Below are 72089 nucleotides of genomic sequence, written 5' to 3'. Positions count from 1 at the left end.
GCATTGTTTAGTTCATTTTATATGGGTGCTACACATGATTGCAATCCTTTATTTTTATTTTGGTTTTGTTTTGTTCTCTCCAGCATGACACACACACACACACACACACACACACACACACACATATATATATATATAAGAGACCTGAAGACATTTTTTTTATCTATGCTATTTCAGGGAAAAGTTCGGGCTTCCAGATATCCTAAAATCCAAACATGAGGAAAATGAAGCCTACATATCTGAATTAGAGGTTAGGTTCTTGATCTGATAATTATTAATTATTACATCAAGGTTATTATTTGTACCACCATTGCTCACTGTTTATTTAAGTTCCCAAACTGCTTTTACTTGCTTTCATATAGCATGCATTTGAGACCTCCTTGATTTTGTAGGTGATTATTTATTTGTTTATATAGAAGTTAGCAATTTTATGGAAGTTTGATTAAATCGACTATTTGTTTAGTGTTGGCAACTTAATTCTCATTTGTTCCCCTCTTATGTGTCTATATACACAAATCTATGTATGAATATTAACATTTTTGAGTTCTATGTTGATGTGTAATAATAATGCAACCTTTGAAGTGCTGATGCTTATGATGGGTTCTCACTAGAGGACTTTGTTCCAATATGTTTACTGTATGTGTTTCATTTTCAAAGATCAAAGATAATGGGTACAAAGTTCTACCCATCAACTATAAATATAGAGTAGTTGCACTCCAATTCAACTCCAACATACTTATCAAGTTATCACTCAATATCAAAGCAGTTAAGTCTTTCCTATGGGCTAGGCCTAGGATGAGATTTGGGTGAAAACAATTAATAGACTTTCAATGAGCAGAATGTATACGATGGGAACCTTTTTTATGTACAGAAATTAATGTGATATGTCATGCCATAATTGAGATTAATTAAATTGAGGACATTAATTAAGACCTTTTACATACTTTTTTATGTATACGATGGGAACCTTTTAAATAAATATTTCCTTTACAAAATTTTCCATTGATAATTTGATAGTATTGCAAAATGTTATATTTCTTTCCTCAAATTATTTAGGCCATATGTATTATTTGAGCTTCCTATAAAATCCTAATATTTGCACCTTTCAAGCACAAATGTTCCCACACCCTCTGACTTCTCCGGGTGAACATACTTACTCCCTCTTCATGCTTTCAAAAGATGAGAAAAAATTGAGCGTGGAACCATTTTTTGGTCCTTTAAATCTTGCATCAGAAACTTCAATCTTTTAATTCATATCATCATGTTTCCATTCCAGAAAATTTCTGCTGAACTGTGCATGTACTGAATCTTCTAGTATGGCTTACCTTTTATTGTGCATTTGCATGCTTTGGCCTATATTTCAATTATTTCATTATGTATGAATATTTCAATTATTTCAATTCAAATATGTCTTTGATACATGTGTGAGTTCCTTTGAACCAGCTATTTATTCGTGAGTCTCTGGTATGCACTTGAATGGCAGAACAACAGGTTATGCATTTATGCAGTTTGCTTACCCGTATGGCAAGTATAAGCAACAAGCTTTCATGGTGACAAATAGAACAACATTTGTTACGAGAATAATATTTTAAATATGCGTTTGAATGAATTCATATATAATGACAAGTCCCACTCAATTTTGCCTTTTAACTGTTGACAGAATGGGTGTTCTCTTCTTTTTTTAATTTTATAATATGATGAGGAATGTTGGACTGAATTTCTGGGCAGCCCCGTTTCTCTCAATCTGAGCCCTAATTTCAATGTCATCTTGTGAATTAATTTGAGCAGGGTTTTTAGTAACAATGAACTCAGTGGCAAGATTCCTTCAACCAAAAGGACTACTGCAGACTTTGGAGATATTGTGAGTATCTCTATCACATAGCCAATTAAAATCATAATAAGATGCTAGCTGTGAATACCCATTAAATTTTTTGAATTGAGTATACAGTGTTGGCAATGGATTTTCCTAGATATGTACGAATGTATTTCTATTTACCCACTTGCTAGCTGCTTCATTTTTGCAATATTTTCAGCCATTGATTCAGCTGTTTCTTGAGATGCTCAAAGTTTGATAATTGGATTATCCACCTTTTCTGGCATTCTTTAAGTTTTTTTATCAGTTTGTGATTCTTAGTACCATTCTACTTGGTAGCTGCTAGAAATTGTTCTTATTTGTATTTTATTTGAGCATTTGTTTAATTTTTTTTAAAGTCTATGTTCTTTATTGATCGTTTCATGGCAAAAGCATTACAATGTATGTATGAGTCTATTTCCTGTTACCCTCTTGCTATCAGTTTCATTTTTGTAATATTTTTCAACCATAGATTTACTTATTTGTTTTTATTCCTTGAAATGCTCAAAATTTGATAAATGAGATATCTATCTTTTTCTGGCATTCTTAAAGATTAGTTTTAGTTGATGATTGTTGCATTGCTTTTCAATCAACATTCTACTTGGTTGAAATTGCCCCTTTTTTTCCTAGCATAAATGGACTTTTCATGTGTGGGGAATTTCGTACAGCATTCATCTGTGTAGTAGTTTCAATTTTGAAGGTAACCACTGCCAGATATTTGGGTTTATGTTTCTTTCTTCTTCTCAATAGTATTTTCTTTTCTTTCTTTTTTTTTCAAGTAAATGACATTTCAAAACATATGTTACAATAAAGTGATTTGCCTCTCAGTATTAAGATTATTATTATTGTTCTGAAGAAGAAGTCATGACTATTGCTGAAACAAGTGGATCTCCAACTAGGCTTCAGGTTTGTGGGTCGAACTTTGTTAATTTCAATGGTTTACACTTCCAAGAGTTATATTTATTATAATTCAGAACATTGATTTTTGTTCTTATTTATGATATTTCAGGGGAAGTATGGTGCAATGGTAGTATGTTGGATTCTAGGACTTGGGTCTCTTGTCTCTTGGAACAGCATGTTGACAATAGGAGATTACTACTATAACCAGTTCCCGGTAAGTAACCCCTTGTTAATATCCAAACTTCCACCCTTTTTCCATTATTAAACATCACTTTTATGATTGCTAATTACAAAGTTACTTAGTCTGATCTTTTTGTTTCTTCAAATCCTCTCTTGAGATCCTATGGATGTGACAGGTGGGCATTTGGGATGACGGGAGTGCTATGAGTTTCATTGATAAAATGGGACAAAGTTCTTCCAAGAAGATGGAGATTACCAACACAAGAAGCTGCCTGTGATTAATGTCCAAAACAAATGTATTGCTAGCATTCCTTTTAAAAATTTCTTGGTTTACATCTCCTTAGAGTAGTTGATATGTTAGGGATTCTTACATACAATGGGCATATATAAAGGACTTCCCCTAAGGATTTTCTTCTTTGATGTTTACACACAGGTTATATCACGAAAAGACCAGGAACAGTTTGGTTTTCCTGATATCTTTTACCAGAATGCTGATCATTTTGGGTGGGGAATGCATTATTCTCCCATCAGCTGCCTATTCCTTTTGATCGATCACAGGAGTTGAAATCAATCCAGCTGCTCTGTAAATTTCTACGGATGGTGTAAAGAGGGCAGAGCTTCTTAAGATCAGTTTTTCCTTGCAGATGGTACTAATGCTACAAAATTGATTAATCTATATTTCAAATTTAATTTTTCATCACATGCCAGCTTCTTTATCATTCTAAACTATAGCCACTTTACATGCTCAGAAGATTTAGATGCTGATCTCAAAATTGTTTATACTTTCATAAATAATTGAATTGTTAGAAGTGTTGTACATTGTGAATGACTTATCAATGTTTTTGGAAGAACATTGATCTAGGGTTCAAGTCTTTGCGAAATATGTATTATTCATTCTTTGAAACATGGCGAAACGATGCAACATGTAGTACTCAATTTCTTAGAATTCTACTTCCTGATTGATTGCTAGTTTCCATTAAAAAGACAGCATTGGAGTGATGAGCTGATAGTCTCTTGCAAGAACTGAACTGTCAATGGTTGCCCCACTCGTTGACAGTTCTAAGGAAGGATCAGCATGATGTGTGTGGCTGTTTTGGGCCAGTCACCACTACCCTTTCATTATTCTCTTCATCCTTCATGTTTGGTAAGCTTGTTGAACATTTACTTCCAAGTATATAACATAAGGTCTTGCTAGCAGTCCTTCAATTAACCCCGCATTTGTTTCTCTTCTCTACAGAGCTTGCTGAAGAGGCAAATAGGCTTGTGAACTAAGGTTGTCTCTTCTCTTTTTTTGTGCTATCTTCTTGTTGCACACTGTAGTATTAAAGCAGCTGGATAGACACAGTGTTGTCTTCATTTTGGTTGCATTCATTGTATAAACTAACAAATCACAGCAGCATTATATGATTACTCTTCAATGCCCTTGAAGTTTATATTTGATGTAACAGGCATGAGTTAAAGACAAACCTTCTATAATCATGTTGTGTAGTCATAACATATGAGTTAATTTAAAGGTTTGAACTGTTAGATGGTTAGGTTTCCTGATCAGGCACTTTGGTAATACCAATTTGAAAATGGCATTTTCAAAAAAGGTTCCAGATATGACTATTTATCTTGTTTAACCAATTTGTCCTTGTTTATTCATGCATGAACTTCATTTTAGGCACAATTTGTAAAAATACTAAGATGTCTAACCATACTTAATGATGCTGATACATAGACATTTCTCCATGTTATATCACTTATCTCTAACTACTTTAAAGGCTAACATGACTTTGATTTCTACAGTGGAAGCTCTTGGTGAAATAGTTGAACAACTGGGTAAAAAAGGCTGGAATTTCAATTTGAAACATTATGACAAAAACTTGAACTGGCAAACACCAATAGTGGACTCCTCCCTTATGTATGACTGTACTGTCAATTGCACCTGCCTTTCTGATGATGAATGTCACATCAGTGCCATGTATGTTCCTTTTTATGTTTTTAAATATACTTATTATTCAACTCAATTTTTTGCTTAAAATGTTATTTATGATTTATTTATTTTATTTATTTTTAAATTAGGAGGCAATGATGTTTGAATACTAGCCTATGCTCTGTATGTTAAACTTATTAATGTCAGTTGAAAGTCCAAATTCTGTTTTGTATAGATGAAAAAAAGAGTAATGTGCTGAGAAAACCCTAGTATTGTTCTGTCACTTCTTATTTACACGACGCAACCGGTTGCCATGAACATCTATTCATATATTGCTAATTACTAGGGTTGTTGGGAAAATTAAGGTTGTATTTTGATGTCCCATAGAAAGGGAACGACTGCCAACAGTACTCAGTAATTTCGAAGTGGAAATCTGATATTTTGAGTATGCAAAGTGACAAGAATAAATGGCAGCCAATCTACAAATGAAATTCAAAATAACGAATATTGTCATGTACTAAAAGAACATAAATATGATCACTTTCAAGATAAATGAGCGAATTTTCTGTTCTTCATTAGGTGACCTCATTTTAGTAACAGTTGATTGAACTTTCACTTCTCATACCATAAAATGTTTGGTAGGTGCGTTCGAATTCAGTTCAGAAATGTTAAATGTCCAACACACCAGAGGCACCAATACACATCTATAATTAGGCATGTAAATCTGCAGGATGTATGTACTCTAATTACTTGGAGTTTTTCATGTTTTGTGCTTTTAATTATTTGTTGTTATACATTGTTGGTTTTTGAAAAATTGAATTCTGTAATTATTTATTTTCATGGAGATGACTCTCTTAGGTAATATATTGTATACAAATCTCTAATTCAAGGATGAATAAATAATGAGTGTAGCTAGAAATTTCAGGATGCAGACAAGATTAGAAAGATTGAAGCAGATTCAAACAAAAACCACCATGCCCATGGTTTGCGATGATGATTTCAATTGGTATCCTTGTAATTGCATTGCTTCTTGGGCATATAATCAACGCAACAGTGAATCGAATAGCCAAAGTAATGATTTATTTTGGCTTCTACAAGGGTATCAATATCTTTTGTAGCTTTATACTATTTGTGTGGAGAATCAAAATAATTATGTCATTTTTGGTGGCTGTGGGGAAAGGATTGGGGCAGTTTAACAACTGGATAAATTACATTATTTTTGGTGTGATCTAAATGTAAGTTTATAAATTAATTAGTAAGTTTATTCATATGCTTCTGGCGGTTTTTAAATTAATTTGTTTTTTTATTTTTCAGGTCAGAAATTTCTTGGAGAGATGCAAAATATGGTCAAAGAATTCAAGAACTTACTTTTTTCAAGTTTTTTATTTTTTTATTTTTTGATGTATGTAATCACAATTAAATTTTTTTTTTTATTAATTTCTTTGTATATACTTTTAAACATTTAACTTTCATTTATGAAATATATGATATTATTTCATTCAATATATGGTTGTGATTCAAAATATAGTATATAGTGTGTATTACATTATTCAAATGCGCGTGCAAAAATAATATTGATTATTCTTTAAATATGTCAATTTTTTTTTTATCACAGGTTTTATTAGTTATTAATCACACTTAAAAGGTGTGATCTAAATGTTTTTAATCACACTTAAAAGGTGTGAACTAAAGTTTTTAATCACACTTAAAAGGTGTGATCTAAATGTTTTTAATCACACTTAAAAGGTGTGATCTAAAGTTTTTAATCACACTTAAAAGGTGTGAACTAAAGTTTTTAATCACACTTAAAAGGTGTAATCTAAATGTTTTTAACCACACTTAAAAGGTGTGATCTAAATATTTTTAATCACACTTAAAAGGTGTGATCTAAATGTTTTTAATCACACTTAAAAGGTGTGATCTAAATATTATTAATCACACTTAAAAGATGTGATGAAAGCATTTTTTAATGACACTTAAAAAGTGTGATTAAAAATTATCATTTTTAATCACACTCCTAAAGACCACACTTTAATAAAACTTAAAAGGTGTGATTAAAAAACATACATCACACTAAAAAAGTGTGATCTTTATCTATATTTGTAGTAGTGAACATTACTCGAGATTTTGATGTAGATTCTATCATAAATGCTTTTTATATTATGAAAGAACGTCGAGCACAACTTTAAATGCCTAAGTAGATATGTAGAGTAAATAGTTACTTTTTTGAAAATTAATATGGATTTACTTAAACATATTCAATTATATTTTGATAATATTTTATAATTATATATGATAAATGAAAACATCTAATTATATATTTTTGTAATATTTAAACAGAAATTAATATTATATATCACATATTCATTATAAATTTTTTAATTACATATACACTCACCTCGATATTAGAATCTTGTGTCCGTCCATGATGATGGCCTTACTTAATTGACCATTTTGCGTGTGTGGAGGCATCCTTGTTGCCACACACCCTATAAATTATGAAAGTCATGCTCTCTGATGATTGAAGATATAACAAGTTCCAATAACAACCAGTCAAGAAAGGAGGAGGAGCAAATAGATATAATATGATAATAGAAACAAAAATGCTTTAGAGCTTTAATATAGAAGTTCTAATAATTTTAATGGGAATGTGAGTCCCACCTTAATGTGATATTTGTACGTTGTTTTTTTTTTTTTTTTTTTCTTACTTTAACAAATCATTAAAACTTAAATTAGAGCTCTATATTTAAAGTTCTCTATCATTTCTCTAATAGAAATAGTCACCACAAGTAATAGTCACCACAAGTAATAGTCTCAGTGTTTCAAGATTGGACCAAAGCATAGTGTTTTATCTTTTCTTTTGGCATGTTTTCTTTCTTGAATGGGAAAACTTTATCACTATGCTTCTACAGGCAGACCTTTTTGATTGATTGGGAACAAAAAGCATTGACTTGGACAATGTGGAATAAAAATATTTGAGAATTCTAAGGGATAGGTGTTATTTAGTGATGTGATGTTATAATTTTTTTTTTTTCATTACGATATTAGTAGAACTAACTTTAGAACTCTTTGTTTAGAGCTCTGTATCACTACCAATTTGGAATAGATTCTCAACTAACTCATGTTTTAAATTTCAAACAGAATACAATATTTAAAATTTAAATACTTAGGGTGTGTTTGGTAACGTTTACGTTTTCAGTTTATATTTACAAAAATTTTATAAACTGACGGTGGTAGGTGGTAGGTGGTAGCAAGTGGGTGGTGGTAGTGGTGGTGGTGGGTGGTGGGTGGTGGTGGCAGGTGGGTGGCGGGTGGTGGTGGTGGTGGTGGTGGTGGTGGTGGGTGAGTGGGTGACGGTGGCGGGTGGTAAATGGTAGCGAGTGGGTGGTGGTGGTAGTGGTAGTAGTGGTGGTGAGTGGTGGTAGCAGGTGGGTGGTAGGTGATGGTGGTGGTGGTGGTAGTGGTGGGTAATGGTGGCGGGTGGGTGCCAGGTGGCTGGTGGTGGCAAGTGGGTGGTGAGTGGTAGTGGCAAGTAAGTGGCGTGTGGTGGTGGTGGGCAGTGAATAGTAGTAGTAGGTGGTGGGTGGTGGCGGGTGAATGACAGGTGGGTGGTGGTGGTGGTGGTGGTGGTGGTGGTGGCGGCGGCGAGGGATGGGTGGTGGTGGCGGCGAGTGGGTGGCAGGTGGGTGGTGGTTGGTGGGTGGTGGTGGCTGGTGGTTGCAGGTGGGTGGTGAGTGGTGGTGGAGGGTGGGTGGTGGGTGGTGGTGGTGGAAGACGATGGTGGAAAATAGTGGCGGGTGGTGGCTAATGTTGGGTGATAAAAAAAAAACTGAAAATTTAAAATAGAAATACATTTTTTGTGTTTTCATTTTTTGACCAAATTTATAAACTAAGACTACTGATTTATAACTCAAAAATTTTACTAAACAAATTTTTATTTGAATTTTTAAAATTTTTATAAATATAAATAAAAAACTGAAAATGTAAGTATTACCGAACGGTACCTAGATATTTTATCTCCCCATAGTATGATTCTATAACATTTCACTTCTCTCATACTTGATAGTAATATATATTTATCAGTCTGGGACAAAATTGCAACTTGACTCGGTGAATGTTAACTATAACAGTACGTTGATATCCTCTTTGTCTTCTTATCATTGTTTTTTAAATAAAAATCTATCCTAATTTCTAATTTAAACCAATTATAAATTTGAATTTGAATTTCCTAATTTCTAATTAATATATACACATACATATGAATAAATTGCACGTGAAAAATGTTACTATGCATACCCCTCTCATAAGAAAGTAATGAATTTTTGTGGTTAAAGTTACAAATATTTGTGATATGATAAAAGTTACCAATGGTGAATTTTTTGTGCGCGGAAAGTAAAAGTTACGAACTATTTTGATTACAAATTTTATGAATTATTTATGATATTTTTTACCCAAAAAAAAAAAAAAGAAGTTAAGAACCATTTTGGTGAAAATTTACACAAATACCAAACATAAATAAAAAATAAAATAGATTATTGAAAATTTATTTAATATTTTATTAAAAAAAATATTAATTTATTTATTTTTATATTCACGAGTCTTATCGAGCCGAGTTTAGGGCTATTTAAGCTCGGCTTGATTAATAAACGAGGCTAAAAATCAAGCTCAAGCTCGTTCATTTAATAAACGAATCGAGCTCAAATGAGTTTTAAACCAGCAAAGTTCAATTTATTCATGAGGAGGTCGATTCGTATGCAACTCTATCAATAAAATATCCAAAAAAATTGCAGCGTTGTGGGTTCTCATTTTTTTTTTCCTCTGCTCCAACCCAATAAAGCTAATGGTTAGTGATGTGGGCTTTGAATGTTCACAAATCTGATTGCCAAAAATGTTCATTTATACAACAAGTGGGGCCTACCCCTGGACTGGGCCGGGTCACAAAATACAGCTTAAACTTGAGGTGATTTTAATTATACCTAAATGGTAATAATATGCTCAATTAAATTTTTAAAATTTTTATTTTTATTATACCCTAATGTAAATTTATTAATAAAGATAATACACATTAAACGTTTCATATATATAACCACTAATTTGTAATAAATTTCATATCTTAAATCTCTCTCACACTCATTTTTATATTAATATTTCATTAGAAGTTAAAATATATATATATATATATATATATATTAACTATAGCAGAATGGAGCGGTTTGGTTGATGGGATTATAAATTTCAAAATTTAAACCGCGATTAACAATTAGAGCGGTGGGAATTAATAATAATAGGTATAATTTTAACAAATTTTGCGATACTTTACACAACCTTAATAGACAACATACAATACAATACTCCTATGACCTGGCCTGAGGACTATTAGGTCTTACTCAAACCATTTAACCCAATGTCACGAGAAATTTTATTTCCACACATTTATTTATCTCTGTACACACATTTAATAAAATATTATTTTAATAACAATTATACCCTAAAATAAAATGGCTATAATGAACATTAAAAGCACCTTTACTATTATATTTAAATTTTTTCCATACACATCTTTTTTTTAAAATTTAGTACACATCTTTTGAGTTTAAAAAAAAAAAAAAAAAAAAAAAAAAAAAAAAAAAACCTTAATTTATCAATTGTTTCTCACTTTTTCTATTGTTTCTCCCTTAATCTATTATTCATTACTTGTAAAACAATACTCTCATAGTTCTCTATCAGGTGTGTCAAAAAAAAATTCAATGGGTAACATTTTGAGCCAGTTTCAATGATCAAAACTTTTCGAAAGATAGACAAACAAACAAGAACTATTCAAGCTTTATAGATACAGAAATCAAATTCTAATTCATCCGTGAAAACAAACAAGACTTGATCTTTTGAGCCAATCCAACAATCAACTAGTTCAAGATTAAAACTTTACGAATGATAAAGAGAGACGCAACACAAAATCTAATGAAATTTAAAGAATTGTTCAAGAATTCAGCAACCCAGCATCTGACACAGAAGCAAAACAACCAATTGATGGATATCTTCTTCTCAGTGATAATGGATTTCATGCTATGTTCTTGTTGGCAGAACTTGCAAGAGGGAAGATCGGGGTTCATCCAAAAAGTGGGAGCTCGATTGTGCACGGTGGATTTGTGCTCGGCGATAAAGGTCTCAACAATGGAGTTGTCAATAGGTCATTTTGATACATCAGTTGTGTGGAAATGAGGGCTTTCAACCGAAATGGATAAAGGTGTATGAAAGGAGGGTATAGGTGGTATTTGTATAAGACATAAATTAGGGTATAATTAGAATATCAAGTGTGTGGAATGAGAAAAATAATCAATAACTAAATTAATAAATGTGTGCATTGAGAAATGATGTACACTGAGATAAATATTTGTGTAGAAATAGAATTTCTCCAGTGTCACATTAGGAAAGGGATACGGTCATTTCTAAGACACAGCAATTACTATTATGCTCTCTTTGGGAAGTCGTTCTGAGTATTTTTTGATAATCTGAATCGTTTATATTATAAGATTCGTCAATTAAATCATCCATACAAAAAATCAAGTTGATTGGATATCTGTAACCCTATACATTTGTTTTTATAAAAATTAACGGTTAATCTAACTTTCATAAATTTTTTAAAAATAATTAGGACTTAATCATGGGGTTATGAATAGCCAATTAACTTTATTTTTTACATGAATAATATTCTTTACGAATCTTATAATATGAACGGTTTAAATTATCGAAAAATACTCGGGACAACCTCCCACAAAGAGCACAATAGTTAGGCACAACAGTATCTAGGGGTGTACGCGGTGCGATTCAGGCAGTTTGAAAATAAAATTATAAACCGAATGGCGGGTTGGCAAATTAGCAGATTGACAAATTGCGATTTGGACAGTTTTTTGACAAATTAGCGAATTAAAAAAATATTTTAATTAATTATCATACATTTGCATAATATATAACACTAATTTGTATGATATTTTTTAGATATATAACACAAAGTAATTTTAAATAACATGTTTCATATATATAACTATTAATTTGTAATAAATTTCATTTCTTAAATCACTCTCTCATTTATTTTTATATTAATATTTTATTAGAGATAAAAATATATATATATATAACGGAGCGAAACGATTCAATTAACAAATCATAAATTTTAAAATTTAAATCATAATTAACAATAAAAATGATACAAATCAAATCAATATAATTTTAACGAATCGAAGAGTATCTTAGATAGAACTAGCAGTATCCCCGTTTCCTTCACGGTGGTCACCGTACAATACAATACTGCTATGACCTGGCCTGTGGGGACCACGTATAACCTTAAGTTGTGGTTGAAATTGTGACCTTTTTGCCTGCCGTAAACTATAGGCAGGACCACCTCCACCTGTCCTTCGCTTGGCAATAACCTCAGATTCAGATCTACTTTCAATTATTTTGAAAGCTTTGAAATTTCAAACTACCAACAAAACAAAGGACAAAATAACTCCAATATACTTTATTTTTTTTCCTTATTCTTTTTCTTTTTCTTTTCCTTTTCCTTTTATAGTCATGCATTTCTGTTATCTTAAAATTTGTTAATTTCATGGTTCATAATGGCAATAACTTTAAAAGAGGACGGGAATGTTATTACTAATAATGAGATTATTAATTATAAAATTCATGTGCCAAAATTTAAGCATTTGGTTTCTTTTGAAATTGTAATGCAAAAATGATAAAAATAAATAAATAAATAAATAAATAATTTTTTTAAATATTCTTGGTCTACTTGTTTTTTATGCTTAAATAGTTCGTATACCTTCACGAATGTGAGATTATCATGAGATTGTAGAAGATCGGGAACTATCTAATTTAGTCATGTGATTCGTACTAAAATAGATAATTAGGAATTATTTTTTTATTCCATCTTATTCCCTATATTGGAGTTATAGAGACCCTGAATTACATTCTTGTTCTCCCTCAATATTTTTGTCATTTAAACATAATCTAAGGATATTCAAAGAAATAGTTTGAAAATTCAAGTTATTTTCCAAACTCCAATTTTTAAAAAATTTATTTCTCAAATGCAAATTATTCTAAACCCATTTCTCTAAATTTAAATTATTTCATCAAATCGTATTTTGAAAACAAGATTCAAACTTGGAATCGTGACTTTAAAAAGTTTTACGAAAAATTAAATAAAATTATGATTTCAAAATATAAAAAATTTATTTTGCATTGTTTGTTTTTAAAATACTATTTTTTTGATCAAATTATAAAGTTGTTTTAAACATCTGTTTGGTTTTGAGTTTTTTAATACAAATTTTGAGATTTTTGCTTTTTGTTTATCATCTTTTGTTATCTTTGGTGAAGTACTTTTATATTTTAGTTAAATTTTATTATTTTTTAGATACACTTAAGGCACTTAAAAAGTAAAATATTTGTAAAGAAATCTAATATGTATATATATATATATATAAATGTACAGATTTGTGTTTTTTCTTGTTTGTATTTGGTGAATTTAAAAAAAAAATACTATAAATATTTTTATGTTTTTAACTGCATGTAGAAAAATGATTAAATATTTTTAAAAAAATTTACACAAAAATATAAAATATAAATAGTTCAAAAAAACTGTATTTGAAAACTCAAAGCCAAACATATATTTTAAATTTTATGGAAATTAGTTTTTCATATGAAAATAAATAAAATAATATGATTTTTTTTTTAGAAAATGAAATATTAAAAAATAAAAAATTGAAAATTGACAATAATAATGGATTAGATTGCAGTGAAAAGTACGCTAAACAAATTCCAATTTCCGAGTGGTTTCTCATCTCCCAAACACACATATAAACAGAAACAACAGTTTCTATTTAGTGGCTGAGAATAAAGCAGAGACCCCAAAAAACAGAACACACCATACCAACACAATTGCCCCATCAAACTTCTCTATATAAGGTAATCTTGAAATCTCCCCAAACCCTAAGATTTTTCTTTCACTTTCTTTTCAATAATTCTGTTTGGCTGCTGAGAAAATTTCGTTATACTATAACAAAATTCAAAATTCTGAGTCGTTTAGTATCGCTCGACTCAGCCTAATTCGGTAATTGGCTTTGGAGTTGACTCTCTTTTCTCTGTTTTCTCAGCAACCAAGCAGAGGGGTGTAGTAATTTCATTCAAGACTTTTTTCTTTTTTTTTCTTGGCATTTGTTTTGTTTTGTTATGGGGATCCCTGTGTTGAGGTTGATGATGGAGTATGGAAATGTCTGGGAGGTTGTTTGTGTGTGTAGTTCTTATTTGAAAGTGCATTTAGTGGTTTGGTAATTATTTGTAATCTTTATGAATTGCTATGATTTTGTGGGTTTATGTGATTTGTTTGTTTAGCAATGCCGAAACCATGTTGGTTTTGGCAGTTGACGTGGTTGCTGAATGAATTGTGCAAATTCTTGTTTGCAAAATCAGTAGAAGTACTTAACTTGGTGCTATATGTATATAATTGGGTTAATATGTTTTATGGATATTTTTTTGTATATATGAGTGTATGTTATAATATGTGTATTTTTTTGGATGATCGTATACCAAACCTGTTTTGGAGTGTCGGCGCTTCACAGCTTATTATTTATGCTTTACACTTTTAAGAGTGTGCTTGTGCTTCTCTGAGAGTCATTTTTTTCGTCTAGGTGCTGTTCTTTTGGTAATTCTTTACTTGCAATGTGGATTTGTGAAAACGGGGCGTGTGTTCCTTGAGATAGTAAAATAAGCGATCCTCTCTAAATGTGTCTCCTCCCTTTTAATATCTCTATCATTTCCGCCGTGCCCAAAAGCATAGTGAAGGATCTAGTTCCTGCTGTGTTTATTATATCCATGTAACTCCAACACTAATTGGTATTTTACCCAACCAAAGTACATAAAAAGTACATTCTATATTTTGTCTAATCACTTCACCTACTGTATACTCGAACAATACTTTGTACTCCTGAAATCAGTTTGCCTAGCCCCAAGGTTGTCAAAATGTAGCTAGGCAAGAGAGGATGAGGCAAAATGCATACCGTGTTGCATATCTTGTTGGAGCTCCACTTTGCGATGAGGCGAGGCAAAATGCCTAAAATGCTTTAAAAGCCACTCTCATTGGAGATGCTAAACGCTCGCCCTCTCTCCAATGACTAACTTGGATAGACTCTTTAATTTCAAACTCAACGGTCTGCTATAGATCTCCAATTTTTATATCATATAGCCATAAAACCAAGGACCCAAGGGTACTGCTCTAAATACCCTCTATTTGGAATAATTTTAATCTATAGAGGTAGTTCCACGTAGATTTAGAAGCTGAAATTTAGCGGTATCAACTTCTCTTACTCTCTCTCACTTGTGCGAGCGCACAAATACATGTGCACACGTCCAACTGCACATTAAAATCAAAACTTTTCAAACAATTGAGTACCCTCAATAAAGGCATTCATTTTTCGCTTCTTGGTACATGCCGACCTAGTCTGAAGCCCACTAGCCTCATTTCTTGTAAGAATTTTTTCTTGAATCATGTTGAGGACTAATTAGCACAGAAAGTAAGGTCTGCTAATCATTGTACCACATACTAGGATCTAGTCCCTTCCTAGGCTTGAACTTTTACTTGTTTGCCTGCCTATTACAATAATAAACAAATAATAAGAGAGAAAAAGTCGCATTGCCTGTTGTTTGGATTCCCACATGCCAATCATGAGATACAACTAGTAAATCAAACCACTGCATAAGTAGCCAAGCCCCATGGAGTCATAAAAGAAGACAAATTTCTGTAAGGTTCCTTCAATACAAAAGTGGAACATCGTCTTAACTAGGTGTCGGGTTGGGTAGGGTTTTAGGATAACCCAATGTGACCAAAAGAAAGGATGCCTACAAAAGTACAAGTAATCACTCTCAGTGCTCAAATTATTACATATTAGCTGCAAGTTAAAGAGAAATCCAATAGACAATTCTATAGATTGGACTCAAGTTCAAATATCTAGTGACAAGTGCTCTTGACTTGAGCAACGTTTAATTTTCTTTTTTCTCTTTTCTTCTGGGAAAGAATTAGTGGTGGACCACAAAAGAAATTGATCATTTTTTACAACTTCCATTTCATCCATTCAAATAAGGATGGGGTTCATCAGAAAGCACAAGTTATAATGTGAAAACTCCAACTAGATCTATGATCTTACTATGCGAGAACACCAATCGGTTCTATGAACATGAGGAAGCAAGCTTGCCAGCTCTATTAAAATGTGCTCTGAACCTGAAGAACAGTGTAAAATTTCCTAGCCTATATATAGAGATTTTGTTTAAATAAAAGAGATTAAATTTTGGTACGATTACTACGCAAATTGAAACAAAGCAAATGGGGTCCCAAGACTTGTATGATGCCCATGTGGCAAGACCAGAGGATGAAATCAAATAAAGTAATAGAACAAATGAAATTTTTTACTTACAACAGAGAGAGAAACCAATTCCAAAACCACATAGTAATCCAATTAAATGGGCACAAATAAATTTAAGGAACCCAATCCCATAATATGTTTGTTGCATGGTTTGTGGGTGGGGAGGGGCAAAGAAAGAGAAGGAGAAATCATTCAATTGAGGTTAGAATGGGACAGAAAGTGGATTTGTGGTCTGGCATCTTTGCCTTCAGATTTGTGGGTAGGAGTTATTAATCTATTTGATAGAAGTTATGCATCTATTATTTTGCTAACTCCGAGAACTTAAAGAAATGATGTCTCCTTGAAGATACTCATAATTTTGCCATGTTTTGTTCATGAGAAGCTATAGAAAGAGAACATTTTCCGTTTGGTTGATATTACTATCCAATCCCTATTAACGTTATATGTGGTTTGGATGGTAGGAATAAGAACACTAATGTTGTAATACTCTTGATTGTTTTCTTTCTCAAATGATTTTGCTATTTGTTCCAAACTATGTGATGGTTAATGAGAAGAAATTGGATGAAGATTAGGAATTTAATAATTTTTTTTAGCATTGGTTTATATTTATTAGGTTTTATTGTTTTATTAAACTTTAATATTGTAGTTTATTTTTGGGTATCTCTTAATTGGGGTTTCTTGGATACTTATAAATAGGCCTTTTGTGTAATGGTGTGGGATATTGAGTTGAATTTTGGATATTGAGATAAGAGAATTAGGGTTTCTTCTTTTCTTTTCTGTTTTTTCTAGCCTTTCTTTTTCTTTTTCTTTTATTTTCTTTTGCTGAACATCCGGCATCACTGTGCTAATATTACATGAAGATCTCTACTTACAAATTGGACGACTTTGTTTCACAGTCATTGTTATTCTTTTTCTGTTGTGCATGGCTTCTGTTATTCATTGCATGCTTAGAATGTTTATGCCCCTTAAGCTGCACAAGTTAGATGAATTTGGATTGTTATTATGACGATTAGAATTCAAATTCTATGGCGGTTAATTTTTTTTTTCCTTTTTAGTAGTATTTTCCCTTATCTTTGTTTTGCATTGTTTCTGTGATGGTTCTGCTAGCTGCATACCAATCCCATTGTCTTATTGTCATTTCTTATAATTTGTGTATAGTACCATAATTCTGATTCTTATTCTCTATCTAAAATCAGAAGTTTCACATAGTTTTTCTGTAAGCATGTTTGGCATGCTTGGATGTTAACTGATGCTTTGGTATAAACTGACCTGGATTGTGCTGTTTGTGCTGCCAGATCTGAGTTTGGGCATTTTGTGTGTGGCACAGCATCATGACTTCTTCTGTTCATGATCTCTCAGGTATGCTTCCATGGAATTTTGTCAGATTCATCTCTTATTTAGCATAATCTAGTTACGTATTTATTTTTTGTCTAGTTGAGTTGACCATGTGAACCAATTCACGCATGCTTTTTCTTACATCAAGGTCCTGGAGAGTGTTTCTACAATATTACTATTATTTATTTGGGATAGGGTTTAATACACATCCTGAATTTTGAGAATTTCAAAAAAAAAATCCATGTTGTTTACTCTGTCATCCTTTTTTTTTTTTAAATTTAATCGAGGTGGTATGAGCTCCTCTATATGAGTGCTTTATTAGATAAACCTACATTTTAGTTGGCACTAGTTAAGATATTTTGCTCCATGCATGTGTTCTAGTAGAGTGCAGATCAGAATTTTGAAGTTTGATTAGACGGTTAATACAAATTAGGTTGTAGATGGTGACATGTGATATGACACTTGAAAAACAGAGTTTGTATGATAATGGTGTGTTGATAATAGCCAGCTTTACACAAACATACTGTTTACTGATTTGAGCGTAGAATGCTATTAAATTGTTTCTGTTTAAATCATAGGATAACTTAATATCGTAAGGGGACAATTCTATAATTGAGCTAATTATTTCATAAAGTAAGTTGGTTTCTTTGTAAATGTAAGCATGTATTGCAAAGCAAAGATCATTGGACTATTGGATCAATGAACATTTATGGACTACTTTGCTTTCTTATTTGGCTTTGTGTTATGGCCCTTCGCGAATTTAGGATCTGGATGGCACTTTGTCACCTGGTGATTTTGTCCAATAAAGAATTAACCGAATTTCAGCCGAAGCTTTCTTATTAACGTGAGGATCAAGTGTGATCATTGACTTCATTGGTGCTTAAGTCATTCCCAACCATAATGAAATGAACATTCATGTCCGTAACTAACAATAGGTAAGTAATTATGTCCCAAGTCCCATATACATACCTTTACAACATGAGGCCATAGACAAAAAGAAGGCAACAAAAGTGATATCATTTATAAAAAGGGACACCCAACTGTAGGTGTTGTTGACATACAAAAAGGAAGTGTCAATCATATGCGAAAAGATCCAAGGACAGTCCAGGATCACCTCCTCAAGCCTAACTAACTGAAATGGTGAAGTAACAGGTAAGCTAACAAGCTCAGCGAACAGTCTAATCCCTAGAGCAGTTTTACATAACATAAATAATCATTCAGTAAAGCACAGGTGTGTAAATATAGTAGTATAAAATCCAGTTCTCAAAACTGGTAACAAGAAATGAGTTTCAGTAGTTAAAGCACGTAACAGCACTTCCAAAATACCCCTAACGACTAAAATATAATAAAAGACCATAAAATATGTTCAACAACATTCTGTTTGCAAAATATATAAAAATAAGACTCAAATTGATGATCATTAACATAATTATATAAAATCTCTATTTGTGCTCCATTTGAGATTCATGAGTTACCTCAAACTCAGTTGAGCACAACTTTTTTGCCTTTCCGTGTTCATCATTAGTGATCCATGAGGCTGACTTAAAAGGCCACGTTAGCAGGCTTACCTAGTTTTGTTTCCTCACAAAAGTCCGTTTGGTTTAGTTTTAGAATTATGATTTGAGTGTCAAGTTGTGTTTTGAGTTTTGAGTTTTGAGTTTTTGAATTATGATTTAAAAAGGGAAAATATGTTTGGTTATGAGTTTTGAAAATAGTTTTGAGATGATTTGTAATTTTTTTTAATTTCTTTTTTTTTTATGATTGATTGATGTATAGAATGTGAGAGAATGTGAGAGGCGAGAGGAAAGATGAGAGAGAAAAAGTGATTGATTGATTGATTAATAATAAAAAAATAAAAATAAAAAAGAGAAGAGAGGAGTTTTGAAAGTAATTTTGAGTTGTATTTTAAAAATATGTTTGGTTAACATGTTGCATCCAAATCATGAATTAAAAATAGAGTTGACTTTTGAAAAGTTAACCAAACACTACCTGAGTTTCATTTGTTTCTTTCGATGAATTGTTTTATATATTGGTCCTTATCCAGCAATTAAAATTTTGATGGGGTGCATCCATATGTCTTATTAATGTCATTTGTAACACTGATTTACAATCTTCTTTGTGACGAATAACTTTACTTACACAGTTTGTTTGTGATTATTTATAGACTCACATGGTTATTTCGTGGAGTTGACTCTCTTTGTTTAATTGAATTTTTTGAGGTTTAGTATATCATCTTCTTAAAACTTGGTGATTTTGTTGACTTACTTGCCATTGAGTGGTCTAAATTTTTTATCTTTTAAATATATTAATTTAATAGCTTTTAGTGGTTATCCAGATAATAGTGAAGCTGATGAGCAACAAAAGTACTCTGAAGCTCAAGTCCAATCTCCATCTCTAGTGACTGGGATGTCTCATCCTGGCATAGCAACTCCAAATGTTCCTTATGTGGCACCTCCACAACTTGGATCAGGAAATGCTTTGGTATGAACTAGCAATTCTTAATATTAATGTTATGTGGATATTTTATGAATAATGCCACTAGTGTTGGCAATTAAGAGGACTTTTTCCTAGAGTTCTTATTGATCTTTTATCCATTGGACACAATTCGATTCTCTTCAAACTGAATTAGATCTATTTTTATTGTTGTTTGCTATGATTTTTTTAAGTATTTTTTCTTCCCTATGTGTGTGTGTTCCGGTCCTGGTGGGCCTCATTGATGTATGGGACATAGGCCAAACAATTCTAGAGGATAGGATTGTTGGATAGCTTGATATACATTATTGAGCCCATTTCCTAGTAGCTTAAACTTTTGGGAAAATTGATGACCTAACATGGTATCAAAGCTTAAGTTGGGTGAGGTCTTGGGTTGAAATCTCTCCATTTTCATTTGTTCCCCATTTGCATTATGCTTCTCTATATGTATATCTATTTGCATCTTTACATAGAAGACAGGGTTCACATAAGGGAGGGTAAAATTGACATTTTAAATTTTTTTATTTCTAACATCAACAAAAATTGTTAGTTAACTATTAACTAATGGAGGAGACAATTTGAATTTGTAATACGATTATAAACCTCATGGAGAGGGATGTAACTTCTAGAATGTTAGGTATACCGTATACTAATGAAAGGGCAGCAAACTTCAGACAAAGTGAGTGTAATTTACCCTTTGAATTTTTTTCCTCCTAAGAAAACATTTAAGAAAATACGTAGGAAAAATTTTGGGATCACTATGGAATAGCTAAGTTCATCATTTAGAAATAAAAGGGTAGCATGTTTAGGAATATGTATTCCAAAATATCAATTGCTAGGGTGTTTGCATTTTTAAGTAACATTGGATTGGTCAACCCCATGTTTAACCTTTTCTAGCCATTTTTGGTCTTTGTTTTGTATTAATTCAACTCAATGGTTGGGATATTGATATTATCAAATATTGGACTGGATTTTTATATTGTTTTACTTTTTTTATAGTTCTCATTGCATTAACATTCAATGTTCTGCGCTTGAAGTCTGAAAACTTTGCCTCTATGGGGAAAGTTTATATTTCTTTAACTGTTCCCAAGTAAAATGCAATGAGCTTATAGATTCACAACAAAAACAATGGATTGTTGGACTAAGTGGTTGGATTTTGATACTCGGCTTAAATTTCAAGGCAGCAGTTCTGGATAACCAGCTAACAGAATTATCCTGTTTCTTCCCAAGTTAGACTACCTGGAAGTTAGGAGTTGAAGTACATGGTTTAGCTAAAATTTTGATTAAAATTTGTTTTCCATTTTTGGCTGATCTCCAAAGCATTGTATGTCTTAGGGGCAAACAGCTTACCCATATCCAGATCCTTACTATAGAAGCATCTTCGCTCCCTATGATGCACAGCCATATCCTGCACCACCACCACCTTATACTGCACAACCCATGGTATGTTTCATTTTCTCATGAACTTTATCTATCCATTTCTGTCACACTCAAAGCAGCACATTTATCGTAAACTAGATCTTGTGATTATTTGAAAATGAATTGTTTTAGGTCCACCTTCAGTTGATGGGAATCCAGCAAGCTGGTGTTCCTTTGCCATCAGATGCAGTTGAGGAGCCTGTGTTTGTAAACGCAAAACAATATCATGGCATCTTACGGCGCCGGCAATCTCGTGCGAAAGCTGAATCTGAGAACAAAATGATTAAGTCTAGGAAGGTATATTGTGGGCTAAATATTTTGGCCTCCCCACATTTGATGCTATTATAAGTTTCTTCATTGATTTAAATTCTTGAAAAAGATTGCCGGTTTGTATTGGCACTTCTTTTTTTCTGTAATTGCTTCTAACTACAGGTCATTTGCTGAGTTTTTGAGGCTGCATGTTTTTTACTGTGGTTAGATTCAAATGTTCCTCTCTTGATTGTGTTTTTGAACATCAATTCTTTTGAGGCTTACAGTTCAAACCACTTTTGCAGCCATACTTGCATGAATCTCGACATTTGCATGCACTAAAAAGAGCTAGAGGATGTGGGGGTCGTTTCCTCAATTCAAAGAAGAACAAAAATCAACAGAAAGAAGCAGTCACTGGTGACAAATCACAAGCCAATATCAATCATCTTGGTGCTGATAAAAATGATCTTGCTCCATCGGAAAATGCATCCTGATATTTTGAGAGCGACTGTATTGTGCATTCGAAGGCACCAGAATTCACTTAATTTTCCAAAGACGGTTTGTAATCTTAGCTTGGTAGTGTGTATAGGTTTCTAAGTGGTAGCTTGTACCAAGGTTGCAAAGATAGAAGCAGAGTTTAGTGTTTTGGAAGTGTGATGACAGTTGCTTCTTGCTGTGTTTTTCCATTCTAGCCTTTGGTCTTTCCTAGGGAGAGATGGTTGAGATTGGAGAAGTTCTAACATGAAATTTGTGTCATGTTATTGCTTTAGTGTCAGCTGTGTTGCTCTGTAGTATTAGCCATTGCATTCCTATTATTGTGTAATATACTGAATAAGTTTTTTTTTTTGAATGGTTTTTATTGAAAATTGGCTTAAAGTAGACACTTGGTATTAGAATTATACTGAACTTGGTTTGTTTGTCTTGTTTACCGTGTTATGCAAGTTGAATTTCATCTTGTTATTCTGTGATTTAAATAAAATAGATCTTGCTGTTCTGAAAACCCTGAGGAATATTGAAAATTCCTGATGTTTGGAGATTTAGAATAATTGGGTTCCATTTGACTAATGCTTAATCTGGTATGAATGTTGAGGATTCTTGAAGTTTTAGCGCAACTGGGTGTATCATTGAAGAAGGCATCAAAGTCTCTTGACCTTTCTAGTGTTAGGGCTTTTTGTATGGACACGAAGATAATCTTGTCTGAGAAGTTGGCTATTTTAGTAGGTTATTTTAGTTTTTAGTATTGTAATAAGCTACAATATTTGTGTGTGGGCAGTAGATTGAATTTTATTGTAATTAGATGTGATGTTTGTGAGAGAAAAAGTAAAATAATTATAGGTTTGATTAACATTTTGTCTTATTAATTATTTTAGCTTATTTTGCCTTTTTTGTAGATTTTAACCCAAAAAAAAACCTAAAATTGGCTTCCCAAACACCCCCATGTCATTTTGAGAGTAGAACAGCAAAATTAAAATTTTCAGTTGTAAGTGTTTGAAAAAAAAACAAAAACAATTCCTAAAATATGCTTTCACATAGCAATGTTTTTTCTTTTCTTTAATAAAGAGATGGAAGGGGATTAAGAAAATAGGGGAAGGAAATTATAGTTGCAATAATAAGACTCAAACTTCAAAATAATGTCTGGTAAGAAAATATTTCAACCTCTAAGCGAACCCCTTAGTTTTGGCTGTTTACTGTTGAAGATATGCAAAAACACACAAAACAAATAAAAAAAATTTAAAAAATAATAATAATAAAAACGGATAACCTAAGATCTTGCATTTGCCTTCATCCACTTTGATGAATTATGGTATTAATTTGTGAGTAAAAGGAACAAATACCATTGAGTTGATACTTTCTTGCTCTGTTTCATCATTCACAATTGTACAATCTGTTGTTCTAATGAAAATTAAATTGTGTAACTGTAAATGTATAAGATAGGACATAGGGCAGGATTTTCAGAAAAATATAAATGTATTCTTTATATTTTCAATAGAATAAGATGATCTTAGAATTATTCATAATTGGTACTCTCTCTCTCTCTCTCTCTCTCTCTCTCAAATTTATTACTTTCCTTCCCTTTTTATAGTGGAATTGTGAAGCCTTAAACACAATGCCCAAACTCTCTGGTTTGCCTTATGGTTGCACTTCTTACTTCATGTTTGGGTGAGTCTGGAAATCACATTGCAAGCAAAACAATACTACTACCAAAGCTGTAGCTGCCATTTCAGGGATCAACAGTTCTCCTTTCAAGATATGTTTTAGTGAAACAGAAATATCTCAACATATTGCATTCCATTTTATCTCCTTTAAATTATTTAAAATGTAGGTCACAAACCAAACAAGTAGCAAACCAAAACAAGCTTTGAAAAATCTGCTTCAAACAATATCTTCTAGTCTAGAAATGACAAAGATTGTGATCAAATATAAGTCTGACTAAAGGAGAAGTGAGAGGCCTTGCTTTTTGGGAGGTACCACTTTTTTGTTTCCAGGAAAGGCATTGCGAGAGATGTCCACCAGGGCCTTGAAGCTGTATGGTTCGTGCATAGAGAGCTCTGACAGAACTTTCCTGTTAAGCTGGATATTCTCCTTCGTCAACCCATGCATAAAGTTACCATAATTAACCTGGTGTCAAACAAAAGGAACCGAAACAAAACAAATTATCAACTCGGCAATGCATCCCTCTCATGATATTAATAAGCAGCATAGTCTCAAGCTTCTGGTTCAGTACAGGCTATAGAGAGTTATGGAGTTACAGCAATTGAAAGTAAACCAATTCAGAACAAGCAGAGAAATCCATGAAGTTACTGCAATTAAGGGGGTATGATGGTACATATATTTCAACCTGCACTAGAAATATCATACTTTATAGCTCCCATTAACACTTCAAGGTATATAATTGGAGTCCAGTTACTTGATACACTTCCGCTCTAAGATACTTGTCAAAAATAAATAAATAAAAAGGCTTCTGCTCTTGGGATGTATCCAACAGGAGGGAACCACCAATGGAAAGGAAGAATCACAAATGCATAATGAGTAAGTTAGCAGATGGGAGATAGACATCACCAGTAATACTAACAGATCCTTTGGCTTTGACCCATATATATTCATTCTTTTTCTAGATTATTGCATGATTAGTTAAAGTACTACACTATAAATGTTTCAAGCTTTACAGGTTTAATACAGTGAATTACCTGAGCTCTTTTCTTTTCTTTTTCTTTTTTTTCCTATTCTCTCCCCTTGCTTCCTTAGAAACTAGCTCTTTTTAGTGATCAGCCATCTGTCAATACTATATTATTCTTAGCTTACAAAATAAGAAAGACAGTCTCCAAGGTTATCAATAAAAAAAATTAAAAAAAGCATCCAACGAATGCAAGATTCAGGCAGTATATGAATTTTTTTTTATTTATTTATTACATATGACATGACATTTATTCTTTGAAAAAAATAATATAGTTGTTGCCACTGGAAAAGTGGTTTGAACCCTGTCCAATTCTTTATTGGGTTCACTACACACAGTCCACACAATAAAAGAAGTTGCTTGTTTTATGTTATGAGTTTGATATGTTGAATACTTGTGTATGTGCCAATATAAATCATTTTGAGAATTAATGGGAGTTGTTCAAATTAGGGTTAGCATTAGATGAATTTGTAGTTTAATGTTGATTTTTTTACTATATGCAAGTTGATTGTGCATATGCATCAATTTGTCTATGCTTATTATTATTAGTTCTACAATTATACACAAATTTCTATACATATATATACACACTAGATTATAGCACAAAATTCATCTCTTACCAAAGAAACTTTTGGTGATAGTCACAAAAAATTCTTTAAAACAAAATTTTGTTTAAGTGAACAATATTCCATGGGATCTAGAGTTACAAAAGAGTCCATGTACTTATTTACATATCTTTTTGTTAAAACAAATTATCACATCAATATATTAAAGTACTTATAATTTGAGAAGCTTAAACTAGTTTGTCAATTTATCATAAACAAGTGATAGAAATTGATAAGTGTGAATTTCTATTGGATTTGTATAATTTAGGGGGGTATTTGGTATGGTTTCCGTTTTCTATTCTCAAAATTACAAAAAACAAAAACTGTCACTGAAAACTTGTCTGACAAACTATTTTCAAAAAATATTTGCAGGAAATTTCTTTGCGAAAATACTCTTTCTTTTAGGAAACATTTTTAAGTTGCTTTTTAAATTTTCAAAAACTATATTCGCAGATTGTTTTCAAAAGCCAATTGTTGAGACTTAGATGATCAACATCACCAATGTTATCCAGAGGCCGCGATCCAAACAATCCCAAGTTAGAACCAATTCATTAATTTTTGAACTCAAGACTCCCTACGAAAAAAAGAAAAAGAGGATTTTGAAGAATGAATTAAATTACAACCATCTCCAACAATGTTACATTCTTTCTTCCATTTCTATGCATACTACTTTATTGCACACCACCTGTTTGAAGAAAGTCTTATAAGAGCTACACTGAATTGCATCAGGGCATAAACAAGGCATTGTTTGCTGATCACTACCAACCAACACTAATACAAAGCTACCCATGTTCATCCCAACACTAGCGCGCACAAAAAATAAAAATATAAAAAATTGTGGCAAATCAAAATGCACAGCAAAGATCCTAATGACAGAACCAACAAAATAATTTCAAAAAATCTCTGCCAACCAAAACCCACATATGGATAACTCCACTCTAAATACACGTGTGTCAAAGTATCTATGTGTGTAATTCTAAACATCAGAAATGAATTGCACAAAATTATTAGAGTATTTAGATGTTCATAGTAAGGCTTAATCGATACGACTCATTTTCTCAAAGATTTGCAACTGTTAGGATAAATAAACATCAAGCATTCATAGAGAGAGAGAGAGAGAGAGTACGCCGTGTAAGCGGGTGCCGGCGTTGATGCGCTCGATCCAGAGGGAGCGCATGTCGCGCTTCTTGTTGCGGCGGTCTCTGTAGGAGTATTGAAGAGCCTTCTCAACTCTCTCTCGAGCTATTCTTATGCAGTTCTTTGCCCTTCCTCTGAAACCCTTCGCTAGCTTCAGTATCTCCTTCTTGTTCATCTCTCTCTCTCTCTCAAACCCTAGAGTGCAATTGGGTATGGCTTTCGACTTGTAATCGTTAAAAAAGATGAAAGCTTGAACAAAATCGACTACAGAAGTTGTTAGGGTTTCAAACTCCAATCCAATGATTTCAATGGATACAGCTTTCAAACTAATTTCAATTCTTACACCCAAAAAATAAAATAAAAATTGTTTAGTGACTAAATTTACTAATTTTCTGCTAAAAATTTAAGAATGTGCCAACTAATTTAACAACCGTTTTCCTTCCAAAATAATAGTCTCTTCGAAAGAATTTAACTTATTAAATAAATAATAGTCCTTTTGGAGGTATTTAACTTGTTTTAATAGTATAATTATTACATTTTAAAAGGATTAATTTTTTAAAATTACTCCTTAATAATATATTTTTTGAGAATATTAATTGTCATAATTATATTTTTTGTGTTATTAATAAATTTGAAAGAAGGGTAAAATAGTAAGTTTATATTATTTTATTCCTTGATTTTTGAAAAGAGATTAACATTTTAGGATCAAAAAAATAAAATAAATGACTAATATTTTGAAACGAAGAGAGTACTTTTATTAGCTCTCAATTTGCTAAAACTTAAGGGCCCATTTATTTTGGGTATAATGGATAAAAGGGGATTAGGATGGAGGTGGGATTATTTTAGTGTTGTGTTTGTTCGTAGAGTTGGGGAAGGGATTAGGATAGAGAAGGAGATATAGATGGAGGTTGGAAGGGGGATTGGGATGGAGGAGGTGGAGGTGGAGGTGGTATTAAAAAAATAATGAGGGGATTAGAAATTTTTTAATTTTTTTATATATTGGGAATTTTTTTAAATATTAACGTTTAATTTTTTATATTTTTTATTTGTTTTATTATTTTATATAAAAATAATTTAACAATTCCAACACTAACAAATATCATAAAAACAAACATAATTTTACTTAATTCCCTCACTATCAATCCCTTCCATTCTACCTCTGAAAACAAACGGGACCTAAAGGTGTATTACTTTAAAGTTAAAAAGATAATTACAATTTGTAAATTATTTTATCTCTATCTATTTGTCTTTTTATTTGTCAGGTCATCTTTATCTCACTATTTGTTCATGTGTCACTTATTTGTCCACTTAATCTATTTATATGTTCATATGGCGCTGTTTGGAAAGCCCAAAATGAGGTTATTATAGCCTATTTTGAGAAATTAGCCCAAAAACAACACTGTTGGAACCTTTTTCAAAACAAATATATATATATATATATATTCTGCACAGCCGGCAGTGTAGGCTGTGCCTACACTGCTAGCTACAGCACTTGTTCCATCAATAAATAAATTACCATTTTACCCCTTGATATCAATTTAAAAAAATATATTTTTAGGGATAAATTTGTCATTTTAAATTTAAACATTATTTCAACACACTTTCCAATACAACAACTTAACTAAAAATTCATCCCATCTTCCCAAACACAAAACTAAAATAGCCTACTAAAATAACTAAAAAGACAAATAGCCTACTAAAATAGCCACTTCTCAAACAAGGCCATTATCACCATCACTACTGTCATTGTCAACCACCACCAATCACCAATGATTTTTTCCGACGGTCGTCTAATCGTAGAGGTACAATTGAGAGAAAAAAAAAATTAAAAAAATAATGTCCTTACCAAATAATTTCATTAGACATGTCACTATCAAAAAAAAATATATATATATATATATATATAAACAAATAAATGATAAATTATAAACACATTCTTTGAGATTTACTTAAATATAAATTACTCATATAGTTCTAAAAATTACATTATGTCTCCTAAAGTTTCTAATTTCATAACAAATAGATCATTTTATTAATAAATTATCAAGTTAATTAACAGTTTTTAATAATATTAAAATTTTATTTCAATTAATAATTCTGATAATTTTATTATTATATAGTTGAACAGTTACAAATTTTATTTTTTTAATTAATTTTGTTAAATAAAAAATTATGACAGTAAGGTATTTGTAATTTTTCAAACAACAAAAAACAATTCATATTTTAAACAAATCTTAAAAAATATATTTGTAATTTATCCATAAATAAACAAACAAACAAACCTTAGACCAAATAACATATGTACACATGGATTTGGATTTTTTCACCAATTATCCATAATTTTGTAAGTGTATTTTTCATTAATAAACCAAATTTTTGAATCATCGAGATTAGCTTCAAAATAAACTCACTGTCAAAATAATCACTCAAGTTGGATGGTAATAAAAAACACTTTTCAAAATATCACCCATGTATCATATATATATCTTTGTAATTATAGTTGCAAAGGTTGTAATTATGCAATGTTGTTTTTAATCCACTCTCTTTATATATTGTGAGAAAATTTTGATAATATAAGTATAGAAATATAATTTACTTTCTTTCTCTTGTGTATTTTCTCCTAATTATCCAAATAAAAATGAGAAAAACTACTATCTATTCTTTTTGTTTATAACTTAAGTAAGCATTTATTTTATTTTTTCTATTGAATTCATGACTGAGAGAAAATGTTAGGACTTGTTTGTGATTGTTTTACAAACACAATTTTTCCTTTTGTTCTTACTTAATTTTACTTTCTCTATTGAATTCATGAGACAGAGAAAATGTTAGGATTTATTTATTTTGATAATTGGGCGTCTGAGTCAACTTACGCGCACCTCAATTAAAAAATGTTAGGATTTGTTTGTGATGTTTTTACTGTAATTTGGGTAATAATTTGGATAATAATTTGTGAAGGGAAAAAATGCAAGGGACATGCGAAAAAAAAAATTAATATTTTTTTTCTGCATATCCATTGTAATTTTTTTTTTTTTTCATTTCTCGTTCCAAATATAAGCTTAGTGATTTGGATCCTTCTAGTATATGCAATAATCTTGAAATGTTTTTAGGAAAACACAGCTCAGTGAAACACTAAAAAATAATTACTTATTGATGAAAAAAATTATCATTTTTTATATTTTAATATTTATAAAATTTATCATTAATTCGTAAATATTTTTTCAAAATTATATAAATTTCCCAATGTTTTTTTATCAAAATATTACACATCAATGGTCCTATAAGAGCATTTTCAAAGGTGTATCAAAATTTTCATTAAATTTGAGTAAAAGTTTTATTTGATATCAAGTGCTCCAATGGAGGTTTTTGAAGCTTCATCAGAATACCGATTGACCGGGCAGATGACTGAGCGGATGTCCGGCTAGTAGACTGACCAATGTAAATTTTTCACAATTTTTTACCTTGAGATGGTCATTCGGGGGGTCGAGGTCGACCGGACGGATGACCAAGGGGTCAACCAGCCAGTGTAATTTTTTTACAAATTTTTGCTTTAAGATGGTCATCCAGAAAACATCTAGAGGGGCATTAAAGGGGACATTCGGTAGTGAAAATTAAACGCCTAAGAACAATGATTTGATTAAAGACACATTAGTCCTCAGTTTGATGGGGGAGGAAAAAAAATAAAAAAATAAAAAGTAAAATTCTGAATTTGATATCTATTTGATGAAACATTTGGAGTAGAAAATTTTTCACTAAATTCAAATTTAATGACAAATTTAAATAACTGTCCGAGATGATCTAAGCCTGATCATATCCTTGACGATGTGTCATGATGTAAGAGAGGATTCAATTCCGTAACATCCTTGTAAAAGTGCCATGACATTTCAAAAAGAAAAATGAGTTAGACCTTTAAAAAGAGAGTTTTAATGGAGTATTTATTTATCTTTTTCTTCCTTATGTTTTGTCTTTTATTTCATTTTTTTTTTTTTTTTTTATATGTGTGCCAGCTCATTAGAGCTGCTGCAGTGCAGCTCTAATTAGAGCTCTGTAGCACTGCTGCTTCAAAAATATTCAGCAGTCGTTTGGCATGAAGAGTTGGGAGGTTTTTTTTAGTTATTTTAGTCATAAAAAAATAAAATAAGTTTAAAAAATTAATAAGATAAAATATCATATCAAAATTTTAATTATTTTATTTTTTAATTCATAAAAGTTAAAAAAATCAAAAAGTTCATTCTAAACGAAATTTTTTAGTCCCGGGTTAAAATAGTCAAAAAAATCAAAAAGTCAACTTACATTTGGTTTGGATTTTTAAGATTCACTTTTCAGAAGAATTGAATTTTTTTTATTTTTCATATTGTTTTTGTTTTTATTGAATTTTTTTAATATTCTAAGCAATTTTTTAAAATTTTTAGATACACTTAACATAAATATACTTAAAAAGTATAATATTCGTCAAAAAAATATTTAGAAAATTCACTAAATACCAAAAATAAAAAAATAAAAAAATGAGAATTCGATACATTTTTCATATTTTTGTGTATTTATTGATTTTTAAAAATATTTTTTTACAAATATTTTACCTTTTAGATACATTTAAGTGATGTGCATCTAAAAAAGTAAAAAAAAATAATCTTAAAATTTTAAAAATATTCACGAAAAACAAAAAAAAACACAAAACACAAAAAACAAAAAACTTAATTTTTAGAAAATTAAATTTAGAAAATTGAAACTAAACACGTTGAATTAGTCCCTTTGTCCAAAATTGTATATCGGAAAAGGATTCTGGACTAGAGGGCGCTGTTTGGACCCGTAGAGTCTACCATGAGTTCCGTTTCGATAATATGAATTGTTTATTTTGTTGGGTATTCCGTATATTTAATCCACACACAAAAATTAGATCAATCCCATAACTATAACTTATTCAATTTTTCACTAAAAAAATAGACAACAATTGTTTTTTAAAAAATAAATCATACATTTTTTTAGTAACAAACGTAATAAATTGAACAAATTACAGTTATCGAATCAATCTAATTTTTTTTGTGAACAAAATACACAAAATACCCGACAAAATAAACGATTCAGATTATTGAAACATGACCCATGGTGAGCCCCACGTGCCCAAGCAGCGCCCTCCAGTTTAAAATCTAGGCTAGAGAGGATCCTCCATTTTAATTATTCCTGACATTTCAAAAAATATCTATATTTTTAATTTATTATTTTTTCAATGATTTTGAAGATTTACAAGAACTAATTGAGATCTTCTCATTTATAAATAAATAAAAAATACCCAATTAAAAATTATGAATGTGGAAAAAGAGCAACCAATTTAGAAAAAAATAAAGATAGAGAGATTATTAGTATACTGCTGTTAATCTCTCTCTCTCTAAATATATTATAGAATATTATCATTGAATTTTAAATTCAACTTCATAGAATGAGTTGATTATCAAATTGTGAAGGGGTAATGCTAGGGACACCAAATTCTCTACCAAACAAATGACCAAATGTCTCACATGGGTGTGGGGTCCGTAATTTTGTGGGCCCCACACCCATGTGAGACATTTAGTCATTTATTTGATAGAAAATTTAAGACCTCTAGCATTTTCCAATTGTGAAGTTATTAAACCGCATTTATCATTGAACTAAGGTGCGAGAGTATCACCTCACCAAGTGAGCCCTGGGTTCAAAACTAGAGACATGAAAATAAAGAGAGATTATTTCATAGTTCGGTGAAAAAGATTAATAACACAAAATTTAAAAAATGATTAATAGGTCAGCAATATATAACAATAAACACAAAAATATATAAGTAAAAAAAAGGAAATACATAGTAAAAGTACCTATGTCTTACATACCATATGCAATGTATACCCAAGAATTTTTCTAAAATTATAATTTTTTTCTTAAATTTGTAAATATTTTGTAAAATTATTATTAATTTCTATTTTTTTTATTTAAAATTTTGTATTCATCCCACATCGAAAATATAAGAAAAAAATGTTGAATTAATAAACACCCACATAAAATATTTTATTGTATAAGAAATTGTAAAGCGGGTGCTAATCCATTCAAAATCAGGTATTAAGGCTTCTTGATCTTAGTTCCCATTAAAATAATGCCCATTAAAATAATGCCCGCAAACGCCAATAATACATTTCCCTTCACGCCATTCATCTCGGCAATCGCCCTTGGGAGCTATAAAGCCACACTTCATCTTTCTAACTCATTCAGCTATGAAGCCACAATTCATCTTTCTAACTTAAGCTTCATCTTTCTAACTTAAGTTCGATCCACAACATGGCTATGTTAGGCGGTGCAATCGGAGAGATTGAGATTGTAAAGGAAGTTCTGATTAATTGTGTTCTGAAGCCAGCTTTGTGCGAATTGAGTTTTGAAATTATCCAACACTTTTTTGTGCAACGCCAAATTTTCAATCTTAGAAGTGGGACTATGATTGCCTTTTTTGTATTACTGCTTGTGATTGTACTACGTAAGAACATACATAAATTCCTTTTTGTTTTTTTATTGACATTCAATTGAAAGTATTAATCTATTGATAATTGATAAGATACATATTTACATCAAAGACAATTAATATTCTGATTTTTATGTTATTTCAGGATTGTTATGAGCACGTTGAAGAATTCTATCAGCAGTAAAGAAAACAAGTGGTGTTTTACTTTTATTTTTATTGATTGTAAAAGTGATGTAAGTTAATGAAATATTATGTCCAAATAAGCAAAAAGAATGGTCAGTTCAAAACTTATTCAAATTATTATATTGGGAATAGATTCTGTTCGTGTTATTGTTTTTCATATTTTTCAATATTATATTTCATAAATCCTATTTTAGGTTTATAATTTAAACACTTTATCATATAAATTTTGTAATAAAGATCGAATGTATAAAAAAAATTAATTTTATCAAATATACATAAATAAATAACATTTTATATACATCAAATTATAATGCTACAATGTAAAGAATGTTACTTTTGTTAACAATTTTTTTTAAAACTAGATAACGTTGTTCAATTGCTTACTAGATAATGTTATTCAATTGCTTATTTTTACCATCGAATGTCCGTATTTAGATCATCATTCACCGTGGGATCAAAACCTAGAATTTGAAAATATTCATTTTTTTCTCTAAACTCAGTCTCCTCAAAAACCAGTCTCTCTTTCATTATCAACAAAATTGATCATGTCTAATCGATTTCGTCTCTTTGAAAATCGTAGCTCGCTCGCGCTCTCTCTCTCTCTCATGATCTCACCGACTCTTTGTACTATTATGTGGTCTTCTTGTCGACAAAGATGGTGCTCTCTCTCTCTCTCTCTCTCTCTTTCAAGATTGTAGTTCTATGATGGAGTTTTAGCCTCCGTTTAGAAAGTGTGTTGACTTTTTAATTTTTTAATTTTTTTAGCCTGAGCTATTTTAGCTTGGTTTGGGAAGGACTTTTTGACTTTTTTGGTTTTTTGGTGAGGTGTCATCCTGTTAAATTACCAAATTGCCCTTTTTGCCTTTTTTTTATTTTTTATTTTGGGTTTGGATTTGGCATATTTTCCGTTATTTTTTTTTTTTATTTTTTTTTACAATTTTGGCTTTTTGCTTAATTTTTTTTTTTTTTTTTTGGTTTGGATTTGGCATATTTTAGTTATTTTTTATTTTAATTTTTTTTATGTTGGGTTTCGATTTGGCATATTTTGCTAAATTTTTTATTTGTTTATTTTTTTTGGGGGGGTTTGGATTTGGCATTTTTTGCTTTTTTTTTTTTTTTTTTTGTATGTTGGGTTTCGATCTGCCGAATTTTGCTTAAATTTTGTATTTTTTATTTTTTTTTTTAATTTTGGGTTTGGATTTGCCATATTTTGGTTCTTCTTTTTTATTTTAATTTTTGTATGATGGGTTTCGATTTGGCTTTTTTGCTTCTTTTTTTTTGTGGGGGTTTGGATTTGGGATTTTTTGTTTTTTTTTTTTTTTTGACATTTTTTGTATGTTGGGTTTCGATCTGTCGAATTTTGCTTAAATTTTGTACTTTTTATTTTTTTTTTAATTTTGGGTTTGGATTTGACATATTTTGGTTCTTCTTTTTTATTTTAATTTTTGTATGATGGGTTTCGATTTGGCGTTTTTTGCTTTTTTTTTTTTGTGGGGGTTTGGATTTGGGATTTTTTGCTTTTTTTTTTTTTTTGACATTTTTGTATGTTGGGTTTCGATCTGTCGAATTTTGCTTAAATTTTGTACTTTTTATTTTTTTTTTAATTTTGGGTTTGGATTTGCCATATTTTGGTTCTTCTTTTTTATTTTAATTTTTGTATGATGGGTTTCGATTTGGCGTTTTTTGCTTCTTTTTTTTTTTTGACATTTTTTGTATGTTGGGTTTCGATCTGCCGAATTTTGCAAATCCAATTTTTTATTTTTTATTTCTTTTTTTTTTTTGAGTTTGGATTTGACGGATTTGGCTTTAATTTTTTTTTTCTTTTCATTTTTTTTATTTTGCGTTTGGATTTTTCGTATTTTGCTTTTTTTTTTTTTCTGTTACTTTTTTTAATTTTGAGTTTGGATTTGGCGTATTGTGCTTAAATTTTTCGATTTTTTTTTGGAATTTATGTTTTTGTCTTTTTGTTTTTTTTTTTTTACATTAATTAGTTCTTGTTCTTCATTTTTATTGGTATACAATAACCTTTTTTTTAATATATTTATGTGTTTCATTTATTTGTAAATTACGTCGCGAATGGTAATTTATGTTTTCATGTTTTTGTTGTAAAATATTTATTGAATGTGGCGTAATTTTGTCGTTATTTTTTCAAAATTTAAGATTTTGTCATTGTCTTATTCACTCACATTAATTTGTTTTTATATTTAGAAAATGGATTTTCTCTCGTTTTATTTATTTGTAAACGACGTGGCAAATGATAATTTCTTTTTTTTTGGATGAGGCCTATGTTTGTCGTTCTTCTTTTTTTAATTTATGTTTCCGTAATTTTTTTTAATTTGTATACAATACTTTGTTATTATATTTGACAAATCGGTTTTCGTCATGCTTATTTTATCTGTAAATTACGTGGCAAATGCTAATTTCGGTTGGTTTTTTTGTTTGGAAAAACGTTTTTTTTATGTCATTTATTCAAAATGCAGTGGAAAATCATATATTGCCGTGGCACATGTCAAAAAATCTATAGTCTGTTTTGGTTTTCTTGTTGTTTTCAACTTCTGTTTTTATGTTTTTAATTGACGTCGCACATGACAATTTCTGTATTAGTTTTCTTTTTCATTTGGTTTTATTTGTTTCACCTTTTTTTATTTTTCAAAAAGCTAAATTCGTATGGATTGTTGTTTTCGAAAGTTAAGCACATCACCAATTGGAAGGGGTTACATTCCCGTGGAAACTCATACATATTGTACATGATAATATATTTGAATACAGTCTGTTCCACGTGTGTCATTATGTGACAACCATACGAAAATTATTTCGACTATTATATATTTCCTAACATTCCGTTATTACGCATGTAACATAATTTGTCGCGTATGTGAAGGCGCACCAAATGAGAATTGAGCAATTCGTATATAGATAATATATATACCTTCCTTCCCAAATTTAGTTTGAAATATATTTTTTATCTAATTAATATATTGTTCACAAATGAGAATTGAGCAATTCGTATTGAGTAAAAAATATATTGAAATTAATAAATCTATTTTGTAATATATTTTAAATATATTTTATATGATATTTTCAAAATATTTTTGAATATATTTGTACTATATTTTTTAATAATTAAATTTTTTCATATATGTTTAATAAAAGTTAGACACTCTTTACTTTTTAACTCTAAATTTGTAATATATATTTTAATATATTATTAATATCTTTCTAATATATTTTTAATATATTTGTTAAGAAACTGGTAATCTTTCCTGTCAATGACAATGATGACGTGACAGAAGCCGAAGATGGGAACCATTGGAGCTTACTTGCGTTTGAGAGAAACACAAATGTATTCGTGCGTCATGATAGTTACGGTGGACTTAATGCTGGGCATGCCAAATAGCTTTACAGAGCTATTGTTGGATATATGGGAATCTCCGATATGGCATCAGCTTGTAAATATGTTGAGAGCTCTAAAACCCCACAGCAAGTGAATGGCTACAATTGCAGTCTATACGTTGCAGCTATTGCGAAAGCTATATACAGCTGGTATGAAAGCAAAAGTGAACCAAATGATGAAGATGGGTTGTGGTTTTCTACGATGAATGAGCAAGTTAATCCATCTGTTGTTGACGAGATGCGCACAATAATTTTGGGGCTAGTAAAAAGCTTAATGCCATGAATTGAAAATCTTGAATTGAATTGGTGTTAGTTCAAGATTCAGGAATTGCAAGTCTTTTTTTCCTGTGACTGTTAGAATAGATTATAGATTTTAACTTAAAAAATTATAGTTTATAGTTGGATTATAAATTTAAGTTTCAAAGAGTAGAGTTTGTTTAAGTAAGTTATAAAATGACTTTTTTGTTGTGTAATTGTCTTTTTTTACCCTTATTAGTTGTAGAGATTCAGGAATAGAAGAAAAATGAGGTATGAACCCTTTATACAAGAGCATGATGGTAATATTTGAAAAAAGAGGAGATATTTAAGTGAATTTTCAATGGAAAACAGCTTTTGTGAGCAAAAAGCTATACTAACCTGCCTTTTCAAATCCATTTGTAATTTGATCTTAAATTAACTGAAATAAGCTTATGTTGTTTTACCATAAGCTACAACATGCATGTTATTTTGGCTTGTCTCGAGACTCTCTGCCACGATTGTGTTGGAATCAAATGTTTTGATCCTCTTATTCTGCTACACTGAAGATAGGGAACAAAAAAGGAATAGTATTCATTATTATTATTTTTTCTTTGGTCAAAAAAACTATAAATTAGTTTGATGAAAAAAATAAAAAAATAAAAAATGAAAAATACTCACCATTTTTACATAATTTTATTTGTTTTGGGGAAAATTAATTATTTTGGTCATACTAGTTTTATTTTTTTTAAAAAAAAAAAAACACACACACACACACAAATACATCTATATTTTATAACAAAAATATATGTGAATATTGATGCTATTTATTCATTATCATCCCTAGGTAGACAGTTTCAACAATTCATAAGAATGTTGAACACAGTTATTCACATTCCAAAAAAAAACTTGTGGATTGTTTGTTTTATAAGTTCACTTAGCATATCGGCCCCGTTTGGTAGAACTGTGAGAAAGTGATTATAATTTATAGCCTAACAGCTTATAGCTTATAGCTATAAACATAAATTGATTTTTGACTTATAAATTAAACTTCTCCTCCCCCACTCAAAGAATAAGTTGATTTTTGACTTACAAAAAGCGATAAGCTGTATTGTTAAGCCGAACTAAACAAAACAAAATAACTTAAATTAAGCTAAAAACTGAAATAAGTTAGAAATAAGCCCTACCAAATAGGGCTATCATATGCAGCGCAAAAATGGTGCAGAATCTAATTGTCATGACCAATTTTGCTTCCAAAAGTCATCAAAATACCTAGAGTAAAAGCATGAATTTTGAGGAACTAAATTGTTTTGAGAGTAATCATATAGTACAAGCTTACTAGTACAAAAACAGAGCCCACATTTGTTCCTCTTTGTTTATACAATCTAATATGAAGAAGAAAATGAAAAATCAATAAAACAAATGCACCTTGAAAAGTGAATAGTACAACTAAGGTTTTGACTGATGTTTCAGAATGTTATAAGAACACAATCTACATAACCCATCTAAGGTGTGAGATGTTGATTAGAATCTCTACTTCCCACAGTGCACAAACATCTCTAATTGTTGTACATATTTGTCATTGAGACCAAAAATAAAATTAGGTCTCTTGGCCTAAAAAAATCTTCCATGAGCCCTGGATTATGACAAAATCTAATAAAAACAAAAAGACAAAAACAAAACTTTACAAGTTACTCATTCGGACAGCTTTACAATCAAAAGTTAGACATCATTCGGACAGCTTTACAATCAAAAGTTAGACATTACGCACAACTTGCAAAAGCTGGTTACAGATGTGTAGAAATGTAATCCAAAAAACACAAAAAGGAAGACAAAAGGATTATTAGCTATAGTCAGCCAGTCAACTATATAATACTCTTCTAGTTAGTTCCTGCCATAAATCAGTTAGCAATAGATACACTCGGACGATTTTTATGACGTCAAGCTTCGTTTACCTATAGCTTAGCAATAGTTTTAGCTTCATAGAGAAAAGTGTTTTTAACATATCAACATTCATTACAAAACCAAAATTAATTGGAGCACTTGTCACGCCCTAGGTAAAACCAAAGACAATCCTCACTTGGAGCACAGAATGACTGTGTTTGGTTTGAGTTTTCTAGATTAAGTTTTTTAAAAACTGAGTTTTTTGATTTTCGTGTTTCTTTTGTTTTTAATGAATATTTTTAAAATTTTAAATGCACCTTACTTAGATGTGTCTAAAAAGTAAAAAAATTGTGAAAAAATATTTTAAAAAATTAAGAAATACATAAAAATACAAAAAATATATTAAATTCTTGTATTTTTTTATATTTTTGATATTTAGTGAATTTTTAAAAGATTTTTTTTACAATTTTTTTACTTTTTAGGTGTATTTATGTTAGGTGTGTCTAAAAAGTAAAAAAATTGCATAAATATTTAAAAAATTCAGTAAAAATAAAAAAACACGAAAAATAAGAGTGTAGAATTTTTTGAAAACTGTTCTTAAAAAATGAGAACCAAGCAAAGTGATTAATTTTTGAGCCAAGCTCAATCAGCCTATAACTTTGGAGTCACTTTGCAAGGAGCTCATCATTTTAAATAAGTTTGGGAGACTCAGGCCTCGTTTGGGAATAGGCTAATTTAGTAACTTTTTAACTATTTGACTAAAAAAGTAGGTAAAAAAAAACTTGTATGTTTGGGATGACTTTTTGACTAATTACGAAAAGATGTGCAAAAAATATAGAGAAAAGAAAATCTTTGACTTTTTGGTATGAGTTGTTGGCTTTTTGATTAATTTAATAACTTTTTGGCTAATTGGCTAAAAAAATAAGTCCCCAAACGGGAATATCTAAATGGATTGCTAACAACCATACATCTGCTTATTAGAAGAGAGAAATGCAAAATAATTAAAGTCTAATCATATAAATCTAACCACATAATTTGTTTTTTCCCACAAGATCAAATTATTTAATTTGAACCATTGAGCATTCCTCTAGTTTTGGACCTGTCGTGGGTTAGGACGTGCTCTAATTCTCTGGTGGTTTACAGACCTAAGTTCATAAGTTTGAAGGTTCACCACACAAAAATCATAGTTGTCAGGCCAATAATAGATGCAGAAATTGTGCAAAGAGGACTAATGCAAAATTATTTAAATTTTAGATGAATTGAAAGTTTATATAGATTTTGGAAATCAAAATATTTATTTATTTTACAAAAACTAAAAATGACATGAAAGTAACGAGATTTTTCAAATGTTTGGAGTGACTAAAATACTAAATTATTTTATAGTTACTAAAAAGTGCATGAAAGTAATGAAAATTTTCAAAATTTAAGATAGCAAAAGTAAAATTATTTAGATTTTGGAGGGGCTAGAGTAAAATTATTTAGATTTTGAAGGGGCCAAAATACAAACTTCTTTTATAAATATTCAAAATTACACATTACACACCATGAATAAAATTTCGGTTAGTTAATATTCAGAAACACCATGCAGTAGAAAAAAACATTGTGTCCCAAAAAGATTCAGTAATGTTTCAACTATTTATACTCCGGCAGGCATACCAGATAGGATAAAAAGGGCAACAGCAACAAATACAAACATTTTTCTGGTTGTATGTGCCATACTGCCAATGAGGGTTGGTCTGTAAAGTTGAGTGATACTCACCATCAGCATTCTTCCTTTAATCCCTAATACTCAGATTTCACGACAAGATCCACCTTCATCCTCACTCACCCTTGTATAAATGTTTTCCCGCTTCAGTATTTCATAAGCTTCAAAAGTCAATACAATCTGCGCATGAAAAGTCAACCAAAATGGTTCCACAATCAATAACTTATCCAAAAAAATCATAATAATAGTGATGGATTTTTGAAAAATGCTACTAGGAAAAAAATCAAATCAGATTGCCAAAACTATTCTCTCTTTACCCTTTTAAAGAACAATAATAATACAATCATAGATCCCACCCCATCCGGATAGATACATTTTTTTTTTATCGACAACAAAAGAAATTTCATCAATAAATAGAAGACACTTTCATGACGAGAAATTTAGATGTTTGACTTAAAAAAAGAAGCCCAACCAGGGGGGAAAATGGTGTAAGGGGACTGCCAATAAAATTTAATGGATGCTTAACTAAAAAATGAGCACCCAGAAGCACAGCCATCAAAACTACTCATCTTTGCAGACTACTCAGTCATCCCATGTAGGCAGCCCATCCAATCCAGCTTCAGCTGCTGCAGACAACTGTAGTGCAGAGCCCTTGCCCCAGGGCTTGGTTTTCTCTCTCTTCACAGGGGAGCTAACTAACCCACTAAAGGTATTGACATCCTGAACAGCTTTTTCATCCATGCTTCCACCACTGTTCTCAGCATTCTCACCAGTAATAGCAAAAAGGTCTGCAAATGGAGTTTCTCCATCATCAATGACATTAGCTTCATTTCGCTTCACCCTTTTCAAATTTCTTTTCAGTTCCTTCTCAATGATAGTACTATCCTCCTTATGGTTCACTAGTTCTACCTTTAGGATTTCAGTTGTTTTATCTTTTCTGCACTTCGATTTCTTCTTCACACTAGGATCTGTAGGTCGAGTCTCTTCATCGTCAATGACATTGACTTCATTTTCTTGCACCTCCTTCAACTTTTTCTTCAATTTCTTGTCAGTTTTAGTACTAATTTCTTTTTGGTCTGAATCTTTTTCTTTAGGGAGTACCATGGATTTCTGTTTTTTATGCTTCAATCCTCTCTCCATGTCAACATCCCTAGCAGTGTCACGCCGATCATCGTTGCTTTGACTCATCACATTACGTTTGCGGTTCTTGTTTCTCATGCTGTAATCTATTTTCTCTTCTTTTTGAGCCCCTTGCTTGTTATCAACATTAACTGAAGAATCATGAACTCCATCATCTGCGTCACCCTTCTCATTCTTTGCGCTTTTGTCTATTGGTCTGGAGTTGAATATCTGTAAATTTGGCACTAGCTTTCTGATCTGCAGTTGCATTGTTACCAGAATGGTCATTTAGGAGTGGAAACAAGAATAAGGAAATGTATATATCAGCAGAAAAATAAGAAAGAAAGAACCATAACCTTTTTTGCTAACTTGTCTTTTTCAGCAATAGGATTGCCTTGTAAATTTAGGTTTTTCAGGTTAACCAATGAAGACAGCACCTACCAGAATAAAGCCACGACAAATAATAAGAAATACTCCAAACAAATATAGGCAAGATCAGCAAAGATCATAAAAATTTACTCCAATAGCTCACCTTCAGGTCTGACCAGCTTGTGATCAAATTGTTTCCCACGTCCAAAAGCAGAAGTTTTGAACTATGGACCAACTCAGATGGGAGGGTCTGAGCAGTTGGAAAGAAAAGAAAGCATAAGTATTGATCAAATTAATACTAAAAAAGAAAAAGAAAAATGGGAAGATTTAAAGTGACTTGAAAAAAAACATAATTGAGTCGCAACGTTGAAGCTCAAAAGAAACAGAGCATAGAGGAGATTGCATTCAAGCATAACATGGTTTTGCAAAACTGAGAAATCAGAACATATATATACCTTGATATCATTGTGAGCAAGTCGGAGCTCTTTCAACTCAGTGCATGACTTTAGTAAATCAATGGCTTGAAGTTGGCAATTAGATAGAGAGAGCTGGAATCATGAATAAGTTACAATCCTAGCACTAAAAGGGTAAACTGATGTTGAAGCTTGCCATTTATAAGTGCTTACCTTCGTGATTGATTTCACCTTGACCAGAGACTCTTCAAGTTTATTGATTGGATTTCTAGAAAGAACTGAAGAGTATACAGAACCCAAAAAAAGAACTCAAACTCAAAAAGTAAACATTTACCCACAGTGTATAGTGTAAGAACTACTCTCATAAAGAACGAGATGCTTCATTATTAAATTATAATCACAAACAAGATTTGTTTAATAAAACGACCTATACATGTTCAGAAATTCTCATTCTTTTCATACTCTAGTCTAGTCACATACACCTAGAAATAACAGGACTTGACAAAGAATAAAAGTGCATCCTGTGCAAGCTTGGTTTTTAAAATTAAAAAAGAAAAGACTAATTAAAAGAAAATTAGTTCCATTTCCGATTTCTCCATCACCTATACAGTTGTACCAGAATTGTGTTACAAACACATTAAACCCCATTGAGGCAAGGTTTAATCATTATATCCACATTTGGATTGTTCAGAAACCTTCCTACATAGCTGAGGTAAACATATATCATGGACCCACAATTCGGTGTTGAGCCATGTACAGAAAAGAAAGGTCAACTTAAATAAAATTGAGGCTCCATTTAACATTTAGCTGTACCCTATTATGCATAAAGTGTATTTCAGGTCATTGGCTTGAATTGAAATATTTGTACAATGTGAACATACAGGGCTGAGGTCAACATATGGACCCCCGATTCGGTTTTGAGCCATGTACAGAAAGGTCAACTTAAGAAAAAATTGAAAGTCCATTTAACATTTAACATTACCCTATTATGCATAAAGTGTATCTCAGATCATTGGCTTGAATAGAAATATTTTGTTCAATGTACAAAGGTGGTGATTGGTTGTATATATGATATTGCTATTAGTAAATCATTTGAAGCTTCTAAAATGTCATAATACAATTAATGTTCTCATTTATCAATAAATATAAATGACTGCTTGTTTGACACAACCCTAGAACTAGTCAAGAGCATAGTCCTGAAAAAAATATAAAGACTGTAGATAACAATAGAAATCATGTAAGATAATATGCTTATATTATATTTGCAAACAAATAGTTTGGAGCTGATATACATACACAAGTATACAAATTCTCAGCAACTGGATCATCACAAGTGTCGGAAGAACAAATAAGTTAAGCAAGTTTACTGGCAATGAGGTGATTCAGTTATATGCCATAGGCATAGCATGGGTATTGGGCAATAATATCATCCACATGATATGAAATTGATTACTGAAAACTCATACCTAAAGTGTTCAATTCTTTCAATTGGTCAAGCCTGCAAATGGAAACAATCTCATTATCTGCACAAAGAGGGATTCATTAGTGGAAATAGGGAAATTTAAAATTGTATTTTTCCAACCAACAAAATTAATAAATACATCAGAAATTAAAAACTGAGGTGATGCAGTTGGTCAAGATGGATCCTACCATTCAAGATCAATGCACGTAAGCTCAAAAGAGATCTGACCTCATCCATTGATTTAAGCTTATTTTTGCCAGCATTCAGCACCTGCTTCACAAAAACTTGAATAAATTAAATTTGGAAAGTGTCAATTTAGTTTGAATAATTTAAAAACTAAACCAGTGAAAAAGACCACTCTATGTCATCATGTGCTGCCAATTGACATTGCAAATGTATCTAAAAGGATTTTAATATGTACATATATATATATATATATATATGCCTTAAAGAATGAAGTATTCAACAATTTAAAGGATGAACTAAGTATCAAGTTTGAAGCATACAGAAAATATGCAATAAATTTTACAAGATTCAATCACATTAGTAACTAGAAAGTTTAGGGATAAATTCAAGATTCCAAACACAAATTGATTGAACAATCAAAATCAAAAGAGCAGTTTTCCTTCAATATTTGTTAATTATGTAGTAATAGTAGTATATTGAACTCAATTTTGCTTACTTTGAAACAGAACAGAATTTCAACCTTTGTAAACACAAAACGTAAATATAACTTGAAGGTAATATTAGCAACATACTCAAACAAAACATTCAATTGCTTCTATTTTAACAACAATCTTGTCTTATTGAAGTCCGTTTATAGTTCAAACGGTTCTCCGCAAATACGCCGGTTTTTGTCCTTGAACGGTTTAAGAGAGTTGACTGGACTGGAGCCTCACCTGGTCAACTGCTCAACCAGTTGAACCAGCCGGTCTAGTCTGGTTTTCAAAACCTTGATTCCAATGCATGTTTGATTTTGCGTTTTCCTCTTTTTCTTTTTAAAAGACTCCAAACCCTAGTAAGTATGAGCACAACTTTTGAATAGGACCTTTATTTATCAATTAATTCGACCCCCCAGCCCCTCCCCCCCAACACACACACATTAACAAGATAAAGAACCAGTGTATCAACTTGTTTAGTGCAAAGGCCTTGCATTGAACAATAAATTGGATTCACTCAATGCCCTTTTATTTAGAGTTAAAATGTTAAATATGAAAGGAACAAGCTCGATTCTCCTATCTACTATATAGCCAAATTGAACAAGGTCAAATGGCCTGAACCTGGACAGGAAATGGTACCCCAAAAAAAGTTCTCAATATTAAACAATAAACCATTTTAAAATAATGAAAAAGATAGAGACAATAATTGCATTGAAATGCATGAAAGTTTGCAACTTTTTAGTTTCAATAGCTCAAACAAGCAAAAAAGACTGGAACATGAATACTACTCACAGTGAGCTTCGTAAGCCCTTCAATTCCTTTCAAGCTCTGGACTTTGTTCTGTACAACTGATAACCATTTCAAATTGACACATGACTTCAAACCCTAAATTACCAATCAAAAAAAGGGTCAAAATTAAGCAATCTTAAACACAAATGCATCGCATTTCAAGCACAAAAAGGCACAGGATCACCTCGAGTGAAGTGAGATTGTTGAAGCTAAGGTCGAGTCTCTCCAAGTTCTTGAACTCGCTCAAACACGAAACCTATAAAGAGTAATCAAACAATAAACAAGTAAGACTAGGGTTTTAGAGGGAGAATTGGAAGAAATTGGGCACACTTACATCGGATAGAGCTTTGTGGGTGAGCACGAGAGCTGTAATGGCGTTGAAATCTCGTGTCTCGTTGTCTTCCAAGATCTGCTTCGAGCTCAGCACTGTCATTGTTTGGGGTTTTCTGGTATCAAGCTGCAAAACCCTAGAATGTTAATCATATAAAAGATTATTCTGTTGTTGATTTTTAAAATTTTTCTTATCAAGTTAGTTTTTACGAAAAAAAATATATAATAAATTTTAAAAACAAAATCAAATCAAATAAATATTTTTTTAAACACGTAAAAAAAATTAAAACATGAGAAATAGCATATTAATAAACCACGATACATAAATAATATTTCAAAGAGCTATCTCAACTAAACAATAAAATAAAAAAACAAATAACAAAAAATAAATCTATCAAAAAAGAGTTACGATCCAAGAAAAACAGTTGATATTCTCAAAGATGTAATTTGAAAAATAAGATTTGCTTGAAAGCCGGTCATTCTAGTCACTGCTACTCAATTCCGCCACTACCACCGACATCGAACAATACCAAAAGTTAGAGTTAACAAATATTTTTTAATTGCTTATTAATATGATTCCAAAAATAATAGATAAGAAAATTGTTATGTTATTTCTTCTTTTTTAATAAATTTTGAAAATTTTGAATATTAATTACAATTAATAAATAAAAATCAATAATATTTAACTGAAGGGTAAACTACTCTTTAGTTCAGTTATAAAAATAAAAATAAAAATAAAAACTCTTTGGTTTGGGGGGTGACAATACTTATTGATAAGCCCATTGTCAAGATCACTTTCATTAATTGAATAAACAACAATGATTCATCCCACTAAAAACATCACCACTAATAGCACTAATGCATTAAAAAAGTAAAAAAAAAAAAAAAAAAACACAACTTCAAGACCAAAACATCACATCATTAATGGCGGGACCCACTGCCACCTAATTAGTGGGAGCACTAATTAGTGCTCCCAAGCATTTTTCTTGAACAAATTATCTTTTAAAAGTTAATTACTTTTTAAAAAATTAAAATTGGTTTAGTTGGTGTAATCACATAATTTTATTATATATTTTTTAAAAATTAGTAGCTTATTTTTAAAATCATAGTTATTATAATGAAATAAAATTACGGCAATTATAAAATCATAGTTTTTATTGATATTTTACACAAGATTTTAAAAATTAAGTAGTTTATATCATCAAAATAGGTTTAATATTGCATTAAATGAACTAAAATTAAACGAGCCCCATCCTTTACTTTAACTACAGAAAAAAGTTATAACTTAAAAAATTTGAAGAGGGAGAAAAATAATGCTATCATTTCATCTTGTTTGAAAAATTATAGAGAATAAATAATAAAATAGCATAAGATTTTTTTTTTGGGGGGGGGGAATATCAAGAAAAAATAAATTAGAATTCTTTAACTACAGAAAAAAGTTATACCTTATTTAAAAAAAATTGAAAAGAGAGAAAAATAAGATTATGCTATCATTTTATCTTGTTTGAAAAATTATATAGAATAAATAATAAAATAGCATAAGATTTTTTTTGGGGGGGGGGGGTTGAAATATCAAGAAAAAATAAATTAGAATTTGACCTTGTAATGATATTAATCTCATATTTTTAATTTATAAAAATTAAATTTAAAATTTATAACTATGCCCCTTAGTGAGCTGAATAAGGTTTGGTTGGGGCTAGCGTTGGAAACTCGCGTCACTGCTGGACAGCTTGCCTACACAAGCCATAATTGGCCCGTTTGGTAGAACTGTGGGAAAGTGATATAACTTATAACTTAACAGCTTATAGTTTATAACTGTGAATATAAACTGATTTTTGACTTATAAATTAAATTTATTCTCCCTCACTCAAAGAATAAGTTGATTTTTAACTTACAAAGAGTTATAAGCTGTATTGTTAATGTCACGCCTCAAACTTGCCCCTAAAAGTTTGGGCATGACCTACACAGAAACGGACGCATAACCTAGTATACATATCATATGGGGCATGAACGGAAGCATTTACCAATATAAATTAACATAAATAAAAGAACTGCATCCATTAAACGACCACTATCATGCCAAGATCACAGACAGAACATAAGGCAAATAAACATTCAGTGACGTGCATCAGAGAATTAGCTATGTACATATATATATATATATACACATACAGACCCAGCCCTTAGAATTGGGCGCAAAACAACATGGACAGGCAAAGGAATTATATATACATCAACCTTAAGCAGACAATCAGGGTGCAAAATTAAAAGCTTAGCAAAATGAGCTGCCTTCACTTAAGTGCCTGGACACTCTGAAGTTGACAAAAGAGGCACGGATGCCATGTGTTAAAACTGACCTCCAGGTGGAATGCCTACAGAAACAGACATAACACAAAGTGAGTCAAGCTCAGTGAACAGTAGTACATAAACAATTTAAAGCTTAACTTAACTTACTTACAATGTACATATTCATTCAATTACATAAGTAAATGCAAAAATCCTGTGGTTAGTCTAATTCTATACACATTTCAGAACGGCCTTGTTGGTTCATAACTTCACAGATTGGCCCTTGGCCTGATGGGTTCACACATTCAAAAATTAGCCCTTGGCTTAACTTAGATGCACAACTTCACAAATTGGCTCTCAGCTTCGTACTTCACAAATTGGCTCTCAGCCTCATACTTCACAAGTTGGCCTTCGGCCTCATAATTTCATAATTCACAAAGTTATACCTTTCATATCTTCACAAATTATATCTTTCATAATTTCACAAATTGTATCTTTCATAACTTCACAAATTATATCTTTCACATAACGGCCTTAGGCCTCATAACTTTCACATTGGCTTTAAGCCCAATTCAAATATGTATGGACTCAAGAGGTGGCTCGTACGGATTCTAGAGGTGACTCGCATTGCAACACTTAGTTTCATACAACACTTTGTTCCATACCAGAAGGTTCATAAAAATACTATCACCCAGTAGTGTACACAAATCTCTTCATAGGTTATTCCAAGCTAAAATAATCGTCTTACGTATATCGGAATCGTAGTAATACTTATTGATAGAAGACACATACATCATTATTCCATTTGTTCATCATGAATCAATAAAGTGAACTTCCAGATAACAAGACGTTAATAACACCTATTAACGGTAAACAAAACATACCAGTTTAAGACTATCCACAGTCCTATTTGATCATCCAATTTTGATGGTTCATTATGGAATGTCCAAACCGTCATGTTCCCAAAAAGGGAGGTTCACATTTACCATTCCTTCCTGTTAACCAATTCCATAGTATTAACTCCCGATTACGGAAGTACAGTAAAATCATTCCCTTAACACACACAGCTTATTTTCCATAACATGGGTTGCTTTTTATCCTAATGGACTCGACTTCAATAGTTACATGAGATAATTTACAGATTCTAGCACATTAATGATAGCCCTTACTCGTAACCGAAATGTAGAGTAGTTTCCAAGTCATACTAACATACACAAAATCTTCCAACCAACATAACATTAGTATAATCACTTGCAAGAAACGGAATGTTAACAATAAAGATCAGTAACGATGATTAAATATATGACCACAGTACTACTACTCACAGTACTACAACGAAGTGCTTGTCCCTCCTGGAGTGTGCCCTGTACACAAACATAACTTAGTCATTAGGTCTTTTCCTTTCTTAATTCATTTCTTGCTTCATTTTACTTCGAACGAATTGTATGGACATCTTCCACATTTTTTCAAAAATCCCTGAATGTCTAGGGTTTTCACAAAAAACCAAACATTACCCATCCCCATAAAGAAACCCCATTAAATCATTCTCTTGATTTTAATAACTAAGCAAGCCACGAATATTTAGTAAAATGATTTGGGATTAAACCCATTTTTGAAAACTCCACATTTTAGGTCACAAAAATCGAAATCAACATAGTCAATACCATCCCACATAATCACCACAATTCAACATAAGCAATATGATTCAACTCAACATCATTAAATATAATTCAACATAATTAAAGAGGAATTCTTAAAATCCATTTCAACATTCCATAACCGAGTTTATGCCATCTATATCATTAATAAATCATTTTCCCCAATTTCCTTCTCATTATAACATGATTTACATTGCTCATAACAAAATTCATTCGCAAATTTTAAACATAATTTTCAAACATAACCAAATTCCAATTAAACTTGTACATATATAATTTAACCTACCAATTTCATGATTCAACTTTCAATTTGGGCCAAATCATTGGTTATCATCAAAAATCAACCTAGGGTTTCAAGAAAAACCTAGAAATTTCAAGAAAAATCCAAATTTCTTAACCCATTATTTTTTTGTTCCAATCTTCCCATTTATTATACACCCTAGGTCCATAATCCATAAACCATAATCTAGACCCCATAATAGAACCCCAACATTGCAAACCCTAACCCCAAAATTCCAAGATTTACACTATATGCTCACAATGTAGATTTTGCATTTATATAATTCAAAATACTACAAATCTATCTATTAATGTAAGCATTGAAAGAGAACTAGGACCCCTACCTCAAGATTCAAGAAAGAAAAGCAAGCTTTGATGAGGTTCCTCCAAAATTTCAAAATCCCAATCGGTAGAAAATGTTGATCTTCTCTTGTTCTCCATCCTTGATGCAAGATCCATGGTTGATTTGTTGATAAAAGTGGGGGAAATCAAGGTTTTGGGAGCTATGGTTTCAAACATGGAGGAGGGAAGAAGAAGAGAGGAAAAGAAAATGTAAGAAATGGTCCAAAAATCACGTTTTGAGCTGCTGTCCCGCACAGCCCGCACGTGCGGCGCTATTCTCCGCACGTGCGGCTCTGCTTTCAGCACAGATGTAAAAACTTCAAACGAGTATAACTCTCTCACCGGGACTCCGTTCTAGGTCGTTCTTGTGTCCAAATTTAAGCCCCGGGAATAAGTTTTCCAATGGTTCCAACCTCACATTCAAATTCTAAGTATGGAAGGAGAAAAGGGCAAAAGAGTGACGGCTGGTCAAAAATTCAAACTCAAATTTGGGACTTTTTATCTAATCTTATCTATATATCTTGTTAAGGCTTCAATCAAGGTTCCAAATATCATCCAAGGGTCCTCAATTATAATATTTAAAGTTCCCTTGCCAACCCATCAATACCAAGAGTCCAACAACCATACAAGTTTTAATGTGACAGGCACCACTATACATCAATCTGATGTGATTTAAAATCCGAGTCGTTATAGTTAAGCTGAACCAAACACATCAAAATAGCTTAAATCAAGCTGAAATAAGCTGAAAATAAGTCCTACCAAACAGGGTCAATAGATGACCTACTAGCTCAGCCCATAAGCCGAAAAGAAATTGATAAATTACAAGCACTTTGTTTGAGATTTATTTCAATTATAAATTATTTCATATGATTTTAAAAATTACATTATGCTTTCTAGGGTTTCTAATTTTATAATAAATAGGATATTTTATTAATAAATTACAAGTTAATTAACAGTTTTTAATAATGTTAAAATTTTATTTCAATTAATAATTCAGATAATTTTATTATTATATAGGTGAACAGTTAAAAATTTCACTTTTTCAATTAGTTTTGTTAAATAAAAAATTATGACAAAGAGGTATTTGTCATTTTCCAAACTATAAGGATAATTTGTATTTTTAAACAAATTTCAAAAGGTGTATGTATAATTTACCCAAAAGAAATATGAAAACATAAGAAAAAATTATTTTTATTTTTTAAAAATATAGGGTTAGTCTTAGCTTATTGAGCTATAAGCCTCCAAGATCATCATAAGATTCACCCATGGGCTAGTCCATTAAAAAAAAAAAAAAAAAACATTGGCCGTGTTTGTGTGTCATTTTCGCAACTCTAATTTATGTCAATTTTTATTTTGACCGAACTTGTCATTACCTTTAAATAGTGGGTAAATTAAATTGACACCTCTTAAGGTTTGGTCTAATTATTATTTACTCTTTGATATTTTAAAAATTATATTCACATCCTTGTGGTTAATAGTCTCATTTCACAAACTCCCCTGCTTATATAAGAAGTAACAACTCTTAGTAGAAAAACAAAGGAAATTATATTAAATAAATAAATAAAGGAAATGGGAAAAAAAAAAAAAAGTAAAGTAAAACAAAAAACAAAAAACAAAAAAAAAAAGTACACGAATCTAATGTTTTCATTCCGTCTAAATAATTACAATGATAGGGGGTTAGTGTAATTTTTCAAACATCAATGAGTGATATGTATTAAACCCAAACCTAATGAGGTGTAAGTGTAATTTACCTTAAATAATTTATTTGAGGCATTTTGGACAAATTTTGACCAAATTAAAGGTTGTTCAATTTATTTATAACTTTAAATTTAAGAAAAATTTATTAAAAAATTCTCTTTCAAGTACGTATATTTCAATAAGTCTTATCATTTTGAACATTTGATTCATTAAATTTTAATTTTCAAAATTTAGATATTTTATAGACAATTTTATCCTTACAAATATTTTTTAAACTCTTAAAAATTTAGTGATGTAAACATTCATTAAATAAATTTGATTGTATAAATATTGATATTGACAGTGTGAATATTCATATTATAAAATATTTACACAATCAATATAAATAGGGTAAATTACATTTACCTCCCCTGAGGTTTCTGACAAATACAGAGACCTCCCCTATGGTTTGAATAATTACAGTAACCTCCCTTACTTTACCTGACAATGTCAAGATTCCCCCAAAATTTAACCGTCGTTTATGCACCTAGCCGACCCAAAATTTAACCGTCGTTTATGCACCTAGCCGACCATGCTGATGTCATCAACTGTAAACACAAAAATACCTAAAATGCCCTCAAGTGCCTATAATGCCTGTAATGTAAATACTAAAGTGCCCAATGTAAACACTTAATTTTATTTTTTTATTTTAAATATATATTTTTTATTTAAATATTTTATTTTATTTTGTAAATATTTTAATATTTTAATTTTAATATTTTAAACTCAAAATACAATTTCACACTCAAATCGTAACTAAATACATAACTCAAAACTCAATTCAAAAATTATTTTCAAACCTCATAACCAAACACATAACTCGAAACTCCACATTATTTTCAAAACTATACACTCAAATCATAACAAAAAAATTAAAATATTTAAAAATATATTTATAAAATAAAATATTTAAAATAAAAAATAAAATTTTTAAAATTTGTTAATATTTAAAAATATATATTTAACATAAGTTTGTATTTTTTTTAAGTTTGTGTTTGGTTATGAGTTTTGAAAATAATTTTTGAATTGACCAACACAATCATAAAACTCAATTCAAAATTATTTTCAAACATCATAACAAAACACATAACTCGAACTTCACATTATTTTCAAAACTCTACACTCAAATCATAACAAAACACATAATTTTTTTTTAAAATATTTAAAAATATATTTACAAAATAAAATAAAATAGTTAAAATAAAATAAAAAATTTAAAATTAATATTTAAAAAATATATTTAACATAAGTTTGTATTTTTTTAAGTTTGTGTTTGGTTATGAGTTTTGAAAATAATTTTTGAATTGACCAACACAACCATAAAACTCAATTCAAAAAATATTTTCAAACATTATACCCAAACACATAACTCGAAATTCCACACTATTTTCAAATCTCTACACTCAAATCATAACAAAACACATAAAAAAAATTAAAATATTTAAAAATATATTTATAAATTAAAATAAAATAAAAATTTTTAACAATTTTAATATTTAAAAAATATATTTAACATAAGTTTGTATTTTTTTAAGTTTGTACTTGGTTATGAGTTTTGCAAATAATTTTTGAATTGACCAACAAAACCATAAAACTCAATTCAAAAATTATTTTCAAACATTATACCCAAACACATAACTCGAAACTCTACACTATTTTCAAAACTCTATATTTGGTTAAGACTCTATGAGTTTTGAAAAGATTTTTGAAAATTTCTAATTGGAATTGTAATTCTAAAAGAAAACCAAACATGTTTCTAAAAAAAATATTTTTTCGGAACATGTTTGTACTCAAAACTCAATTCAAAAATTATTTTCAAAAACTCATAACCAAACACAAATTTAAAACTCAATTCAAAACTCAAAACCAAACTTTTTCCAAAACTCTATTTTAAAAGAAAAAATTTAAAAAATATATTTGATTTTTTAAAATTATTTTTAGAGTCATGATTTGAGTGTGGAGTTGTATTTTGAGTTATGAGTTTTGAAAAGAAAAAATTTATTTTGTTATAAGTTTTGAAATTTTTCGAACTTATTTTTTTAGGGTAAATATTTTATATTTTAAATATTTTTTATTTATTTTAATGTGCATTATATTTCATACATTTATGTGTTGTATTTTTTAATATTTTAAATATATTTTTTAAATATTAAATTTTTTTAAAAAAATTATTTTTTATTTTAAATGTGTCATTTTTAATATAAATATTTTTAAATTATTTTATTTTATGGTTGTGTTGGTCAAAGCAAAAGGTTTTTTTTATCTTTTACTTTATGGCAGTGATGTTTGTCTTGAAGAAAAGGGTTTTCGTCTTTTTGCAGGCACAAGTAAGGGTAATATGGTCATTTTATATAAAATACTAACGTCGTTTGTGCAAAATAGACAGAATGGGGGAATCTTGACATTGTCAGGTAAAATATGAGAGATTACTGTAATTATTCAAACTATAGGGGAGGTCCCTGTATTTGTCAGAAACCTCAGGGGAGGTAAATGTAATTTACCCATATAAATATTATTATTAGGAAGCGGGGCACTGTTGTGCACCATTCCTGCTATTCCTGGTTGCACAACTAAACGGCACCGTTTCAACTTTTTTTTCTTCTTTTTTTAACAAACAAGTCATGGTCACACCACAGCAAAAAGAGAGTTTGAGAGAGAGAAAAAGAGAGCTGAAGTAATCCATAGTCAATAAATATGACACCTCTTCCCGTTTAATTAAAATATAAATTATTTTTTGTGGCTTTTAAAATTACATTTCATCTTTTGATGTTTCTAATTTCATAATAAATTGTCTTTTTTATTAATAAATTATCAAGGCAATTAATAATTTTTAATAATGTTATAAATATGTTTCAATTAATAATTTATATAATTTTATTATTAGTCCCATTTGGTGTAGCTATTAAAACAGATTATAGATTATAACTTAATAAATTATAAATTATGACTTTAATCAGAAACTATTAATATGTTTGGTGTACCTATTGGATTATAAATTTATGTTGCTGAGTAGTTTTTGTTAAATAAGCTGTGAAGTAATTTTTTCAATTAACTTTTATTTTTTGTTACTTACTACTTGTTTACATTTCTTATATATAAAAAAATAATAATAATCTATAGTCCATTTGTGTCTTTTTCTATTTTTAAAAAAATAAAAAATAAAAAAAATTTAAGAGTATAATCGTAAATTAACATGTCCACAGCAAAAACTGATAATCAAAAGTAAAGGGTGAGTAACTTCTCAGAATCAATTTTTTTGAGTTAAAATAAATTATTAGAATCAGAAGCTATTTGAAATAAGTTTAACCAAACAGTCCAAAATAACTTTTCAAAGCTAAAACAGGACCGGTCCTTGCCTAAGGCCAATAAGGCTTGTGCCTTAGGCCCCACAATTTTGGCCCAAAAAAAGGGCTCCAAAATTTAATACATTGTTATAGGCCCAATCTTTTTTTTTTTTTGTTTTTTTTTTTGTTTTAGGATCAATTTAAAGGGTTCCAAAATATTTTTTTGGCCCATGTTTGGTTTAGTCCATATTTATGTGGTTTGACCCATATTTATTAAAATAAAAATATATAAAAAACAAAAACAAAAACAAAAACAAAAACAAAAACAAATAAAGTGTTTGGGACCAACTCAACCCAAACCATACATACAATATACAACATTTTTCACTTAATATATGAAAGTAAATTTTAGTTTATAATTTTAATAAGTATATGTGCAAGTATACTTAAATAAAAAATTTGTGAATATTTATCATTTTAATCATAAATTTTTTATTAAAAAAAATATATTAGAGGGCCCCATTTTCATAGTTCGCCTTAGGCCTCACAAATTTCAGGGCCGGCCCTGAGCTAAAAGTTATAAGTTAGCTCAAAAAAGCCTAAACAAACACCTCCATTGTATATGAGAGCAATTATGATTTTTTTTTTTAGTTAATTCTGTTAAATAAATTTTTTTAATAAGGAGATATGTGAAATTTTTTAAATTATAAGAAAAAATTTATACTTTAAGCAAACATCAAGAAATGTATTTATAATTTATCCCTATGAAAATGATGAAGTAATCTCGCATTTAATGTTGTGGGTTGCCACGAATTTAAATCTAGATGATGCTGTACAGGGTTGAAGTTAGGAAGAAAATTGGCGAGAAAATTAATTCCCAAAAATATATTTTGTGACGACCCGCCACGTATAATATTTCGCATTTAATTAATCAAGGATATTTAGATTTTTATTAATTATTATTTTGATTTAATTGTAAAATTGATGAACATTATTGAGTCTAGTTTGTATATGATTTCACAAAAGATTTATTTCAAAATTAAAAATTGAAGGCCTAAATGATTTAGGAAGGTATAATTGGTGAGTTGAATGAGTTTAATTTCAAGTATGGAACCACATGAGACTTTAATTAAATATTCAATTCAGTTTAGTAAAATTAATTGGGTCCAAATTGGATTTAATTAAGTTATAAGGATTAAAAATTATGATTATTATGAATTAAATTTATTTATGAGGTGTCTAATTTGAATATATAATTTATTTATGAAGATTTTGAATTTTATCTGAAATTAAAGGCCTTAGTGATTTGAGAAATTAAAATTGATGATGGCAATAAGTTTAATTTAATATTTAGAGTTTTTTGAGAATTTAATTAAAAATCTGATTCACATTGGTAAAATTAAATATGATTAAATTAAGATTAATTAAGTTAAGTAGTGATTATAATTAATTAAGATTATGTAGTGGTTAATTAGGTTAATATGTAATTAGAAGACTAACCTAATCTTATTTAAATTAATTAGGATGTTGATATTAATTAATGAGAGTTTTAGAGAATGTGAGAATGTTGTCAAGCCTTCAAGTTTTATGTATGTAAATGAGGAGAGAGAGTACTCAATTTATTTGTTAGCTGGAGCATTAAGAACTCTAAAGGGAGGGAAAGAGGAAACCGTACGGGAGAGAGAATTCAAGAAGAAGAGAGGAAGAATAAAAGAAAAAGAGGGTTTTATGAAATATCAAAATTTAAGTTAAAAATTGTTGAAAAATCATCATAAGTAAAAAAATGTATCATCTTTTTAGTATTGTTTAAACAATCTAGACAAAAAATTAATTCAAGGTAGATTTTGAGAGGATTATTTGAATCTGCTTTGAATTGAGATGGGTTTCAAGAAAATTTTATGGACAGTATGTTTTAAATCAATTAATCTTCAAATTTCTTATAGATAAATGTTCTCCTAAAGATTATAAATCTTCTATACATGAATTAAACGCATAAATCTGAAATTGATAACCAATTTAAGAAGATGGAAGTAACATGATAAAAATCAAAATTAGAGCAATTCAATAATTGAATTATGATTTGATTTTGAAAATAGAAAATTAGTTAGTTTTGATCTTAATTTCATACATGAAAATACTTTTTTAAGAGTTTTATAACTTCAATTTCATGATTTAAAGGAAAATAGAAAAGAGTTAGAAATCAATTTCATGTAAATTAAAACGAATTAGAAAAATGGTGAATAAATTGAATTAGATTCAAGATTATAGAAGTTAAATTGAAATTAATCATTTTTTGTTTGATTTTTGTTGTCTTGCATAAATTAGAGTTTTATTTTTAGATGCATGTAATTTAATTTAAAAGTTTTATTCAACTTAAAAATATTTTGGAACATTAGGGTCATCAATTAAGTTTTGAGTTAAAAATTGAATTAAGTTCAAAGTATAAGAAATTGATTTTTGTAATTCATCATTCAAGTTTGATTTTTGTTATTTATCATGAAATTGCATTCCATCCTTACATGCATCATAGATTTTAAAGGGTTTTGAAGATTTAATTCATGTTTTATAATTTATGAGTTTAAAATTGGGTTTGATATGAAGAAAATTAATTGAATATAAATATGGACAAATCAAAGAGGTTTTTGTATTAAAGATTGAAAATTAGTCACGGGTTCATGTTTATTAATAAAATTATATGTTTAAATTGATTCATGCATGAGTCTAAGTTTTGAAAATATGTTTGGAAACTATTTTTGTTGATTTTCGAAACACATAAAATTACAAACCGCTCAGGCAGTAAAGTCACCGCTTGAGCAAACATTGAGACCATCCAGAATCTAATTTTGCATGCCAAAGTACTGAGAATCTGTGATCACCGCTCGAGCAACCAAAGGTTCACTGGAGCGAACTACTCTGTTTTATCATATTTTGAAAATTTGTTCTGAGTTCATATTTTCAATCTCATCTCTTTCCGAGTATTCTTAGGCATTAATTATAACTCATTGAGGATTAATAAGTTAATAACCAACATATGTTAATTGATTATGAAGCAAAGTAATAAATCAGTTTATTGGAAAAGAAAGAATAAGTAAAGTAAGAATACGAGAAATAAGAATTCGGTTTATTTGGGAAGACAAGAATAAGAAAAGTTATATGTGATCAAGAGAGTAATATTATGTTTCAATATGTTCGTTTGTGTGCCTTGTGTAAGTTGGGTGTCCGAGGAGTAATATTCGATCAAGCCCACTGTGAGTAATATCCTCGTAAAGACATGTTCGAAATATGTTTTGAAAATTATATCTGATGATGATTTTGAAATATTGTTTTATATGAATAAATGAATGTCCTTGTTTGAAATGTATTCGTGGTATCATTTAATGAGACCCTTGCCTATGGAAAATAATACCATAGCCCATTGGATTAATTGAAACATAGAGATTTTTGATGTTAGACCTTAATCATCCACATTGAATTATGGATTATTGATTGACCCGTTGTGGTCCCGTTGGATTGACCTTTGTGGTCCTATTGGCTTCGGCACATTGTTACATTGATACTCTGTTGGATGTACTACGTATAGTGATTTGAACGGACATTGTTAACACAGATAATTGATATGACTGGATATATGAATTGTTTTGAAAATTGAAAAACATGTTTGATAAGATGATGGACTTTGTTATAACAAATGTTTGATATGAATGTGAAATATGATTCGTTTTGGAATTACAAAACATGTTTTATATTATGTTAGGTTTCATTTATTAACCTCTTTATTTTGGTATTATTCACTGTGTTTTAGCTCACCCCTCTCCCTTATATATATATAGGCGAGCAATTGGAAGCTCGGCATTAAAGTTTGTCTCAGAGTCTGCCTCTTTGTCAAGCCACCAAAGCAGTGCCTCCATATTGAGGCTTTAGTTTATTTTGTCAAGTTATCTAAGCTTTGTATTTTGTTAAAAATCGTGTATATATATATGTGTGTGTGTGTGTGTGATGTATAAGATATGTCTTGTGTATGTAAATGTGCATTATAATGTTTTTCATATATTAGTTCATCATGCATGCATAACTTAATGGACAATATTATTTCATTTTGCTTCCACTTTAGGCCTTGATATGATTTAAATATTTTGAATTTTGTCTTTAAGGCTGTAGGTAATCTATGATTACTAGCCGGTCGCCACTCTAACCTCTAAGGGCGGGTTGGAATCGTGACATATATTGTTTTCACGTGCTTTGTTTTTCAACTTTCCACAGAGTCCACTTCAACTTGTATATATGTAGACACTCTGTGGGTTTCGACAACTTCATTGGTCGTTGAGATGTCGGTAAAGAACCATGTAACAATTAATGTATCTCTACCATCTGGGTCGATAAAGAAGACCTCAGGGACAAGAACGTAGGCCCACTGGCCGTCGATGGTGGGTTTCATGGAACTACCAGTGCGGTGGTAAGAGGCATTGATAGAATTAGTTAGCAAGTTGTGTGGACCTTAAGGCCTCACATCCATCACAAAATACATTGGGGTTTGATGGACCTCCATTTGTGCTTTGACACACAGCACATTCAAGCCTTGATTGGGGACTAAGTACGTGTTTGGCATGTACTTATTTGAGTTACATCAATCAACATATGCTCTTTATTTTTCTACTCACTTTTTTTACTTGTCTACACTTTTTTTTTTAATTTTTATATAAAAGTCAAAAAGTGCACTTATTTAGAACATCCCAAATCACCCCTAAATATTTTAATTAAAAGGTCAAAAAGTCACTATAAGTTATCACAATACTCTTTTTACTTTTCTGTACATGATTTCATAAAAAATAAAAAAATTGCTAAAATAAAATATTTCCAAACGAGGCCTCAATCCCGGGTCTTTTTTCTTCATCTTTTTCCTTTATGTAATCTTCAACAATTTGAATGGTATTAGTTGAAATTATAACATAATTTGCTTTTTATGGCTCACTTTCTTCTTCTTCATAATCAACATCTTTTTTTTCCTTTCTCTCAAACTCTCTCTACTGTGGCGTGATCATGACTTGTTTGTAAAAAATAATATAAAAAATGAAACCACGCCGTTTTGAGACGCAATAGGGAACAATAGAGAGGGTGCTAGGGATGGCAATTTGAACCCGGCCCGACGGGGACCCGATCCCCCGACCCCGATTTGAATGGTTTTTCCCCGAAAAATACCCCCGCAGGGACGGGGATGGTATTCGAAATTAAATCCCCGTTCAGTTTCGGGCCGGGGATGGGGATCAGTGTTCAAGCCCTGGCCCATCCCCGTCCCCGTCCCCGGCCCCAAATTTTCCCCGAAGTAAAATTACCATTTTACCCCCTTATATATATATAAAAAAATCAACCATTTTTCCCAAACACAACACAGCAGCAGCACCACTTCTCTCATCACCGATTCTGTCGTCTCTCTCTCTCTCTGTCTCTCTCTAAGACGCTCTCCGCCGATCTCTTCTCTCTCTCATCGAGTCAAAACCCTAAAACAAAACCCTCTCTATCGCCACCACCGTGGTCTCCCTCCAAGAGCAGTACAAGCCCTCTGGATGCGATTCATCAAACCGATCAAGCTCACCATGATGGCCATCTTCTCAAAACCCTAGCAGATCTCAATTCAAAACCCTAGAAACTTCAACACGAAGAGCCACTCTCTTCTTTTTTCTCCTCTATCCCTCTCGGTCTCACGCTTTTTCTCTCAAATTTGATCACACCCCGTGAATCACCAACAGATCTTGAATCACCACATCAACAGATCGTGAATCACTCTCGGAATCAGATCGTGAATCAGCCCTTAGATCATGATTCATGGAGTGAACCGTGAAGCTCTCTCTCTCTCTCTCTCTCTCTCTCTCTATATATATATATATATATATATATATTTTAGATGATGAACTTGTTGATGATGAAATTTTCTGAAATTTTCTGAAATGTTTCAAAATTTTTTTTTTGTTTCAGATCTGTTTTTAGATGATGAACTTGTTGTTGTTATTGATGATGAGTTGTATTTTCTGAAACTTTTTTCAGATGATGAACTACTTGTTGGTGATGAAATTTTTTGAAAATTTCTGAAACTTTTCTGATTTTTTTTTTTTTCCAGATCTGTTTTTAGATTATGAACTTCTTGTTGTTGTTGTTGTTGTTGTTGTTGTTGATGATGAGTTGTATTTTCTGAAACTTTTTTTAGATGATGAACTTGTTGTTGTTAATGATGAAATTTTCTGAAATTTTTTTTTAGCCGGGGAATGCTCAAGGTCGGGGAAACCCGATCCCCGTTGGGGGCGAGGGTAGGGGTAGTGACAGATTTCCCGTCGGGGATCAGGGCCGGGGCCAGGAAAAATTCGAGCATCGGGGATCGGGGACGGGGAGTGGGATCCCCGGCCCCGCCCCGCCCCGCCCCGCCCCGCCCCATTGCCATTCCTAGAGGGTGCACAGTAGTGACCCTATTTCTTTATTATTAGGGTTTTTTTTGTAATTATATCACCCATAAGACTTATTGAAATATAAAAAAATAATTTAAATAAGCAAGTAAAGAGAGATTTATAAAAAAATATCCATACATTTAATAACTTATACCACATTCTTTTTATAATCTTTAGATGTTTTGACAAATTATTTGCCGAGAATCTTTAGAAAATGGAAGGGCATAGGACAAAGAGCTGATTATCTTTTGAGCATCCTTTCGACCTGTAGATATTTTTTTATATCTTGTCTCATTATTTAGGTGTCAAAACCTTCATGGTTTTTGGATGTCTGAGTACCTGGATTAGTTATGTGCATCTCGGTTAATTTTGAATTATGAAATTAATTGCCAGACAAACCTTTAGTAGCCGTAAGGTATAAGATGTTTGGCCTTCGTGTAATTCAGACTTACAATCTCTTGGATGATAAATCCGTTGATTGCCTACTTTTCTACTAAATTAAATCCCTCAAGTTAACCTTCATAATTGGATGACAAAAATATCATATCATTTATGGATTATTTGACTATTGGAGTTCTAGTATATTTAAAAATATGTCCCGTTAAAGATACTTGATGAATAAGAAATATAAGATATAAACATATTTATAATTTTAATATATTTTACAAAACTATACTAACAATAATTTTAAGGGCGGTTCTTAACATTTTTTTTAATAAAAAAATATGTGCAATATATATATATTTTGTATATATACATATATGGGTTAACAAATTTTAAATTACATACCTATTGCTATGTCAATTTTTCTCATCTAATTTGATAACTTTTAAATCACTCAATCAAATGGGATATGCACAAATTTAACAATTTTTTGTATAGTAAAAATTAGAGATCCTTACAAATGTCTCATAATTTTATTTAAAATGATATGTGAAGTTGTGTTTCAGCTAATTAATTATTTTTAATTTAACTATTTTTATATAATAAACTATAAACAAAAAATTGCACATATTTTTAAAATAAAAAATTATAAATAACTCAAATAAATTTCGCCCAAAATATTGGAGCTATGAGTTTTTTTTTTTTTGTGATTTTTTTTAAAATTTTCAATTTTTTTGGCTATTAAATTAAATTTAATCGACTAGAACTAGAAAATTTTAAAAATATTAAGAAAAGACAAAAATAGTAGATTTTTTTGGACTTAATTTGGTTTTCAAAGTTTTTTTCGGAAATGTTTATTTAAAAAAAAATTAATTTACACGAAATGGATTGAAGAATTACTTTCTTGTTAATATAATTTAAAAAAATATAACTGAAAAAAAAGGGAAAAAGAAAGAATACATGGCTTACCCAAAAAATCACTAATTTTACACCAAATAATTACCTCAATAAGTAATGTGATGTCTATCGAATTTGGACTCGTCTGAATTACTTAAATTTGTCTATATTGGTTGTTCGATCAATCATTTAAAATGATATTGGTGATCAAAACAAATGTCAATTAATACATTAATTAATAAAAATAATAACTACAATTAATAAAAGTGATAATTGTAATTGACAAAAATAATGCTGAAGACTACGTAATTCGATCCAGTCGAACCAACCCAAATTCGGATCAACCATTTTTATTACCTCAATATAAAAATATTTTGAATTTTTATTATCTCAATATAAAATATATTTTAGAGCTCTAATTCATGAGTTGTAATTGCTCTAATGTGTATGTAAGATCTATTTAATGTGATGTTTTGACATTATTATTATTATTATTATTATTTTATTTTTTTTTAATTTTTCACCTCACTAATACTCAATTAGAACTATAAACTTAAGAGGTTTCATCATTGTTGCCTCAGGCTATTTGGGAGTGTAGAAAATTTAATATATAAAGAGAAATAGAGAATTGTATTATTAATTGATATTAATGTTATATTGATTGATATCTAGTTATGGTTACAATGATTCCTATATATAGGAGAGGGTGAGTGTGTAGTAGGTGAGGAGTAGGTGAAGTGGAGGTGGTAGTGGTGTAGTGGGTTAGGTTTAGTGGAGTAGGTGAGGTGGTAGTGGTGTAGTGGGTTAGGTTTAGTGGAGTAGGTATAAGTGGGTGAAGTAGGTGGAGAGTAGGTGGATTTTAACAGCCCCGCAAACTCAAGGGGGATAGGAACTAACCAACTTGAGTTTAGAGAGAGTAACAAAACAAGAAAATACATAAAAATAAAAGAGGATAAGAGACACTGTATGGTCGTGTCAGACCATTGGTGAAGACACTGGATGGTGGTGTCATAACGTTGTAGAGGACACTGGATGGCGGTGTCAAACTGATGTAGAGGACAGTTTATGGGGTCATGTCGGACCGTTGTAGCAGACAATGTTATGACAGTTGTGGTGACAGTTTACGGAGTCTTGCTGGACCCTTGTAGAAACTAACCGGAATCAATGTCGGGACAGTTTACAGAGTCTTGTCGGACCCATGAAGGAGCTAACCGGAATCAATGTCGGGACAGTTTATAGAGTCTTGTCGGACCCTTAAAAAATACACTGTATGATGGTGTATATAGGCTGCCCAAATATATATATATATATATATGGATATATATAGTGAGCCCTCAAAAGTCGCGCCCTCAAAAGGTGTGCTCAATCTTTCAAAAGGCGTGCCATCAAAAAGCGTGCCCAATCCATAAAAAGGCGTGCCATCAAAAGGCGTGCCCATGTTTTCAAAAGGCGTGCCATCAAAAGGCGTGCCCAATCCATAAAAAGGCGTGCCATCAAAAGGTGCGCCAGACATGCGGCGATGCACGTGATCGACAGAACGCGTGTCGGCCTCTTTGTCATGGTCTTTATAAACCGAAGCGGAGGCTGAGGCTTGGAAGCAGAGACAAAAACCTGCTAGAAAAACTCTGAAAAACTCTTCGTTTTCTGAGAGAGATTTCTGAGAGAGATACTTTGTAACACTCTGTTGTCTGAGAGAGATTTCTGAGAAAGATACTCTGTAACATTCTGTTTTCTGAGAGAGATTTCTGAGAGAGACACTCTGTAACACTCTGTTGTCCAGAAAATGGCTTCGTCTTCCCGTGGTCTGCTCACTCTCTTTCCAGACCTTAACGAGTCAACAAGAGAGATAACTGGTGCGGGGGCCAGTGAACCTCAACCAAGCGCCCCAGGGTTTGCTCCGTTGAACTTTCCTATGCGGTCTGTGGAGCAAAAAATGGCAGTGCAAACTGACATTGAAGCCAATCAGTATACTTTGAAGTCCTGTGTGGAGACGATGACGGCAGTCACAAACTTGTCGCACCGGCTGCAGAGTAGGACAAATGAGGTGCAGCATTTAAACGGCCAATTGGCTCTGCTCCAGCGCATGTATAAGGATGCGCGAGCAGAGATAAGTGTGCTGAAGGCGGAAAACAATGAGCTGAAGCGGAAGGCTACCGTGATGTTCCGATTTGGAGGTCCACCATATGCTGTAGTGGAGGAGCAGGGTGGAGTGAATGTGCTCGGTGGAGTGGGTAGTATGGAGGCGGCGCCGGTAAGGGACACCCAAGAGAAAAGCAAGAAGAAGAGACCTGCAGCAGAGTAGAGAAGAAAAATCCCACTGTGGGTGCGGGTGTGTTGTGGTGGTTTGTTTGTTTGTTGGTTTTTTTTTTTTTTTTTTTTTTTTTTTTGTGATCGGGGTTGATCCCTGAGATGAATAAAATATGATTTGGTGTGCAAAGCTATATGGTATGAAGGGAATTGGAAAAAGATTAAAAAGAATGTGAAAGAAAAATAAAGAAAAAATAATAAAAATATATTTGAAATCAAAAAATGAAAGATGGAGGAAATAAGGAAAGTGGTTTGGAGAAAATAAATAAAAATAAAAATAATGGAGTTGGAAATCAAACGGAGGAGAGATGAAGATTTTTTTTTTTTTTTTAATATAATATAATAAAAAGATATATATATATATATATATATATAAAATAAAGAAAGTGGGGAACAAGAGTGTAAAGAAAAGAAAAAGTATAGGTTGCATCGTGGGTCACATGGGTGAGTAAAAGAAAACAATAAAGAAATGAGTGGGTGCCCCCCATGTGCAAGGATAGTGCTGGCACTTCAATAGGTGGTACAGCCTGCTGAGCATCAGCTTTGACAGGAGCTGCCTTTGGACCTTTTCTCTAATAAATGCGTCAAACTGTTGCTGTTGGTGTTATCAAGAATGTGGAGAAGAGGAGGCTTGTCTGATGGCCTCTTGGGCTGTGTAATCATATCGAGGTTGGTGGACCTCTCAATCATGTTGTCACCCTCAAAACCAGAGATGGGGACAAAAGGAATTTTGTCAGGGTTGTAACCAACCTTCTTCAGATAGGAAGAGACTTCCTGCACAATTTCATCATACCTTGCTTTTGAGTACTTAGGAGTGGTAGCATCCATCTTGTTACAGCAGCAAATCATCTGCCTCACTCCAAGAGTAAAAGGAAGGAGAGCATGTTCACGGAAGAACTTGGGCTCCTTCTCAATCTCCTTGCCAGATCGACGATCAATCTCAGCAAACTTGACAGCAATGTGGGAGGTGTGGCAGTCAAGAACTGGAGCATACCCATTACCAATCTGACCCGGGTGATTCATAATAATAACCTGGGAGGTGAAATTTGCAGCTTCCTTGGCTGGATCATCCTTTGAGTTGGATGCAACAAAACCACGCTTGAGATCCTTCACTGCAACATTGTAGATGAAGACGACCGAGACGGTGGTGTATGGGAGGACAACAGTGAGAGGAGGGGCAGTGGTGGTGGACTCGAAGAAATTTCAAGGTATGTGTAGAAAATTCTAGCAGATTAGGTTGAGGTCCGGCGGGCGGCCATGGCGAGGTTGCCGCCCGCCGGTGAAGCGAAAAAATACTAAGTGCTTAACCTTACTCTGATACCATGTAGAAAATTTAATATATAAAGAGAAATAGAGAATTGTATTATTAATTGATATTAATGTTATATTGATTGATATCTAGTTATGGTTACAATGATTCCTATATATAGGAGAGGGTGAGTGTGTAGTAGGTGAGGAGTAGGTGAAGTGGAGGTGGTAGTGGTGTAGTGGGTTAGGTTTAGTGGAGTAGGTGAGGTGGTAGTGGTGTAGTGGGTTAGGTTTAGTGGAGTAGGTTTAAGTGGGTGAAGTAGGTGGAGAGTAGGTGGATTTTAAGAAATTAAAAAAGTTAAAAAATTTAAAAATTATTAAAAAAATTAAAAATTTTATACTATTCAAGGGTAATTTGTGGAGAAAACTACTAAAATAAAATTATTATTTTGTTATTTGAATTCAACTATCCAAAAAGTCAAAAAATAAAATTGTCATTTTAATTTTATTATAATATTTTATTACACATTTTTTCATAAGAAATTTAAAAATTATTTAAAAAATATATATTTTCTCTATTTCTTTAATAAAAACAATTAGAAAATACGCTTATATAACATATTCTAAAGGGAGACTTATTTATAAGTTATTTTTCAGATACTTATGGTAGGCTAAGTCCTGTGTAATTTCTTATAGAGTCTCAAGTCCTATTTAGATAAGAATGTATTCCACAAGATCATACATAAACGTAACGTGACGTGACACTTACATAAACGTAATGTAACGTGACACCTACATAAACGTAACGTAACGTGTCACGTTACGTTTCGCAGACTTAGCCTGTGTTTGGCAAGTGGGTTTGCAGGCTTTTTTGGCTATTTTAGCCACAAAAAGCAAAATAGGCTATTTTAGCCGTAAAAAACAAAACATCACATCCAACCCATAATCATTACATTATTCTCTCACAAAAAAACTCAAAAAAAACCAAAAAGCCAAAAAGCCCTTCCCAAACCAAACTTTTAAGCCTAGGCTAAAATAGCCAAAAAAGCCAAAAAGCCAAAAAGCCAACCCACTTCCCAAACGGAGGCTTGAGTTTTTATTTTTTTAAATTGAATGTGAAAATGTTGCTGGTTTATGTTGGTGTCACGTTACGTTTCACGTTACGTTTATGTAGGTGTCACGTTACGTTACGTTTATGTAGATATGATTTATGGTAACATGCAATTTCCTATATAGAAAATTACATGTTACCATAGATCATAAGTATCACGTTACGTTTATGTAGGTGCCACGTTACGTTACGTTTATATAAATATGGCCTATGCAGGGCCGGCCCTGGGACATAGGCCACGAGGCCATGGCCTAGGGCCCCTCAAAATAGACTCAAAAAGGGGCCCTCTTCTATTATAATTTAGTGTAATATATTAGGTATGTTTTAAGTCTAAAAAAATTTAAAAATGCCCAAACTAACTTTAAAATAAATTGACCCGTTAAAAAATTAAAAGGCCATTCAAAAAAATTAGCATTGCTATCCATTGAAAATAGATCAAAAAAAGGGAGTCTCTCTTATTATAGTTTAGTCTAATATATTAAGGGGAAAATTGGTCTAAGATCCCTATCCAACTTTTAGTATGAGGAGAGATCCACAATAATATTTTCTGGTGTCTAAGGTCCCTCAATGTTAGTTTAGTTTATAAAATACCTATTTTACCCTTTTGTATATTATACGTGGTTTTCAATTTTGGAATCTGAAGATTACGTTACTATTTTTATGGAAGATTACTTTGGGATGAACTTGGCGATCGATGGAGATTTCGATGATGCAGATTTCGTGGAAATTTTATAGGAATTTTGTAGTCGTATAGCAGTTGAGTTTCGTTGATCGTGTAGAAGTTGAAGTCGTGTTGAAGCTCGAATTTCCAGTAGAGCTGAATCAGGTAAGTTTAATAATCAGTTTAAGTTTTTTATTTTTCATTTAATTTGTATATATGGACTCCGATTTCAAATAAGTTTTTGTAGTTTATTTTGAATTAGGTTTTTATTTTCAGTTTTGATCAAAGTGATAGAACAGCCAGCTTAGTGAATTATTTTTTGATTTTTGAAGTTGATTTTTCATTCTTTGTTATTGACAATGGAGTTGATTTTTCATTCTGTGTTACATGTGTTATCAATGATAAGTTTTGTTCTTCGTGTTTGGAGACCGGCTCTGTTTTTCTTCACTGTCTTAAGTTTTGTGCTCTGTTTTTTTCATTTATTCTGCACTTTTCATTTTTCTACACTTTGCTTTGTATTCTAGAGAAAATTATATGTTCATATTCTAGAGAAAATTGTATGTTTATATTCCAGAGAAATTTCTCTGCATTCTGATTTGAGTCCAATAATGCACAATCACACAGAGAAAATTATAAGCTTGTAGTCCAGTGAAAATCACAGAGAAACTTATAATTTGATAACTGATCTTCTGTGTGATTTTTCTCTATGATTGTGTTTAATAGTTAGCATTGAATATCTCTGTGATTTTCTCTAGATTCATTAATTCTTCTGTAATTTTGTTTTTGTTATCTTGAAGGTGAATTTAAGTTTATAAATTTCTCTGGACTTTTATTTGAGTCCATAGAACATTATAAGGTAGGTATTATAATCCAGAGAAAATTATAATTATTAGAAATTTTTCTAGACTTTTATGTTGTTCTTGTGAAGTATTTTTATATTGAACAAGTTATTTTTGGTATTTTTTGTTTTAGTTTAGATGGACAGTGCAGTGTTGTTGCTGTGCAAATATGGGAATGATACTATTATCATTAATGTTTCATGCGAATTGAATTGATGATGCTATGATTTTACTTGCATTGAGTAAGAGACCAGCTGGGAGGCCAAAGAAGAACAAAATTGCTTCTACTGAAGAGTTTAAAAGGGTGATTAAGTGTAGTCGATGTGATAGGATTGATCGCCATAATAAGAGGACATGCAAGGAACCTTTGTTAAATAGTTGAGGATATTACATTTATTGATTGAATAATACATTTGAGAATTACTTTGTGTATTTTGTTTTGTGAAATGTACTTTTTGGACAGTGCATATATAATACCAATCAAATTCATCTAGAGAAATTTTTTAATAGCAGTGAAAATTACTTTTTATGTTGTGTTTTTAGAAACATACTTTGGGAGTGCCTTTATAATACCAATCAAATTGATCCAGAGAAATTTTCCTATAGTAAAGAAATTTGCTATGTGCATTGTATTTGTTGAAATGTGCATTGCGTTTTGTGAGGTCAAATTCATCCAGTGAAATTCGTCAATAGTAGAGAAATTTGTGAGGTCAAATTCATCCAAAGAAATTTACTATGTGCATTGTGGCAAATTTATCCAGAGAAATTTGCCAGTAACATAGAAAATTACTTTGTGCATTATGTTTTGTAAGGTCAAATTAATCTAGAGAAATTTGTGAGGTGAAATTCATCTAGAGAAATTTACTATGTGCATTGTGGCAAATTCATCTAGAGAAATTTGCCATTAGCAGAGAAAATTACTTTCTGCACTATGTTTTGTGAGGTCAAATTCATCCAGAGAAATTTGCTAATAGTGCACTGTGTTTTGTGTGCTCAAATTCATCTAGAGAAATTTGCCAATAGCAGAGAAAACTACAATGTGCATTGTGTTTTTTGAATTTGATGATTGTTTCGTACCAACACAGTGCATTACAAATTACATGATTATATAGGCACCCTTTTGGCACGATACGAGTTAAATTTTTCTGTGAAATTCTGGTAACTTCATACAAGAAAAATTTCTTTAGACAATTTTCTTTGCGTGGATTGTGTTGATAATCACCACTAAATATGCATTATAAAAAAAAATATTTAACCATTGATAGTTATGAAATTTACATTAGTTAAAACAATATATATACATATATGTCAAAAACATCATTTCTTCAATGTACGAAAAAAAAAAATTGAAGGGTCATTCATTATTACATTGTGTACACTGTCTTCATTTCACTAGTATACTTTCACTATTATACTTTTAGTTATTCTTTTGGTGATATTTCAATTGGTTCTGTCCATGACCGGCCAATTTCGGTCGCAAATCTCTCTATGATTTTCTGTCCTCATGAACCTTACGTCTTGTTTTGACAATGCTGAGCTGATAGGTTCATGGCTGCTATATTGTCTCATTATGTAGCAAATGAAGAGGCCACAATCCACACTGCATACAAATTATAGGTATAGTTAGTTTTAAGACATATTCAAATTAGATTATCTTATTTATAGAGTTTCTGTTTCTTACTTGGTGTTTATGGTGTTTTGCTGTTTTTACGTTTCGTCATTTTTAGACAATGAAAACATAAAGATGTCAACATTAAATCCCAGAGAAATTTACAGACAACAAGAGAAAATGGAACATAACAAACACACATAAAGGAGAAAAGTGATGTGGCCGGAGAAAATTCAAGAATGGAACAAACCAAACATATACCAGAGAAAATTACACATGGCAAGCCAGGAGAAATTACATATATGCCAGAGAAAATTAACAAGGCAAGCTAGAGAAAATATACATTCCATAATATAAAAATCCCAGAGAAATTTACAGACAACCAAAGAAAATAGAACATGACAGACACACACAAAGGAGAAAAATGATGTGGCCATAGAAAATTCAAGTGTGGAACAAAATAAACATATCAGATAAAATTACACATGGTAAGCCAGAAAATATTACACATATGCCAAAGAAAATTAAACAAGGCAAACTAGAGAAAATGTCATTCCATAATATGAAAATGCCAGAGAAATTTATAGACAACCAGAGAAAATTGAACATAACAGACACACACAAATGAGAAAAGTGATGTGGCTAGAGAAAATTCAAGAATGGAACAAAATAAACATACCAGAGAAAATTACACATGGTAAGCTAGAGAAAATTAAACACGTGTGTATTCCATAATATGAAAATGCCGGAGAAATTTACAAACAACTAGAGAAAATGGAACATGACAGAACCACACAAAAGAGAAAAGTGATGTGGCCATAGAAAATTTAAGAATGGAACAAAATAAACATACCAGAAAAAATTACACATGGCAAGCCAGAGAAAATTACATATATGACAGAGAAAATTAAACATGGCAAGCCAAAAAAAATATGAATTCCATAATATGAAAATGCCAGAGAAAAATATGGAATAATTACAAACAAATCGGGGAATAAACATGCCAGAAAAAATTCAAAGAAAACACATAGATCAAGCAAATACCAGAGAAATTCAAATGACAGAGAAATTTACAGACAAAATCACACAAACATCTTCAAGAATAAGTTCGAAACTTAGAGAAATAACATTTTTCAAATTCATGTAGGTTTTTATTACAAAATTGAAATCATAATTAATGGAAGGCTAGTCAACTGTGTTTCGGAGAAAAACTAGTTGGATTGGAGAAAACTTACCAGAGTGATGATGAAAACCCTAATTTCGAACTGAAATGGCTTGAGATGAAGATGCAATGAGATGAAGATGAACTGAGATAACGATGAACAATGAAAACTGGTTAGAGAAATTTGTG

The 72089-nt window shown here is 31.0% G+C and overlaps 2 protein-coding genes, 4 long non-coding RNA genes and 1 pseudogene across 20 annotated transcripts in view; 2 read left to right on the top strand and 5 right to left on the bottom strand.

Moving 5' to 3' along the window:
- LOC114264767 (uncharacterized) overlaps positions 1 to 2966 on the top strand; it is a 4199-nt gene extending 1233 nt beyond the window's left edge. The window contains exons 3-7 of the long non-coding RNA XR_014351009.1: positions 178 to 250; positions 1789 to 1861; positions 2483 to 2552; positions 2681 to 2758; positions 2862 to 2966. This is a non-coding gene — a long non-coding RNA (uncharacterized LOC114264767). The remainder of the gene's footprint in view (positions 1 to 177; positions 251 to 1788; positions 1862 to 2482; positions 2553 to 2680; positions 2759 to 2861) is intronic.
- Positions 2967 to 13644: 10678 nt separating this feature from the next.
- On the top strand, positions 13645 to 22609 carry LOC145807698 (nuclear transcription factor Y subunit A-7-like). Of its 13 annotated transcripts, none has more exons than XM_082906364.1 (7): positions 13645 to 13805; positions 17551 to 17614; positions 19755 to 19809; positions 19926 to 20071; positions 21398 to 21505; positions 21614 to 21778; positions 22036 to 22609. In XM_082906364.1, exons 4-7 carry the CDS (start codon positions 19997 to 19999, stop codon positions 22222 to 22224), a joined length of 537 nt encoding a protein of 178 aa, XP_082762490.1. In that variant the 5' UTR covers positions 13645 to 13805; positions 17551 to 17614; positions 19755 to 19809; positions 19926 to 19996; the 3' UTR covers positions 22225 to 22609. The 13 variants fall into 13 exon arrangements, with proteins under 13 accessions (XP_082762490.1, XP_082762481.1, XP_082762489.1 ...); XM_082906366.1 differs by lacking the exon at positions 13645 to 13805 and adding an exon at positions 13830 to 13950; XM_082906361.1 differs by lacking the exon at positions 13645 to 13805 and adding an exon at positions 13832 to 14008.
- A 1374-nt stretch (positions 22610 to 23983) lies between these two features.
- LOC145807700 (uncharacterized) lies at positions 23984 to 24847 on the bottom strand. Its single transcript, XR_014351004.1, has 2 exons — positions 24715 to 24847; positions 23984 to 24569 (listed from the first exon to the last, which is right to left on the bottom strand). It is a non-coding gene; the product is annotated as an uncharacterized LOC145807700 (long non-coding RNA).
- A 79-nt stretch (positions 24848 to 24926) lies between these two features.
- On the bottom strand, positions 24927 to 26776 carry LOC145807699 (uncharacterized). Its single transcript, XR_014351003.1, has 2 exons — positions 26637 to 26776; positions 24927 to 25004 (listed from the first exon to the last, which is right to left on the bottom strand). It is a non-coding gene; the product is annotated as an uncharacterized LOC145807699 (long non-coding RNA).
- An 11446-nt stretch (positions 26777 to 38222) lies between these two features.
- LOC145807697 (uncharacterized) lies at positions 38223 to 39100 on the bottom strand. The gene is made up of 2 exons (XR_014351000.1): positions 38661 to 39100; positions 38223 to 38626 (listed from the first exon to the last, which is right to left on the bottom strand). It is a non-coding gene; the product is annotated as an uncharacterized LOC145807697 (long non-coding RNA).
- Positions 39101 to 40299: 1199 nt separating this feature from the next.
- Positions 40300 to 45961, bottom strand: LOC114294753 (Leucine-rich repeat (LRR) family protein). 2 transcript variants are annotated; one of them, XM_082906354.1, is made up of 11 exons: positions 45667 to 45961; positions 45517 to 45588; positions 45336 to 45428; positions 44073 to 44154; positions 43889 to 43945; positions 42636 to 42700; positions 42465 to 42557; positions 42173 to 42259; positions 41997 to 42077; positions 40994 to 41898; positions 40300 to 40701 (listed from the first exon to the last, which is right to left on the bottom strand). In XM_082906354.1, the coding sequence occupies exons 1-10, from the start codon at positions 45763 to 45765 to the stop codon at positions 41104 to 41106; spliced, it is 1524 nt and encodes a 507-aa protein (XP_082762480.1). In that variant the 5' UTR covers positions 45766 to 45961; the 3' UTR covers positions 40300 to 40701; positions 40994 to 41103. The 2 variants fall into 2 exon arrangements, with proteins under 2 accessions (XP_082762480.1, XP_082762479.1); XM_082906353.1 differs by having other exon boundaries at positions 41048 to 41898.
- A 19698-nt stretch (positions 45962 to 65659) lies between these two features.
- LOC145807690 (elongation factor 1-alpha pseudogene) lies at positions 65660 to 66473 on the bottom strand (annotated as a pseudogene). The gene has a single exon (XR_014350997.1). The product of XR_014350997.1 is annotated as an elongation factor 1-alpha pseudogene (transcript).
- Positions 66474 to 72089: the final 5616 nt, after the last annotated feature.

The sequence above is a fragment of the Camellia sinensis genome, chromosome 14 (assembly GCF_055761805.1).
Source record: "Camellia sinensis isolate YWXY chromosome 14, ASM5576180v1, whole genome shotgun sequence".
In the NCBI taxonomy this organism is placed as follows: domain Eukaryota; kingdom Viridiplantae; phylum Streptophyta; class Magnoliopsida; order Ericales; family Theaceae; genus Camellia; species Camellia sinensis.
Note: the sequence above shows the minus strand (reverse complement) of the source record. Positions and strands in the feature narration are given on the sequence as shown.

Coding starts and splice junctions, on each gene's coding strand:
- LOC145807698 (XM_082906355.1), top strand. CDS start 17,587: ATGACTTCTTCTGTTCATGATCTCTCAG. Junction 20,072..21,397: donor TTGGATCAGGAAATGCTTTG/GTATGAACTAGC, acceptor TGTATGTCTTAG/GGGCAAACAGCTTACCCATA. Junction 21,506..21,613: donor CTTATACTGCACAACCCATG/GTATGTTTCATT, acceptor GAATTGTTTTAG/GTCCACCTTCAGTTGATGGG.
- LOC114294753 (XM_082906354.1), bottom strand. CDS start 45,765: ATGACAGTGCTGAGCTCGAAGCAGATCTTGGAAGACAACGAGACACGA. Junction 42,558..42,635: donor AGGTGAAATCAATCACGAAG/GTAAGCACTTAT, acceptor TCATGATTCCAG/CTCTCTCTATCTAATTGCCA. Junction 42,078..42,172: donor CAAGCTGGTCAGACCTGAAG/GTGAGCTATTGG, acceptor TTATTCTGGTAG/GTGCTGTCTTCATTGGTTAA.